We start from the raw sequence: 72,089 nt of genomic DNA on the forward strand, positions 1-72,089 counted from the left end.
AAACATGTCTCACACTCATTACCATTTTATTAGATTTAATTTGTATTTTTAATATTTATTTATTGCATTTATTTATTGCATTTATATCCCACCCTTTTTCCTCTTGCAAGGAACCCAAGATGGCTTACATTATCCTCCTCCTCTCCATTTTATCCTCACAGCAACAGCCCTATGAGGTGGGTTGGGCTGAGAGTCTGTGACTGGTCCAAAGTCACCCAGTGAGCTTCCATGGCTGAGTGGGGACTAGAACCCAGATCTCCCAGCTCCCAGTCCAACACTCTTGCCATTACATCGCACAGATTAAATTTAGCTACTTTTACGTATCCTTCTGGACTTCTTGTAATTTTGAATGGTACTCTTCATTAAGTTCTGGAATGCAGTGCATTCATCTTCAGTTGCTTCTTGTATGTCAGGTAGTTTCAGTCCTTCAATTGATATTCATCCATTCACATAATAAGGCAGAAGGTGGCTTTTGTCAGAACACAAAATGCTATTCAATGATGGGGGAAAAAACACTCGACTGTAACTTCTGTGAATGTCAGTAGCAATGGATTAACTCCTGTTCCTTTCATTTCAAAGAAAAAAAATAGCACCGAGATCAGGTCAAACAACTATTGATGATATTTAAAAAGCTGAAGACTCATCATCATCATTCCACCTTTCCATTTTCAGTACCCAAAGTGGCCAACAACAATACATCATAAATATTCTAAAAGCATAGTGAAATCATTCACCAAAAGATGTTCCACTCTGTGTTTATGTTTGCTATTCTGTTCTAATTGTATGACAAGACTTTGTTGATCAACTGTATTGCTGATGTTTGATAAGACAGGCACCTGTACAAGCTACCTTGGGGTTGAGCAGAATCCAGAAATCGCTACAGTAGGTGTACAGGAATCAAGTTTGTCTACTTCTTCAGCTGGTTGAAGAAATGTGCCTTATTCTCAGTTAAGAAGTCAGTGTAGATGCCTTCATCATTAGTCAGCTTCTGGACTGAAGTATTTACTCTATCCACTGTGCTTTAAATTCATTTCTCTCTGGCTGATCCAAGTGTAGCTACTATTGGTGGAGAAAGACCTACTACTGCTCTTTCAGCAGATGCCTAGATGACATTGTTTAATTACCCAAATAATTTCAATGGTAGACATACAAGACAGATCATGGCAATTGTCTTTTAACATAGCAGTAAAAATAGACACCAGCCTGGCTACCTATCTCATCTTGGTAGATACTTACCAAAGCCAATATTTGAGGTAATTTTAAGACAACATCCAAGAAATCACTCACGAGAAAGTAGAGATGTACGAAAGTCACTTACCTTTTCGAAGGGTGACATTTGCGGTGGGGGGGAGGCGCTCCATCCCTCCCCCCGAAATTCTCTCCGACCGGCTCCGCTCCGCGGAGATTCTGTGGAGCCACCGGCCGGGGCCACCCACAGCTGGACATCTGGCCGCTGGGCAGCCTGCAGGGAAGCAAATGGTGGCTGCCATAGCCGCCGTCATTTGCGTCCCTGTATTTTGCCGTGATAGGCTACGTAAATATTTATGTAGCCTATCATGGCAAAAAAACCCAACAGCGAACGCTACGGCAGCCGCCATTTGTGTTCCTTTTTTTTTTGCCGTGATAGGTTACGTAAATATTTGCGTAGCCTATTACGGCAAAAAAAAAAAAAAAAAGGAACGCAGATGGCGGCCACTACACCATTTGTGCCCCTCTCTTTTGCCATAATCGCCTACATAAATATTTACATAGGCTATCATGGCCCCCAAAAAAGGAATGCAAATGGCGGCCGCCGTAGCTGCCGCCATTTGCGTTACCTTTTTTTGCCGTGATAAGTATTTACGTGGCCTATCACGGCTATAGTGATGAAGCGAATGGCGGCCGCAGCCGCGGCCACCATTCTCAAGTCAACGCGAATGGCAACAGGTAGGTGTCCTGTTTTGCGCGCCTTTTGTGGGGTGGGGGGGTGGGGGGCTTCGTTCCGCCACGGATTTCTGGCATTCGGCCACTGGCATTCGGCCTCACCGAGATCCGTGGTGGACTTCTCTGACATCCCTACGAGAAAGTCAGCAATTTCCCCCAAGTTACAACTAATTTTGACTTTGGTCCCAGAGCATAATCTGTTGCTGCGTTTCAAGGACTTTCAGGGCCAGACTACATGTTCTATTAATAGTGTCTGAGGCTGCTGTTTTTTCTTTTCTTTTGTGTAAGCATGTGCAGTCCCAGTCTGGATCCAGACACTAGTGCTTTGGAAGAGGAGGGTTTTAAACTTCACCTGCCCATCTTTTGCTGAAATTTCACCCCATCCCCACTAGGGGGGTTGTTTAAAAAGGTCTCCATTGATTCCAATTAAGACTTCTTTTTTAACTCTCCTTGGTGGTCATGTGGGGGTGGAGTTTAAGGAAAAAATGGGTGGGTGGGTGAAGCTTAAATCCTCCTTTCCTTAAGCACCATGGTCCCAATCCAGAATTTATTTATTTTTTGGGCATTTTAATGTTTGTCCGTGGTTTGAACATTCTACCATTCTTACTAGTGCTAGGTAGACTAGGTGGCCAATGCAGTGTTTATAGGAGGGATTAGGTTTGCACTTTTCCCTGAACAAAACTTGTATACTACCATATCTTTCAGAAAGTTTTGCAGCTTCTCCATCAAATGCATAAGAAGCCAGCCATAGGGATAATTCAGTTTGTCTGTTTTGCTTTCTATAGTGTTCACATTGTTTCAATCACAGATGTGTCTTGTCCCATTTCCACATCAGTTTGCAAATGTTTTCTAAACTCTACATGAAAATGCACATGCATTTTCCCTTACACACACGTTTTTGCAAGCAGTTTCCCCTAATATATGTATTTTTGTATGCAATTTTCACTAATTTTGTACACAATTCCCCCTAACGTACACCTTTTTAACACATTTTTTAATCAGAGGACTGCATTTCAAAATTCGGCAAAGTGTGGAAGCCAAAGGATAATTGCATTCCAGTTCACATATTAGTTCAGGAAGTATGAAGTAGGTGGTTTGTATTAAAATATGAACCAAATGAATTAGTGGCTTGCTCTAGATCTAAGGGAAGGTAGGAATTTGTTCATACCCCTGTCCTGACTCATTTTCTGTGAGAACAGTTTCCCTTTCACTTCCAGGAGAAATAGGAGATGTGACCTTGCTCAGGCTGCAAAGGAAAATATATCACATTGCATATGAGTAACAGTGTGCGGAAGCAGACCTGTTGCAGCAGAATGTACAGCACGGGAAAAGTCTAGCTGTTGTGTGATTCTGGTAGGATGTCCATGCTTTTGTAAATCAGTACATTGCATTTATTAAAAAAAAAAAAACACCATCCGCAACGCTTGTAAATAACAGGCATTGATAAATGGAATTACTGTGATAATCCAAATTAAAATAGATCTAGGAATCCATATAAACCAAGGACTCAGACATTATCGCCTCACAATAGCTTTTCTTTAAGAAAAAGAAGAGTTTCAAGACACCATGGTAAACAGCAAGTCTATTAGGAGTGAATAATAGCGTTTGGAGCAAGGGCTCTTGAGCTAGCTGATTGCTTAAGGGTGACAAATGTAATTTATAGTGTATTTTTTCCTTTAATACACTTTTTCTTCTATTAATACATACTAAGACAAATTGCTATATCTATTTATTATGTAGTTTACAATACAATCATGATATTAATCCAAATAAGACTATTTACTAAGGAGAGGAGGAAATAAAATTGAAATAGATTATTCTAGTTCACTCCATTAAGCAGACAGCTTCACTGACCTCTAAAGATGAGGCACTTTGACAATTGTTTATTCAGATTTATGGAACACATTGTTCATTTATTTAAAATTATTAAAGTGAACATAGGGAAATCAAGGGGAAAGCTATTCAGATTTACCAGGCTTCTGCCCGCCCTTCCCCCCTCAAAATTTCATAACCATAACCCAGTTCTATTGCACCGGTGATATGAAACAATACACTTTTTTTCTATTATGCTCTAGCAAATAATGGATGGTACTGCAACCTAATAATTGTGTGTATGTGTGTGTATGTTCGTATGTATTTCCATTTTTATCCTTCACAAGGCTATAGCACAGGGCATAGCAGTGTATAGTCTCTCTCTCTCTCTCTCTCTCTCACACACACACACACACACACGAAATTCAAACAATTAAAGTTAATTTAAAAATGCTCCACATCTACTTAATTCAAAACTTAGATACAGGCTCCAAATTTGCTTTGTTGAGGTGTCCATCCCTTCCATTCACTACATTGGAATTTTCAGTTTCCTTGGACTTCAGGCTAGATTTTTTTTTTCTGTTGCAGCAACGCAGCACTATTCTGCTGTTTGCTAATGCTACATGAATGGGATAGGTCCGCACTTCTTGCATTGATGCTGTGTAGCTAGTCATTGCTTGGTGCCCAGTAGGGAATTAGTGCTACCCTATGTGCTACAGCCTGTAGGGAATTAGTGCTTTAAATATGCTATTTTGGTTGAGGGTTTTTTTTTGTAAATTCTGAAGTGCGCATTCAAAGAACAAGCCTCATCGACCAATGGGAGTTACTTCTGAGTAGACACACATATGTTTGTGTTGGGAATAGGGATGGATGAAAGGGACTTACCTTGTCCTGGAGCTTGCTTCGCGGTGGGGGGGAGGCGCTTTGCTTCTCCCCCCGAAGTTCAGGCAAGGGGGGAGGCGCCCCGCCTTGCCTGGCCGAAATTCAGGCTGGGGGGGAGGTGCCCCATCCCTCGCCAGCGAAATTCAGGCCGGGTAGGAGTGCCCTGTCTACCTGGCCGCAAAAAAAAAGTAAACACACACACACCCGTGAAAGGCTATGTAACAATTTACGTAGCCTATCACGGCTGACTTTGGAAATCTAGCCGTGATAGGCTACGTAAATCGTTACATAGGCTATCACGGGTGTGTTTGGTTTTTTTTTACTTTACTTTTTTTTTTTGCAAAGGCGGTGGCGGCAGCCGGTCGGGAGACCAGCCGCCGCCCCCGCCCCCGACGAACCGCTGCCGAAATGCCGCCGGGACCCGCCGCCGAGAGGGACATTCGCCGAAGGTAAGTCCCATCCGGGGGGGGGGCGGGGGGATGGTGGAGAATTTCCCCAACACTTTCGGGGGGCCGAATGCGTCAGCACTCGGCTTCCCGAAGATTCGTGGAGAAATTCTCCGCCAACCCTAGTTGGGAAACACAGGGATGAGAAACATGGGGACAGGAAACATCCCTTGACAGGGTCATGGTGAAAGGCACACCTCTGGGCAGGGCTAGCATACCTGAGGCAAATGGGCACACAACAGCTATACTGTGGAGAACCAGACTTAAGGAAAATAATCAGACTATAAGCAGCCTCAGGAAATCCGATTTTTCTGTGATACGTTCTGGGGTGGCTGCGGGGTGGATACAACATCATGTATTCCTAATGACCTCCAAATGCAGCCAGCTCGGAGTAAGTCACTTGTAGATAGCCCCCAGCTGAAGGCTGAGATGCAGTGAAATACCAGAAGGGAGAAAGAGAGAGAGTAGATACCCAATTTATTCAGCATCTAGAATTGTTGCTGTATATTGTGCTGGAAAAAATAGTGATCACTTAAAAGAGGACATTATTCAACCCATACATACACATCCCCCCACAGAAACACACATGCATATTTAAATTTGAGTCAGGATAGAGGAATGAAATTGTGACAAGCTATTCAGAAGCTAATCATGGCACATTACTTGCTTAAACAACCCACCCCGCCTGCAGTATTCAAAGACAACAAAACAAAGAAGGGCAGAAGTCGAACTTGTGTCCCCAGAATATATGCAGTTACTTAGCTTCATGACTCTACGTACAAACACCAATCAGGAGTCAGAAGGGGTATTACCTAGAGCTGTAAGTGACTGGTTATGAGGTTGATTGCTTGCATGGGAGATCAACATTATACTCTAGTTGTCTATGGTATTGATTGATTTTTCACCCTGAACCTTACTTTTCTGAACTACATATTCTGTCTCAATGTTAGCTTTAACATTCAAAGCCCTTAACGGCTTGGGGCCAGGTTATCTGAAGGATCGCCTCCTCCCATATGTGCCTGCCGGACCTTAAGATCATCCTCAGCCCTTCTCCGTGAGCCCCTGCCAAAGGAAGTGAGGCGGGTGGCTACTAGGAGGAGGGCTTTTTCTGCTGTGGCACCCTGGCTCTGAAATGAGCTCCCTAGTGAGGTTCGCCTGGCACCTACATTGCATTCCTTTCGGCATCAGGTGAAGACCTTTTTATTTTCCCAGGCATTTTAGCATTTTAGCTTTCGAGACTTTTAGCTTTGCTAAAGTTTTAAATCTGTATTTTAAATCTCTGCATTGCTGGTAGCCTATCGCGTGAAAAACCACAGACGGAAATGGCGTAGCAGATGCCATTTGCGGCCATAAAGCCCTTAGTTTAAGCTAAATGCAGCCATTTACAGTTGCATTTAGCTTAATCTAAGAGCTTTATGGCTGCAAATGGGATAGTGGATGCCATTTGCGGCCGGAGTCAGCCTCAGCCAGCGATACGGCATGGCAATGGCGGCTTTATTGCTGATGCTCCGGAGCCGCCGATGGGGAGGATCTGGCCAGGGAGGATTTTGCAGGGAGGTGGAGGTAAGGGATCTTTTCTGCCACGGACTCTCTGGATAGAATCAGGACTCATTGGGGTCCGTGGTGGATTTCTTTGACATCCCTACCTCTGAGGCCCTTCTCGTGGGCCTGCCAGTAAGATCCACCAAGCTGGTGAGCACAAAAGACAAGACCTTTTCAGTGGTTGCCTCATCTCTGTGGAACTCTCTCCCATGGGACATTTGCTTAGCTTCCTAACTGTATGTTTTTCAGACCTTATCACTCATATCTGCTTTAACCTCATTAATTTGAAGATGGCCTAGGCTTTTAAATGGGATCTTTAAAGAATTCTTTATTTCTTGTTATTTTGTTGTTGTTTTTAGATGGTATTGTTGAATTCTGATATTGATATTGATTTTGTATTTTTGTTTATCTGCTTTATGATGATTTTAGTTTGCAATTTGCTTTGAGAGCCAGAAGGGGTGTATAGCCTTTAAAGGTAACATATACATTTAAACATATAAACTTAAAATAAATAAAACTAATTTTGCATCTTGAAAATTCTGGCATCACTTTTCCTCTTCAGAGGACTGGCAGGGGATTTGTAGGGAAGAACTAGGAGGAGAGATCCTTACTCTTTCCCTTGCCTGCCACTGACTGTTAGCAGTGCCTGCAAATCGGTCTTGCATGTCCATTTCTTAACCTGACTTGGCATAAAATAAGTGGCAGTCACACAGATCAGCTGTTAAAGATAGGGAGCAGAGGCCTGAATTCAGTTTCCCTTGAAACATGGTGTACTACATATTTCAATAAATAACATCTCCATACATAAAAATGTATAATATAGTCCATTGTAACATCAGGCAGTGTTCGAAACTAGCACATTCATCTTTTTTCCCTCTTCCATTTGGAATGAGTCTGACAGCTACAGTGTAAAAAGAATCATTGAAAAATGTTCGAGGTTATTTTGTATATTAAAACCAGACGAAAATAACAACTCAAACATGCCGCATTATGGATGTTTAGACATAACACTTCCATTCAACTAATTGCATTTCTTGCAGTTTGTAATTAATGAATATTTAAAGAGTTCTCCCTCATCATACCTTAACACTCTAAAATAAATGCTGAAATTAAAGAAAAAGGATTTCAGATTTTTTTTTAAAAGGCTATAGAGAGAACCTTTTCTTTATAGCAAAACATTCTTTACCAGTGAACCCATCCATTTAGTCTTCATGGGAGATGTGCGTTCTACTAAATTTATCTAAAGAAGGAAGATGTCCTGCTGCTGTACAGGAAGTTTCCATTCTGTTTCTGTACTATGGAACAGAATGCAAAGTTTACAAAATCTTCGAAGAATTTGTGCTGAGAGGATGAAAAAATATTTCAAGCCAAGTTTTTTTCTTTTTCATCTTCATCACATTATACGTATCTTATATTCAGAGATTTTTTCATAAACTGTGCAATTGGTATCCAGATATTTATAGATGAAATGCAATTAAGAATAATTGCATTGGGAAAATATTCAAGAACCTGCAGAGTTCTTAAAAATGCGGAAGTCTATTGCACTTCCCCCCAAAAAGTGTACACCTCAAAGTCAGCCGTGATAGGCTACGTAAATCGTTACATAGCCTATCACGGGTGACTCTGGAAAAAAAAAAAGCGCGTATGCAAATGGCGGCGCCCATGGGCGCCGCCATTTGCGTTCCTTATTTGGGCCCTGGTAGTCTACGTAAAGATTTATGTAGACTACGGCTTATTTTCGCCGTAGTCTACGTAAATCTTTACGTAGACTACCCGGGCCCAAATAAGGAACGCAAATGGCGGTGCCCATGCGCACAGCCATTTGCGTACGCGCATTTTTTTTTCAAAGTCACCTGTGATAGGCTACGTAACGATTTACGTAGCCTATCCCGACTGACTTTGGAAATCTAGCCGTGATAGGCTACGTAAATCGTTACGTCGCCTATCACGTGTGTGTGTGTGGTTTTTTTTTTTTTACATTCACTTTGTAATGGCGGCGGCGGTGGCAGCCAGTCAGAAGACCAGCCGCCGCCCCCACTGAACCGCCGCCGGGACCCGCCTCTGAGAGGGACATTCGAGGGAGGTAAGTCCCATCCCGGGGGGGGTGGGGTGGAGAATTTCACCGCCAATTTCGGGGGGCCGAATGCGTTGGTATTCAGCCTCCCCAAGATTCGTGGAGAAATTCTTCGCCATCCCTATTAATACCTGGATGAAAATCCTTTGCAGTCAATGACTGCCTGAAGTCTGGAACCCATGGACATGACCAAATGCTGAGTTTCCTCCCTCGAGATGCTTTGCCAGGCCTTTACTGCAGCTCCCTTCAGCTGCTGCTTGTTTGTGGGTCTCATGAGCTGTTCCTTTCCTTCTCCCTACTTTTCTCTTCCCATCATTCTGGTACAAGTTAATCTTGGTTTCATCAGTCCAAAGAATCTTATTCCAGAATTGGGCAGGCTTTTTTAGGTGTTTGCTGGCAAAGGCTAATCTGGCTTGTCTGTTCTTGAGCGTTACCAGTAGTTTGCATCTCGTTGTGAAGCCTCTGTATTTCCATTCCTAAAGCCATCTCTTGACTGTAGATATTGACAATGACATGCCTACCTCCACAAGAGCGTTCTTGACCTCGCTAGATGTTGTGAAAGGGTTCCTCTTCATGATGAGCAGAATTCTGCAGTCATCCACCTTAGTTGTCTTCCGTGGTCTTCCAGGCCTTTTGCTGTTGCTGAGCTTGCCAGTTAATTCCTTCTTTTTCAGGATGTTCCAAACTGTTGTGTTGGCCACTCCCACTATTTTTGCTATTTCTCTGACGGGTTTATTTTGTTTCCTTAGCCTAATGATGGCCTCCTTCACTCGCATGGACACCTCTGTGGACCTCATGTTTGGAGTTCCAGTGAACAGCTACCAAATGCAAATGTAACACTCAGAACCACCTCCAGCTTTTTCTCTGCTTGCTTGGTCATGGGGTACCCAGGAAACAGGCCACACCTGGCCATGCAGCAGCTTGTCAGCCATTTGTTCCATTACTTACGAGCCACCAATGATGGGTGTGTGTGTATGCCACTGGCTGTCCTTCCTGAATGGTTAGTGCCCCACTTTTGTCACACCCCTTGAATTACAGCTGAAAGTCCTGACTTCGCTCCCATCTGGGTGTGTTTCCTTTCAACTTCAATGTGGTGGTGTACAGAGGCCAAATGCCAAAACAGTTATCCTTGTTCCAATATTTCTGGCCCTGACTGTACTTCGCAGACATTTTCATTTCAAGGAAGCCTTTCTACAGTCACCTGTCTACTAAGGAACCTCTGGATGTCTGCAGTGTAATCCTTGAATATTGCAGGAGATTCCTGGAAGTGTCACATACATAGTCAGTTCATAAAAGAACTGCAAAGGGCTCTGGTTGTGGGTCTCACATTTGCCCCATGTAACTTAAAGCTCTCTCTACAGCAGGGGTGTTAAACCTCTTTCAGCTTGTGTTAAATCTCTTTCAGCTTGGGGGCCATATTCAATTTCAGACAAGCTCTAGGGACCACACCGCAGTGGCGGGCAGGGCTGAAGGCAAAACTTGGACCCAAGGCAAAAGATAGCAGGATCAAAAATACTAGCCTACTTTAATGTAAAGCTCTTACTACCAGTAACTTAGAGCATCTCTACACCAGCCTAAAACCCCACATTTAAAATGGGGCTTTCTGCTTCCATTTTAAATGCAGGATCACAACAGACGCCCTTTACATGTGCTTCCTTCCCCCTCCTTCCCCCCCCCCTTATCTCAGTCTTTGATACGTTTCATTGATCTAGCTCCTCTTTTTGCAGATGTTCCTTTTTCACGGAGGGAACTCAAGTGGAACACAAATGGGGTAATCGGATAGTTCATTATCTCCAATCTATTTAAAAATGGAATAAAGGTCATTTAGGGCAGGAGACACCCTGGAGGTTCACAGCATCATCTAAAGGGCCCGCAAACTTCCATGAGTGAGCAATCTCAATTGCAGGATAAAAGCTCCATCTGAAGAAGCCCTAAGCCTTAGGAGAGGCATTTCAAGCTTGCAGAATAGAAAACACACACACACACACACACCACCACCACACCACCAAACGCTTGATGGTCAGGGGAAAGGTGGTGGGGCCAGGGAAAGGGTGTGTGGCCACCTGGCGAACTAGGAGGCTGGAGGGCTGGACTGGGACTCCATGTGGGCTGGACTTGGCTCTTAGGCCTGTGGTTCTGCACCGCTGCTCTAGAGCGCATCCACATCTGCCTTACATGTTTGCATTGCTGTATTTATATGGAAGCTTGCCTTCCATTATTGGTCTTCAAAACCCCTCATAGGCTCCCCTGAAAATATTTTGAAAACTATTCTAAGGTACCTCCAAAATGTCAAAAGTTGTTTTGATAAACTTGCAGTATATAGTCAATGCAGTATATTCTCATGCATGTGAATTTGGAGCCTCATGACCTGCATAGCTTTTAGCATCCTAAACATTCCAATTTTGTTTGGAGAGAAAACTTCATTTGCTTTAACGGATCAAAAAACTGGAGAAAAATGTGTAATTCAGAATACTAGAAATAATTATTATGTATAAAGCACATCAAAAGCTAGGAGCTGTAGTGTAGCTATATTAAAAAGAACAAATCCTATCCACGAGCTTTACATCTAAATAAGGACAAGCCATAAGACAAGGGAGAGGGGAAAAAATGAAAGGGAAAGAAGCAGGAGCAGCAGAGGTCAAAGGCTGGGGAGTACATTTTTCAAACTCTACTTTCACAGTTGGAAAGAGGGAGAGATACAGATATTAAGAGAAAATGAGTTACATAGAAAGGGGCAGCAAGAACCAGTGTGGTGTAGTGGTTAGAGAGTTGTACTGGGACTCAGGAGGCCCAGGTTCTAGTCCATGAAACTTACTGGATGACTTGGGATAAGTCAGTGACTCTCAGCTTAACCTACCTCACAGGGTTATTGTGAGGATACAGTGGAGAGGAGGAGAATCATGTATGCCATGAGCTTGAGCTCCTTGGAGGTAAGGTGGGATATAAATGTAACAAACATTCAGTCAATCAATCAATCAAATAAATAAACAGAGGTACAGCCCAGATGAAGTAACCCAAGGTTTATCTATGAGGAAAAGGCAAAGATAGCAAGGGAGCAAATGAAGAGAAAGAAGATGGATAATAGGTAGACAAGAGCCCTATTCAGTCATTCAGAAAGGGGTTAAAATCAACACATGAGGTGAGGGAGCGCTCCAGCCCTGCCCCCTCTCCCTCATCATCCTCATTGCCCTCTACTTGTGGAGATGCACATGTATTAAAGGTAATGTGTAGTTTGCATCTCAGAAAGCATAGCAAAGAGAGAAGAGTGACCAACCCTTTAGAATGCTTGTATTGCACTCAAGGGAATTATTGTATATACACTGTTTTGCCCCTCATGCTGATTGTAGGAACCAAAGATACTTAAGATACTTCTGCATACATAACAGGGTTTGTATCACTTACAAGATTTCTGAACTGATTCGGCAGTTCAGAAACAGGCTGATTCAGCGTGGACTGATTTGGAGGCCTCCCACTTTGACTCAGATCCAGATCTTGATTTAGAAATCCAAATCTTCATACTTTCCATTGGAAGTCAACAAACAGCTATAAAACATTTTCTTTTTGTCATTACCCCTCTAATATGTAACTATGTGCTGGATGGAAGCCAAACATTTTGCCATTTTAAAAAATAAGGGTAAAAGCTACCTGACTAGTGGTAATTGCAACATATTGTCAGGGATGTATGGAATATGTGTTGCCTTTGCAAGATTAGATTTAGAGAGAAACATCTTGGCAGGATTAGATCTGGGGGAAGTCCGGACCAAGGAATCATGATGCAGGGCAAGGATATAGAAGCTGACAGATGAACAGATGAGTAAAAATGGGGGGGGGGTAATCAAGTGTAAGGAAGAAGCCTCAACACATTTAGTACCCAGAGAATTGTACACCTTTAGTACAATCTGGATAGTTTTATGTTCTCTCTAACACTCACTCGCTTCTGCCAAGACACACATATTTCTTTCAAGGTTATTCAGTATTATTTCAATACTGACCCAGGGTTATTCAGGAAAATATCATTTATCCAGATAATTATTGCAGAAATTATTTATTACTAAAAATCTTAAACAAAAGGTGAGGTCCTTGGGGGGAAAAAGGGCTTCAAGGAAACTTTTTCTAACCTTTTCTTTTACTATTTTCCCTATATATTTTTTTAAAGAAAGAGAAATGAATTTCTCTCTGAGATGTTACCATCTAGCTCCTTCTAGTGGACCATCAGAAGAACTGATATACCTTATCAAATATGTACCTAACAGAACAAAACAAAACTACATGCAGCTTTAACATTGCTATTGATTTAAGATGTAAAAATCTACCATAACAAAACCTGCACTGATGTATGTATTTGTGTCAATGATACAATGAATTACTCAGGTTGGGAAGTTACCTTATGGTGAAGTGCAATAATAAGGCTAACAATAAGGCTAGGGATTTTTGTATTTCTGTTGGTTAACATTTAAATGTTCCAAAACTTGTATCTTAATTCAGACCTTAATGCATTGTTAGCCACTGAATAAAAATTTGGAGTTCCATTTTAGTGCTGAACAATTATAAGAAAAGCTAAACCCAACTCAGTTTACTTTAATTATGATATGTTCATATGCTAAATTTCATGCCATTTTTTTTAAAAAAAAACTTCAACCACCAAATACCTAGATTTCTACTGTTTCTTCTTTAAAATGAAGATTAAGCCCCATTCACACCCTGCTAGCAGTATAGAGTTGCTTGCTTTTAGCAAAATCCCACAACGCTGCAGTAAGCATCTGTAAATAAATAGACAGCATGTTTCTGAAGCCAATCTTGTGGATCTTTACAGGCCAGTCACTGATCAGGTTTATAAAACATGCTCATGATGAGCCTTGGGGCCTGCAAGTACCAGGTGAGCATGAGGTATGCGAGGCCCTCACACAGCCCTATAATAGACCATGGGTATGTAAGTGTTGTTTAACCCTCGTATAACCCACGCTCGCCAGGTTCTCATGACACAACTCCCAAGTGGGCATTGCACATTCAAAATCGCGACCGCACATGTCCCACATGTACCACAGCCTCACTGTGGGTTAAATAACCCATGGTATGTCATGCAAACAGCCCCATTGTCTTCTATTCTGGCTAAGTGGTGATCTTTTAGGAAGGGCATATGTAATTGGCCCTGCTAAGTGAGTTCCTGTTTTCTGATACTTAATGTAACAGCACAGGATATTGCTATTGTGGCTCCTACACTATTAGCAGTATGTAGAATTGGGCCATAGTCTAAAAAGTGTTATATCTTAATTAACTACAAACACTGGTTGGTCTTGATTATTCATTTTTGACTAGACAGAGCATGCACTAAGGGTACAATCCTATGCATGTTTAGACAGAGAAAAGGCCTACAAAGGCATGCTGGGAGTTGTAGGTCTTTTCTCTGTCTAAACATGCATAGGATTGTACCCTAAACGTCTTAATAGTTCTGTACTGTGTTAATGGTGTGCATATGCAGTTGAATGGCTTTTTAATGTATCCTTATCAAATGGGATATATGCTCTAATCTAATAACATCCCCCATTTCTATCCTGCACAAAGACTATTTTCTCCATGCGTCGTGATGACCAGGGTGACCATAGAATGACCTATTCATGGTAGTCACTGCAATGCTTTGCATAGTATTCACGTTTTAAGGGCACTTTATCTTTAGTAAACTTTCCCTCTTGTAAAATGTTAAAAGAATCACAAATGCATTTTGTACCTGGTGATCTTTACAGTTCATACAGTACAAGGACATACTGTAAAGTATTACAAATATTCATTTTTCGAAAACGTACAAGAAAACAAGGGTGCCTAGAGTTTTTAAGGGTGGCCTTCAACACATGTTTTTTCACCTCTTATCTGCAGGTAAAGCCTGATAGAAGGTATTAGACTGTCAGCACATCTCTAAATTTACTTTGATGCAGGCTGGCAGTAGCAATAGGCACTGCAAAACTAATCTTTCCAATAACATATGTCTCCTAGAAAGAGACAGGACTGTGTGTATTAAAAATAGCCTGACTGAAGAAGAAAAAAATATTGACTACGATTTTCTTAGTTATCTGATATTTACTGTTATGTACTGTTTCTCTTCACCATGTCTGTTTGTCTGGTCCCCTGTGGAATAAAAAGAAGCAGGTTTCCCTCACACTATTTCTGGATCTTGTTTTTTAAATTATTAAAAGAATAGATAATATCCCTACTGAGAGAAGGGGAGGAGACGTCCTCCTTCTTGACTCTGTCTCCATGCATTTAGAACTAACTAAAGCTGTTTCTCCAACGATCAAATCTTTAATTCCTGGATTTTTATCTACCACATTTGCTGTCCCTTTTCTAATTTCACCTTGTGATCAAGGAAAAAGTAGGTTCTGTACCTTATGCAGTGCTCTGTGAATTAAGTACCAATAATGCAAAAGACTGGCAGGATAGTTGGAGCACAACCTAGATAGTAGTCCTCTGGGGCTGAAGAAAAGGTAGTGAGAGAGCCTGGATTGGTAAGGCATATAGGCTAAAGCAAGAAATTGTGGACAATGTTGACTGAACATCATCAGGAAGAAGACGCTTCCAAGGAATGGCCCCATTTAACTGTGCTGGAACCTGCACTGCCCTTTCTAGTAACTTGGAGAAGGGAGGGAGAGGGTAGGCAGAAAGTAGTTTGGGAACTAGCAGTAAACCTCTGAGTGATTTTCAGTAGATCAGCATTAGTCTAAGACTCCTAATTGCCAAATAACATTTACCATCTAAATTAGGATGCTGAAATGAAGAAATCAAGATTGGACTTCTGCGCAAAAGGGCTGTGAGCTCACTTCAGTTTCGGTACCAAAACAAATTCCTAGGCACAGGCTCAGAATATGCTGAGAGGCAACCTGTTCTTTAATTCAAGGTCTTTTACACCTTGCTCTGCCAATCAAAGTCCCAGCATCTACTCAGTGGCCCTTCAAAGCTGCCCAAAGTGACTGGATAGATTTCTGGTTCTTAAACAGGCTGCTGTGTTCAGACAGTCCGCAGATTGGTCGGATATGCTGTGCCTTTTAAAGCTGCCTGCCACTTCCCTTCTTGTGGTTCTTCACAGCATCTGTTGCAACTCCTTTTCATCCTCCTCTTTATGGTCACTGATACTTCTAAGCTGGATGTTTGTCCATAGGATGTGTATAGTATATTTTAGAGAAGTGCCAAATATTTCAATGCTTTCATTTTCAGCAATTTGTGGAGGGTGGAGATTAAATGAAGACTCCAGCAAAGAGGAGTAGGGGTAGATTTTTTATTTTATTTTTAAATCTCATTTGGGAGGGGACAGGGATTCAATTTACCTTTTTAAGTTTAAGCAGAGGATGAGAGGTCTACTATCTTTTTTTGCTTGTTTTACTTTTCAAAAGCCGCATGCACTGTCACAGCATCACGGAACTCTTCGTACAAAGGCTTTCAGACCAGCAACACTTCCTGGAATGCCCATGAGACTACGCAACATGATATAGTCTCCTGGGCATTCAGGAACTGTTGCCAGGCTAAAAGCCTCTGTGCAAAGAGCCCTGCACTGCTGCAAGAGAGAACAGGGCTTTTTTGAAGCTCTAAGAACCTGTTCTTGCTTGCAGTGGCTGCCTTGACCACCTCCTACACTTAAAAAAGTAAATCAAGCCCCTGTCTCCCTTCCACAATGAGAAAATTATTCAAATGTTGCCCCCTCCCTGTGAAGGAGGCAGGAAAAAAAATGTCTCTTTCACAGGGAGGGAAGAATTTTGTGAAAGTTGGGGGCAGGGTTTGGCACAGCACTGGTGTTTTTTCTCTTTCAAGGTAGTTTGAAGACTCCCCACTCCCACATTTCCCCAAACACTTTGCTGTCACTGGATTTATCTCCTAAGCCAGAAGTGGACAACTTGTAGCCCTCCAGATGTTTTGGCCTACAACTCCCATCAGCCCTAGTCGGCATAGCCAATGGTCATGGGAGCTGTAGGCTGAAACATCTGGAGGGCCATACATCACCAAACTTTCTGGAGGGCCAAAACATCTGGAGGGCCATAAGCTTAGGAAGAGAGTTAAACTCTGTTGAAATAGATAAGTGGTTGTCAGCAAATCATGCACAGTGCTTGGGGCTGCTAAAATTAATTAGTGCGTCAGCAGTACCTTTGTTCTTTTTCTTAAATTTAAACAATATAAATGAATTGCATGCTATTGTTCTAAAAAAAATTTTAAGTGTTTCAGTGATTTTTTTAAAGATGATATTACATTTAAGCCACATTAAGCTTTATTTCCTCCTTTCAGATATTTCACTTGTGGTCTGCCCAACTCCATTCCCCTGAGGGGGGTGCCCCACAGCAGGGGGAGGGGTGGCCATATATCTCTGTCCCTCAAACTACTCCCCCCAATTTCACTGTGTTGACTGCAAAGTGCAAAGCCATGTGCTGGTTAGAGAAGTCTGTCATCTAGTGACTGAAGATGTTACTGCAGGCTTCAAATACACAATGCATATTTAAATTAATATAAACTAATTAATACATTTTAAAAACAAAACAATGTCATGGTACACACCCCTAGGGTCCCCTTAGTATGGGTGTCAAGTTTCAGGTTTCTATGGTTCACAGTTTTGGTGTTATGGTGCTGAGAGAAAGACATACATTCTCTTTTATTATTATAGATAACCTCTTAACAAACATGAGTAAACAAATTTAGGCTGAAGATTAAAATTAATATTATGTATCATTGCATGGACCTGTTTTTCAACTTACTTGCATTGTGCTGTCTTAACAAAATGACCAGCTGAGTTACTTATTTGCAATTTTCCCAGATAAATCTTTTGAGTTGGCTGCCAAGTCTGTCAGCCATCAATTAACCATGTTGCTATGACCACAAGCTGTCAGATAGATGAATGACTGCAGTAAAAGCAGCAGTCTCTATCGCCCTATTGTCTATTAAAGAAAGTGTGTTTTTATGTACATAGCCCAATTAAGGTGCTTCTCTCACACACAAACTCTCTCTCTCTCTCACTCACACATACCTGCAATTTCTTCTTCTTTTTCCATTCCAATTTTGATATTTTTCACCTTTTAGCCTTTCATCCATCTTAGCCTTGAGACTGAGTATCATGGCCACTGCAAAGACCCTTTCCAGGTCCAAGAGGGCCAGCTATCTTGTACTGAGGGAAGAGCCATTCGAGGAGAATTCCAGACAAGCCCAGGTCGTAAGGGGAAGAAACCTAGGCTATTAACACCCTCTCACTCTAAGATTCTCAGTGTGGCACTTCATTTGCTTGCCTGGGTTTGAACACTTCTGCAGCACTATGAAAAGGTAAACATGAAACTCTCCTTGGTGGGTTCATGAACAGGGGGCATGCATCTCAGACAAGAGTAATAAAATAAAAACAACAACTATGGGTTATTACAGATAAACAAAATCCAGTGTAGCTCCTGCTTGATACTGCTTAGAGCAGTCAAGGAACAGTGGGAACAATCCTATGATCCCTGCCCAGAGTCTGAGGGGCCATCAGATAGTTTGGATTCCTGGAACTGAAGTTGGAGCCAGTGCTCCAATCTCTGAGCTGGGAATTGGATCTCCAACCCCAACCCCTTTGCAGCGGGTGCTGAAAGAACTGCTCCATCTGTCTCTCTGTTGTCAGAATGCAACCTTGGTGAAAGGCAGGGAGGGAAGGAGACTGGAGAGGCCAGGATACAAGCTATTCTGAGGCGTCTCCAGCCTCCTTCCCTCCTCCTCTGAGACTCCCCAGCTAGACAGACAAAATTGCTCGCCTAGTGAAAATGCAGGGCAGGAGGACAGGGAGGCAGAGATCTCCTCTGCCACTCCTCCCATCCTGTATAGAAAGACCACAAGCCAAGTTCGAAGGCTTATGATAAAGATAACTCTTCAGAGGTTTTTCCAATTCCCAAATAGACAGCTCTTTATTCTGCAAGTGCTTACTCATCTATAGCCATGTTCCTATAAATCAGGAATAAATCGAACCTCTTTCTGCCTGAGAGGTGAATTCCAGTGGTTTGGGGAGCTGAAAGCAAAAGGGGGCTGGGCCAAAGGCAAAAGGGGCAGAGGTGAAACACCCCAAATGCCAGCATATTTAAGCTTAAAGACTAAATTTTACTCCTTAAGAAACCTTAAGAATGGCATTTCAACCTCTTGGAACAAAGGAAAAGCTGCACAAAAGCCAGGAAACCATCACATGATCAGTGGTTAGATGCCAGGGGCCTGGCCATTTGGGGAACCTCCAGGTGAAGACATAGAGCCCACGGGCCTGAGGTTAAACATCCCTGCTATACATATTCCAGTATAATAAGGAGGATCATGGAAGCAAAAACCAGCCTAGAAAATTAAGTGTAATAGGAGCAGACACCAAGGGAAAAGAAGCCAGAGAGGGCTAAGGAAGGAGCAGGGAATTGCTCATTCCCCAACACAGATCACAAAGAAGGGGGTAGTCCAGGCCTGTAGCTTAGCACTAGTCCAGATGCCAGTGGGGATGAGAAAGACATGAACAAAAAAACCAGTGTGTGTGTAAGTGGGGAGGACAGCACCTCAGTGCCACTAGACCAGTTCCCCGCAAAGAGTCAACAAGAGTCCCCAGATAGTCCACTCCACTAAATGCTCCCGAGACCTTAGTCACCCAGCCGTGCTCTCCACAGATTGCAGGAGGACCCCTCACCTACCCATGAGATCACAGAGTGTATCAGGCATGCAAGACTCTGAGTCCAGTGTCATTTTTTTAAAAGGAAGGATTCCTGATCCTGGAAAGGTGATCCTGGCAGGGTCTTCTGCACAGGTATATAAGAATTCTGGCTCTGGATGTCATTGAAGTAGGGATGTCAGAGAATTTCTCCACGAATCTCGGGGAGGCCGAATGCCAGTGCATTCGGCCCCCCGAAATTGGTGGGGAAACGGTCTGCCCGCCCCCGGACGGGACTTACCTTGCTCGAATGTCCCTGGTGGCGGTGACTCCGGCGGTGGTGTGGCGGCGGCAGTGGCGGCAGCGGCCGGTCTTCCGACCGGCTGCCACCGCCGCCATTTCCAAGTAAAAAAAACAACAACAAACAAACATGATAGGCTACGTAAAGATTTACGTAGCCTATCACGGCTAGTTTTTAAAAAAACACCGTGATAGGCTACGTAAATGTTTACATAGCCTATGACGGCTGACTTTGAAAGGAAAAAAAAAAGCGCGTACACAAATGGCGGCGCCCATGGACACCGCCATTTGCATTCCTTATTTTGGCATGTGTAGTCTACGTAAACATTTACGTAGACTATGGCGAAAATAAGGGCAACGCAAATAGCGTTCCCCTTATTTTTGCCGTAGTCTACGTAAATGTTTACGTAGACTACACATGCCAAAGTAAGGAACGCAAATGGCGGCGCCCATGGGCGCCGCCATTTGCGTACGCGCTTTTTTTTTTTAAGTCAGCCGTGATAGGCTACGTAAACATTTACGTAGCCTATCATGGCTGACTGCAGGGACGCAAACGGCGGCGGCTATGGCTGCCGCCATTTGCGTCCCGGCAGGAGAGGAGGTTTTGCGGCCGGAGGGACGGGGCGCCTCCCCCCCGGCCAGAATTTCGTGGGGAGGACTTTTTTTGTCTAAACATGCATAGAATTGCATCCTAACTGTATTAATTAATTAATTAATTAATTAATTACATTTCTATACTGCCAAATAACCAAAGCTGTCTAGGTGATTCACAAAGCAAAACTTAAAACTACAGAATATAATATAATAAAACGTAATATAAAAATTTTTACATTTAAAACAAAATAAAACCAAAGTAAAGCCCAGAGTAAAAGACATATGCATATGTTTACTATCTTTCCTCAGAGGAAAGTGCAAACCTTATGTTATGCCTTAAAATCTGCTCATTTGTCAATGAGCACTGGAGTAAACTCATGTGGTTTGCGAGATCTATGCTAGAAAGTTGCTGTTTCTACACATAGAACCATTGATCTAACTCAAAGTACTGAACAGCACATTGCCATGGTCCTGATTTTCTTCCCTGTTACCAGAACCTTTAAAGCATGTAGAAAGAAGACTTTGATGGGTATTTCTCTTGAGGCAGAAGTATTTTGTAAGCATTCTGTTATTCTCTCAAAAAAAATTGAGGCTTCAGGAGTGGTTGAAGTAAACACAGATTTTATGTAGGGATGTACGAAATGTACTTAACTTTCCGTGGATTATGTTTATGGTGGGGGGGAGGTGTTCCGTCCCTCCCCCCGGAATCCTCGAAGGGGGGCGGAGGCGCTCCGTTCCTCCCCCCCCCCGGAATCCTCGATGGCCAGCTGTGCTCCACGGCAGCTCTGCAGAGCAGCAGGCCAGGCCCAGGCCAGAGCCGTCTGCAGCTGGATTTCCGGCCGCGGAGGGCTCTGGGTTAAAAACAAAAACAAAAAAAAACCGCGTATGCAAATGGTGGCGGCTATGGCCGCCGCCATTTGCGTTCCTTATTTTTGGCCGTCTTAGTCTACGTAAATATTTACGTAGACTATGATTGCGAAAATAAAGGGGAATGCAAATAGCGTAGCGGGCGCTTTTTGTGTCCCTTTTTGATTCGCCATTTTAGCCTGCGTAAATATTTACGTAGGCTAAAACGGCGAATCAAAAAGGGACACAAATAGCGCCCGCTACGCTATTCGCGTTTCCCTTATTTTCGCCGTCTTAGTCTACGTAAATATTTACGTAGACTGAGACACCAAAAATAAGGAACGTGCCGCCGCCGCCATTTGCGTACGCGGTTTTTTGTTTTTGTTTTACCCAGCAATGATAGGCTATGTAAATCTTTACGTAGCCTATCACGTCTTGGGGGAAAAAAAAAACACCACAAGTCTGCAAATGGCGGCGGCAGCAGCTGGGACCCGCCGCCGAGAGGGACATTCGCAGGAGGTAAGTCCCGTCCTGGGGGGGGTGGGGGACCGGCAGAGAATTTCCCAACCAACTTCGGGGGGCCGAATGCGTCAGCGCTTGGCCTCCAGAAGATTCGGGGAGAAATTCTCCGCCATCCCTAAGCCTCTCACGGGGGTTTTTTTGCTTGTTTTTTTTTTACTTTTTCCTTCGCGGCCGGGGAGACGGGGCGCTTCTCCCCGGCCTGAATTTCAGCCGGGCGAGGCGGGACGCCTCCCCCCCCTTGCCTGAACTTCGGGGGGAGAAGCAAAGCACCTCCCCCCCACTGTGAATCACCCCTGTGAAAAGGTAAGTGACTTTCGTACATCCCTACTTCCGACCTGAGGGGCTCATCTTCTGTTGTCATCTCTTTTAGCCTTGTGATACGTTCCATGGGGTTTTCTTGGCAAGAGTACTGGAGTGGGTTGCCATCTCCTTCTCCAGTGGACCACATTTTGTCAGAACTCTCCGCCATGACCTGTCCATCTTGGGTGGCCCTGCATGGCATAGCTTATGGCTTCACTGAGTTACACAGGCCCCTTCGCCACAAGGCAGTGATCCATGAAGCGGTGTTATGCATTAGGATATGTTTGTTCAAATTCAGGCATTGCTCAAGTTAGAAGGTGCATTCTTTTCTTCCAAGAAATTACTTGAAATCAGATAATTTTGTACTTTAAAGTAGTAACAATGGCTTTTAAGATCTTGCAAGAGAATATATGCATAAATCAGTTCATACTTTCCATGTCTGTATGACTTACAGTGCAATCCTACCCATGTCTACTGAGAAGTAAGCCTCACTGAATTTAATAGGGCTTACTTCCAGGAAAATGGGTACAAGATATAAGATTGCAGACTTAATCATGTTATTATTTTCTCTTTATTTTCTCTTTTGTGCAAAGTAATATGGTCCAGTAGATACAGTATGGGGACTATTCTTGTTGCATTTGCAAACTGGCTGGGTTTTTAAAATGCAGCTTTGGTATTTTATTGTTTTCAGATATATTTAATTATTATTTTGGAAGAGAGCTCCATCTATTGGGAAGTATAGAAATGAATGAATGAATGAATGAATGAATGAATGAATGTGCCTTGAAGGGCCAGTGGCTGAAAGGCAGAGTAGAGATGGTGTGGTGGTGTGGAAGTAAAATCGGTCATGACTAGCATGTCTTTTTGTTTCCTGGTTCCAGGTGATTTTAAATGCAGCTGATTTGGGAAAACAGATTTGAAGGGAAAGGTGCACTGTAAACTATCAATCACTATGAATTAATTTGTTCAGTATTCAGTGTAGGCTCAGGTTTACTGCTCAGAACTCTTCCAGAAAAACAAACAAACAAACAAACTGTTGGTTTAAAAATGTACAGTAGGATTAAGAAGAACTTAATTTGGCAGACCATAATTTTGAGGCACAGCTCAAGCTATATAGCATCATATGTATGTTGTTGTTGTTCAGTCGTTCAGTCGTGTCCGACTCTTCGTGACCCCATGGACCATAGCACGACAGGCCTTCCTGTCTGCGCTCTCTCCCGGAGCATGCTCAAGTTCATATTCATTGCATCCGTGATGCTATCTAGCCATCTCATCCTCTGCCGTCCCCTTATCCTTTTGCCTTCAGTCTTTCCCAGCATCAGGGTCTTTTCCAGGGAGTTTTCTCTTCGCATTAGGTGGCCAAAATATTGGAGCTTCAGCTTCATTATCTGTCCTTCCAATGAGCACTCAGGGTTGATTTCCTTTAGGATGGACTGATTTGACCTCCTTGCAGTCCAGGGGACTCGTAAGAGTCTTCTCCAGCACCACAGTTCGAAAGCATCAGTTCTTCGGCGCTCAGCCTTCCTTATAGTCCAGCTCTCACAGCCATACATTACTACTGGGAAAACCATAGCTTTGATTAGACGGACCTTTGTCGGCAAGGTGATGTCTCTGCTTCTTACTATGCTGTCTAGGTTGGCCATAGCTTTCCTCCCAAGGAGCAAGCATCTTTTAATTTCATGGCTACAGTCACCGTCTGCGGTGATCTTGGAGCCCAAGAAAGTAAAATCTGTCCCTGCTTCCATTTCTTCCCCTTCTATATGCCAGGAAGTGATGGGGCCAGATGCCATGATCTTCGTTTTTTTAATGTTGAGTTTCAAACCAGCTTTTGCACTCTCCTCTTTCACCCTCAACAAGAGGCTCTTGAGATCCTCTTCGCTTTCTGCCATTAGGGTGGTATCGTCTGCATATCGGAGGTTGTTGATAATTCTCCCAGCAATCTTAATTCCGACCTCTGATTCATCCAACCCGGCATTTCTCATGATGTACTCTGCATATAAGTTAAATAAGCAGGGTGACAATATGCAGCCTTGTCGTACTCCTTTCCCAATTTTGAACCAATCGGTTGTTCCATGTCTGGTTCTTACTGTTGCTTCTTGACCCTCGTACAGGTTTCTCAGGAGACAGGTAAGGTGGTCTGGTACTCCCATCACTTTCAGAATTTGCCACAGTTTGTTGTGATCCACACAATCAAAGGCTTTAGCGTAGTCAATGAAGCAGAAATAGACGTTTTTCTGGAATTCTCTTGCTTTCTCCATGATGCAGCGAATGTTGGCGATTTGATCTCTAGTTCCTCTGCCTCTTCGAAACCCAGCTTGTACTTCCGGTAGTTCTCGGTTCGCATACTGCTGAAGCCTAGCTTGTAGGATTTTGAGCATCACCTTGCTGGCATGTGAAATGAGCGCAATTGTGCGGTAGTTTGAACACTCTTTGGCGTTGCCCTTCTTTGGAATTGGAATGTAAACTGACCTTTTCCAGTCTTGTGGCCACTGTTGAGTGTTCCAGATTTGTTGGCATATTGAATGCAGCACTTTAACAGCATCATCTTTTAGGATTTTAAATAGCTCGGCTGGAATACTGTCATCTCCGCTAGCTTTGTTGTTACTAATACTTCCTAAGGCCCACTTGACTTTGCTCTCTAGGATGTCCGGCTCAAGTTCAGTGACCGCACTATCATGGCTATCAGGGACATTCAGATCTTTCCTGTATAGTTCTTCTGTGTATTCTTGCCACCTCTTCTTAATGTCATCTGCTTCTGTTAGGTCCCTGCCTTCTTTGTCCTTTATCATGACCGTCTTTGCACAAAACGTTCCCTTGAGATCTCCAATTTTCTTGAAGAGATCTCTAGTCTTTCCCATTCTGTTGTTTTCCTCAATTTCTTTGCATTGTTCATTTAAGAAGACCTTCTTGTCTCTCCTTGCTATTCTCTGGAACTCTGCGTTCAGTTGGGTATATCTTCCCCTTTCTCCCTTGCTTTTCGCTTCCCTTCTTTCGTGAGCTACTTGTAAAGCCTCATCAGACAGCCACTTGGCTTTCTTGCATTTCTTTTTCTTTGGGATGGATTTCGTTGCTGCCTTCTGAACAATGTTATGGACCTCCGTCCATAGTTCCTCAGGCACTCTGTCTATCAGGTCTAATCCCTTAAATCTATTCCTCACCTCCACTGTATATTCATCAGGGATATGATTTAGGTCATACCTGAACGGTTTAGTGGTTTTCCCGACGTTCTTCAATTTAAGTCGAAATTTTGCAAGAAGCAGCTCATGATCTGAGCCGCATTCAGCTCCAGGTCTTGTTTTTACTGACTGTATGGAGCTTCTCCATCTTTGGCTGCAAAGGACATAATCAATCAGATTTCGATATTGACCATCTGGTGATGTCCATGTGTAGAGTCGCCTCTTGTGCTGTTGGAAAAGAGTGTTTGCTATGATCAGCATGTTCTCTTGGCAAAACTCTATTAGCTTTTGTCCTGCTTCATTTTGTACACCAAGGCCATGCCTGCCTGTTATCCCGGTGATTTCTTGACTTCCTACTTTAGCATTCCAATCCCCTATGATGAAGAGGACATCTTTTTTTGGTGTTAGTTCTAGAAGGTGTTGTAGGTCTTCATAGAACCGATCAACCTCAGCTTCTTCGGCCTCAGTGGTTGGGGCATAGACTTGAATTACTGTGATGTTGAATGGTTTGCCTTGGAGTCGTACTGAGATCATTCTATCATTTTTAAGATTGTACCCCAGTACTGCTTTTCCCACCCTTTTGTTGACTATGAGTGCTACTCCATTTCTTCTAAGGGATTCTTGCCCACAATAGTAGATATGATAGTCACCTGAATTAAATTCGCCCATGCCTGTCCATTTTAGTTCGCTGATTCCCAAGATGTCGATGTTCAATCTTGCCATCTCATGTTTGACCACCTCCAGCTTACCTTGATTCATTGATCTGACATTCCAGGTTCCTAAACAATATTGTTGTTTACAGCATCGGATTTTCTTTTCACCACCAGACACATCCACAGCTGAGTGTCCTTTCGGCTTTGGCCCAGCCGCTTCACTCTTTCTGGCGCTACTTGGAAATACCCTCTGCTCTTCCCCAGTAGCATATTGGACACCTTCCGACCTGAGGGGCTCATCTTCCGGCGTCATCTCTTTTAGCCTTGTGATACGTTCCATGGGGTTTTCTTGTCAAGAATACTGGAGTGGGTTGCCATTTCCTTCTCCAGTGGACCACATTTTGTCAGAACTCTCTGCCATGACCTGTCCGTCTTGGGTGGCCCTGCACGGCATAGCTTATGGCTTCACAGAGTTACGCAAGCCCCTTCGCCACAACAAGGCAGTGATCCATGAAGGGGCTTATGTATACAGTATGTATACAGTATTCAAAAAGTAACATTTCAACCAATAATGAATAGATGTCTGGGTAAGGTTTTTGCAACCCAGTTGGGGCTTGTTTTTGTTTTTAAGTTCCGTATCAGTGTTACATAATGAGAACATCTATATTTACATGTATTTGTTTGCGTTATAGTTTATATGCAAATATAAATTAGTTTCTCTCTCTGAAGAGAGGCCTGTTTGTATGTTTAGTTAAGGCATGCTTGTTATGCTTATCAAAGCAATTTTTTCATTTATCTCCTTTTACAAGGCCAAAAAGAAGGGGCCCATCCCATCACAGCGTCTCATGAACTTCAGCATGAGGAAGGAATTCTGAGAAGTTTCAAGTTTTGCTAGACATGCCCCACTCACCCCGTCCCAAATGGGACATCAGCACTGTAGCCATAAATGGTGATTTGACAATACCTATGCTCTTTGCAGTCACAAATGGGCAGCAAAGATGGTCATTTGAATGCCTAACACAGCAGGCCACCATAAATGACTGGTGGGAGTAGTTGGACTTGCTGATCTACAGGTCATAGGCCAGTGTTAAAGAATGGCTATATCTATGGATGCCACGGAATCCAGTGGGAGTTAAGTAATAAGAGTTCTGAAGTGCTATTCATTCAGATTTCTAACATATCTTTTTAGAATTCTTTCCCTCCTTACCCTCACAAGCTTGAGTCACTGAAATTGTTGCTATCAGAAGAGGAAAATAACATGCAAGTAAAATCCTTCTTGGCACAGACTCCCTTAATGTTCCTTCCAAGTGTGCTTTTAGTATCATGCATACATCTAATTTACCGTAAAATTGGCATCATTTAGGATTAATTTTATTTCACTCATTGTGGATGTCCTGACAGCATGCACAGATGATTGAAAAAAATATAAAAGTGAACACATGCAGATAATACAGGGCAACTGTTATGTGTCTCACTCGAACATCTCAGTCTTAATTGTTGTTTTCAGCCACTGTATTTTGTTACTCTTATTGAGAGAAGAAGATATAGGACCCCAATATATCTATGAAACAGTGGCTGTTAAGAAAAATATGTATGTTCCCCTTTAAAAAGAATCCATTTGATAAGTTCTTTCACACATGTTATTCCTTCATATTTGCAGTTTTTACTCTCACCAATGAAGCTTTCAGTACCATTAGAAAGTCAAGCAGTGTCATCAGCAATAATAACTATGTTGTGTTTGGAATTAGATAACAGCATGGCTTTTATTAGGACAAGATAAGATTACTGTATAGGGTTAATCGGAGTAAAAAGAGTGAATGTGAAACTCCAAATGTAAAGTCTGTGTCTTCGAGTTTAATCAAAAGCCAAGGCAATGCAGCACATGATAGATCAAATGCAAAAAAAGGCAACCAACCGCCAGCTGGTTGGGCATTTGGGAGCTACAAGGGAGCTACAAGACTGAACTGCCAACATACAAAAATATAGCAGTCTATTACTTTAAGTGCTGTCCTTCTCGTGTGCAGATATTTTCTCATGATGGAAGCCTCTTGGGAGTTGATTTATTAGCTGAAGGCTAATACAGTTAATAAACTTGGTGCCCATCATTTACCTAGAACAGGTATCAGAATATGGTTTCTGTGACATTTTTGTTGCTTATTTCATCAGTCCCATCTGATTTTGTGTGATTGGTAAATTTGGTTAGTTTGGCTTGTTCTGAAGTCAGTGTATTGAACCATTTCCTCAGAATACTGTAGGGATGGCGGAGAATTTCTCCCCGAAACTTTGGGGGGCCGAGCGCCAATGTGTTCGGCCCCCCGAACAAGTTTCAGGGAGAAATTCTCCGCACCCCCCTGCCCCCCGCACCCCCCCCCGGGACGGGACTTACCTTTGCCGAATGTCCCTCCCGGCGGCGGGTCCGGCCGGCGGTTCGGCGGGTGTTCGTCCTGGGCGGGGGCGGCAGCCGATCTTTCGACCGGCTCCCGCCGCCGCCATTGCAATAAAAAAAAAACAAATGCCCCCGTGATAGGCTACGTGACGATTAACGTAGCCTGTCACGGCTAGATTTGCAAAGTCAGCTGTGATAGGCTACGTCAATCGTCACGTAGCCTATCACGGGTGACTTAAAAAAAAAAAAAAAAAGCGCGTACGCTAATGGCGGCCCCCATAGGGAGCCGCCATTCCCGTTCCTTATTTGGTTGCTGTAGTCTACGTAAAGATTTACGTAGACTACGGCGAAAATAATGGCAACGCGGGGCTGCCATTAGCGTACGCGCTTTTTTATTTTTTTTTTAAGTCACCCGTGATAGGCTACGTGACGATTTACGTAGCCTATCACGGCTGACTTTGCAGATCTAGACGTGATAGGCTACGTTAATCGTCACGTAGCCTATCACGGGGGCGTTTTTTTTTAAAAAAAAACTTTCGAGTTCGCGGCCGGGCGAGGCGGGAAGCCTCCTCCCCGGCCTGAATTTTGGCCGGGCGAGGCGGGAAGCCTCCCCCCCGGCCTGAATTTTGGCTGGGCGAGGCGGGAAGCCTCCCCCCCCGGCCTGAACTTCACGGGGGGAGCAGCGAAGCGCCTCCCCCCCACTGTGAACAAGCTTCGAGGACAGGTAAGTCACTTTCGTCCACCCCTAGAATACTGTTTATTACCCAGAACGGGTATTGGAACATGGATTCTGTGGACATTTTGTGGCTGACTGCATAATTCCAATCTAGCCATTAGCCTTTGTGTCTAAGGCAAAGTGCACAGGGAATACTAGGAAATAGGGTTTTCTCATGCCATCTGATCTGATGCATGTTAGAGGTCCTTAGAAAATTACATTTTCCAAAGTCTCTGTGCTTACTGCCCTAGTGGTTTTTCATATGCCAGGGATGAGGGCAAGAGAATGACTGAGACCTCCTTCCTCATTCCCCACCTCTGTCGCTTTGCTGTGTGATGGAACTGCTGCCAGAAGGATGTGAGTAAGGGAAGACTGATGTTGCAGAAACCCAACAGCTGGAGCTTCTGGATAAGGGGCTCTAAGGCACTCATGGGAAGCCTGACAATATGAGCAAATACACAACTCTCCAAGAAAAACCAGTGTTTTGCTGATACAAGATTTTTGCTCATAGCTTCCATTTCCAAATGTAATGAAGCCTGGGGGAATAAACCCATTTCTAGGTTACAGTTCTGGTTAGGAGACTAACTATGGTTTGTTAGGAATGGCAGAGAATTTCTCCACAAATCTCGGGGAGGCCGAATGCCAACGCATTCGGCCCCCCAAAATTGGCGGTGAAATTCTCCGCCACCCCCCGCCACCCCTGGGATGGGACTTACCTCCCTCGAATGTCCCTCTCGGCGGCGGGTCCCGGCGGCGTTTCGGCGGCATTTCGGCGGCGTTTCGGCGGGGGTGGCGACCAGTCTTCCAACCAGCTGCCACCACCGCCATTACAAAGTGAATGTTAAAAACACACACACACACACACACACATGATAGGCTACATAATGATTTATGTAGCCTATCATGGCTAGATTTCCAAAGTCAGCCGTGATAGGCTACGTCAATCGTTACGTAGCCTATCACGGGTGACTTTGAAAAAAAAAAAAAGCGCATACACAAATGGCGTTGCCCTTATTTTCGCTGTAGTCTACGTAAATCTTTATGTAGACTACCCGGGCCCAAATAAGGGATGCAAATGGCGGCGCCCATGGGCGCCGCCATTTGCGTATGCGTTTTTTTTTTTCAAAGTCACCCGTGATAGGCTATGTAACGATTGACGTAGCCTATCACGGCTGACTTTGGAAATCTAGCCATGATAGGCTACGTAAATCGTTACGTAGCCTATTATGTGTGTGTGTGTGTGTTGTTTAACATTCACTTTTTTATTTCGCGGCCGGGGAGACGGGGCGCTTCTCCCCGGTCTGAATTTCGGCCGGGCGAGGCGGGGCGCCTCCCCCCCTGGCCTGAACTTCAGGGGGAGAACCGAAGCGCCTCCCTCCCACCGCGAAGCAAGCTGCGGGACCAGGTAAGTGACTTTCGTACATCCCTATGGTTTGTGGTAACCATAGTTTGCCCAGTTCAGACATAACAGCAACCTTGGTGAGTAAAGGAATGTGTTGGACTGCACAAAACCTCAGTTGAAGCCCTGACACCCAACCCGTAGTTTAGTTATGACATCTGAACCATGTCATTGTGGGGTTATAACTTGTTTCCTTAATAGCAGCTCTTCATGATTTATTGCAAACTTTTTTTTTCAAATGATCCTTCCAGTGTTTCATCATTGGCTTCTGAAGTAGCAAGACAGATGTGTTACGTGATGTGCTCTAGTTAGACCTGAGTACAAACTTGCACATGTTCTAATGAGACTTACATACCCACTTATACAGAATCTTTAGACATTGGCAATAGAGCATCTATGGCGAAGAAGGCAATTCCCACCCAAAGAGATTCACACTCAAGACACTGTTGGAGAGGATAATGTCACAATGGCACATTGATTGGGGTTTACAAAGATTCAAATGCACAAGCTAGTTTGGGGAATTCACTGAGCAAATGGATTTAGCACTTAAGACCAATTGGGGATGCTCCAGCCTTCACCAAGTTAGGAGTCTTCCTGAAGCCTACACGGGGGGGGGGGGGGGGCTACAATTTCTGCAAAGAACCTCTAAAAGCAATATACCTTTCCTTGGGCTGAAGCCCTTTCTTGCAGACAGGAAGTAGCGTGCATTGCAATTCCTGGTCTTAGGTGAAGATGAAGGAAAGCAGAGACCCTTGATGGGGGAGGCAAAGCACCCACTGTTGGCACCTTGCTCTGGCAAGCGAGGAGTTTAGCGATTTTTTCAGTGATTTCAGGATGGAGCCTTTCCTGTGGGAGGAGAGACTCTTGAGTGATTTTAGCAGCAGTGTGGCACCTTACCCCTGCAGGGGTGAGACACCCAGTGATTTCAGCAGCATGACCCCCCACTTCTGGGAAGAGGGGGACTGGGGACTGCCCCAACCTGATGCTTCTTATACAGTTCAGCGAAAGGCAGTGACATCACAACTGATGACCAGACACTGCTCAGAAGCACTGGAAATGGTGCTGCTTGCTATGGGAGAAAGACTGAGTTGGCCTTCCATCCCGTATAGCAAAAGAGGGTGCTTGAGGATGATGGCTATACTTGCCAAAAACAGAAGTCCTACTTACTCTCTCTTATTCACTTAACAAAAGATGACCTTGCATCTTAATGACTGTCTTAAAGACAGGTGTCAACGCTTGAGTTCAGCAATAGGAGCATATGGCAGGTGGTTGACTAGGTAACTTACTAGATATTACTTTCGCTATCCAGCACATTCATGTTTTGCTGAATTTTTACCCCCAACTTTGCCTTTGGGGAATGCATTTTAAGAAGTCCATTAGAAACTGAATTACTTGATCTAGTCTTGCATGTTGCTCTCAACCCCATTACTATGCCTTTCTCCCATCTTTGCTGAGGCTGGGGATGAAGACACCGGGCTTGTTGCCTGTCTCAAAATGGAGTCAGTACTGTTCACTCAAAAGAGAGCTACTTAATAACAGACCTCTCTTAGAGAATCAAAAGGAGACATTAATCTAGGGATGGCGGAGAATTTCTCCCCGAATCTTCGGGAGGCCGAGCGCCGACGCATTCGGCCCCCCGAAGTTGGTTGGGAAATTCTCCACCGGCCCCCCGCCCCCCCGGGACGGGACTTACCTTCGACGAATGTCCCTCTTAGTGGCGGGTCCCGGCGGCGGTTCAGTGGCGGTTTGTCGCGGGCGGGGGCGGCGGCCAGTCTCCCGACCGGCTGCCGCTGCCGCCATTGCAAAAAAAAAAAACTAAAGTAAACAACAACAACAACACCTGTGATAGGCTATGTGACGATTTACGTAGCCTATCATGGCTAGATTTCCAAAGTCAGCCGTGATAAGCTACGTAAATCGTCATGTAGCCTATCACGGGTGACTTTGGAAAGAAGTCCAAAGAAGTTTTCCCCAAAGTCACTTGTGATAGGCTACGTGACAATTTACGTAGCCTGTCATGGCTGACTTTAGAAATCTAGCCGTGATAGGCTACGTAAATCGTCACGTAGCCTATCACGGGGTCTTTTTTTTTTTTTACTTTTTGTTTCGTGGCCGGGGAGACGGGGCGCTTCTCCCTGGCCTGAATTTCGGCCGGGTGAGGCGGGACGCCTCCCCCCCCTCGCCTGAACTTCGGGGGGCGAAGCGAAGCTCCTCCCCCCCCACCGCGAAGCCAAGCTGTGAAAAGGTAAGTGACTTTCGTACATCCCTACATTAATCCTGCTGAACATGCAATGATCATTCTGTGGCCCTTAAGCTGATGTGAACCAAATGTAATAGAATGTAATATATAGTTGTATATCAGGGGAGAGCAACTACCTTTGGTCTGGAGCTGAATGGTGTCAATGGGATGGGGCCCCTGTGGCATGTGGTGTCCATGGTTGGAGTCCTCAGAGACTGAGGGGATTTCTACACCAGCCTAAAATAGTGCATTTAAAATGGGGCTTTCTGTTCCATTTTAAATGCAGGATTACAACTGATTCCATTTACATGCGCTTCCTTCTCTGTAGATGGCCATTCCCATAGCGTTATGTTTCCGTGAAGAGGCATTATACACGCTCCAGGCTCAGCAATACTTGCTCCTGGGTTCCTGCCCCTTTCTTTCCCCTTGCACATTGGACAGTCCCCCCACCGATCTCCCCGGGCTCCACCTCCCTCTTCCATGCTTTTGTCCAGTCCCTACTGCTCAGCCCCTCTGCTGCTCCTCCACTCTGCCACCCCCCGTCACTGCCATGCTGCTGCTCCGCTACTCTGCTGCTCTGCCGTTCTGCCACTCAGTTTTTGAACAGGCAGGCTGAAAATGGCGAGGAGCCAAAATAGCATTGGAGTGGGAAGGCTGAACACCCACTAGACCTTCATCACCACCTTCGACATCATGACCACACCCCCAACAACCACACTCAGTGCTTCATTCACACAAGGGGAGAAATACATGGGGAGGACATGGCAGTCCATTTGTGCATATCTGGAAAAATACCCCATTTTTTCTGTTTGAGGAAAACACGGGATAACTGGGAAGAAATAGTGGAATATTGACTGGACAATGACGACATCATGTAATGGACCCGCACAATTCAGTGAGTGAGCAACCATGAATGCACAATAAACTTGAGGTATAGAGATCCCCTGAGTACAACAGTGTGAACGCCTTTGGAGGGGGGCGGGCAGGGCAACTCCCTGGAGTCTCCCTGAGGAAATGGGTCCTGAGAAGGTGGAAGCCTTGTGATGCCTTTCTGTAACTGAATGCTGTCCCTGAACTGTTAACTCAGGATCCTTCTCTTCTGAGGAAGAGGAGTTGGGATCCTCTGAGGACAAGCAATCGGGTTCCTGGATCTTGATTCACGTCTTAAATTTCCACTTGAGAGAAAGGAAGTCTTTTCATGCTTAGAATTCTTTCTGAGGTTGTTGTGAACAAAGAGTGGATATCAACCAGTAATCATTAGCTGTGACAGTACAAAGAGGAAAGCTGATATTCCTTTGTCCTTTCTCTGGCCTAGAGTGAATTACACATACATATACCATTGGGCTACTTTATCAGAGAATGGTACAGGAACACATTCGTATGGAGAATTGAAGTGCTATTTATTTCATATATACTCTGAGTTTCCTCCAAGGAATTCCTCCAAGGAATATATGGCTCTCCCCCCTCCCCACAATATTTTCTTCACATTAACCCTATGAAGTAGATTAGGTTGAAAGATCGGTTTGGGTTCTGGACTCAGCACTATTTGTGCTTAGGTTTATGTGTGAATACAGCATGACCCACCAAACCTAGTTTAGTCAACCAGTCATGTATTTTGACTAACCTGGTACTTACAGCTCTGTGTTATATTGCAGTCTCAGGCAGCAAGAACAGGAGATATAATGAGCCCCTAGCAGTCTGCCATGAAATGTTGTTTTGCTGCTTGCTTGGCAGGGACAGCCCTATGGTTAGGCAGAGTAAAGTGGCCACTTCATGTCACAGTTGCTAGGGGATGGCAGTGATGTTGAGTTGTTGGGGGGCAAAGCTGTGGGTTTCATGCAGCCTGACCAGCACTGCATCCCTAGGCTAGCCTGCTGCCCTCATATTTAGTAGAAGACAGTGTCCTATCACCAGTAGCCTTATTAAGGTGTTCAATCTGTGGAGGAAGTAAACACGTGAGGAGTGGGAGACCTTTAGCCCCTCCCCATTCCCCTCTCCTCCCCACGTGTTTCTATCTGCCTGTACTCATGGAGCGAGACAGTCTGAAGGGGAGAGCCCCGTCTAGCATCCTGGCTCATGTGGAGAGCCTCAATGGTTACAGCCAGGAGGCTCTCCTCTTCATATTGGTGCCATCCATGAATACAGGGGCAACAAAAACATGTGAGGAGAGAGGTGGAGCTAGAGCACCCCTCCTCCTCATGGATTTTCTTCGTATCCAAATTGAATTCCGAATAGGGCTAGTGTTGAAGTAAAGTTCACCTACCAGTCCAGTTGGCTTTTGTGCACGGAATAGGGGAGAGTGACATCTTGTGCTTCGCCTCAAGCAGAAAAATATCCTGGGATAGTCCTGTCACTTGGTATCTATGTGACAAGTTCTTCAGGCTGGCTACAAAGTAGATGTACAAACTATTCTTTCTTGTTTTTCCAAGGAATGCGAAACTATTTTTGGTCATAACATTTCTTCATCCAAACTGCTGATATTCTTTTGTTGATCATGTATAATTACATAAATGAAGATCACATTCTCCATACATGTATTTAAATATGTATCTTCTTAATAGCATAATGAACCAAGCAAGTGATGGGTGACTGCTATTATCTTATAAATAGATAAGAAGAATATAGATGTGAAAGATGTACTGATGTGGAAAATGTAAAAAAGAAAGAAAGAATTTAGAAATAACTCGCCTGGAGGGTAATGACCTCAATTAAATTTTATGTGAAATTATAATTGGCATTCTTAATAAAGGAATGCTATTGCAAATTGCATATTTGATATTAGAATATCATGGTACATCTCATTTTCCCTTGGCTTGTATTTATATTAAATAAAGATATTTGTGATACTCATAGAAGATACATAGTTTAAAGTATTTTTCTTTCCTCCTTAAACAGTATTTCAGTATGTTTAAATGGGAAAAACTATAATTTTGGGAAATGTGTGTTGGATTTATTATCCTCCCTTTTATTAGAAAATATTGGTAGGTTTAATATCTGAGTGATTCAACTTTGTAGGCACTTCATTCAATGAACTTCCTTGCCTAGATGTGGTATATAGATAGTATGGCTGCAAAAGGTGTCTTTGTTGACTGTGATGGAGGGAAAGACTTTCGCTCAAGTACAGCAGCAAGAATGTTGGGTCTGGTCACAAGACATCTAGTTTCAAATCCCTACACAGCCACAAATCGCTTGCATGGCCATGGGCAATGGACTCAGTGCAATGTACCTTGTAGGCTGATTGTGTGTAGAGTTTGGTGAATTGGTCTGTTGCCAGTCCATCTCACTTTCATATGGGTTTATCCATAAGTCTGTTCTTACTATATATATTTAAATATGTATGTGTAAATGTATTTTCTCTCAAACTACCAACATATATACAGACAAAATACTGAACATATTTCCTCTCAGAATATGCACTGCAGAATTATTTTGATACCATTTTGAGCCATTAGTTGTATCCGAACTTTCAAGAACTTCAAAAGCCAGTGGATAACTCAAGTCCAATCCCATCCAGGACATGTGGATCAAGTTATTTCTTACCAGGATTTGCAAAGATCACATTCCTCAAGCATCCCTAGTTGCTAGCATAACGTGAAAGAACATCATGTCTGTTGCTCTGAGCTCCCTAAAAGAAGGGCAGTGCATAAATATTACTGATAAACATTAAGCACCTATTCAGTCACTTTGTCTACAGAAAATTAACTGAGAAGTTGGTCCAGCACTGTAGACCTGGAAGGAAACTATTTCTGAATAGTTTACTTAAAATCAATATGATTCACATCAGATCTCATAAATTCAGCTGTAAAAGTGACTGGGATTATAATAGCATTTTGCTGTTATTTATGTGATTGTGCCCCACATGGTGGGGGATCGTCCTGTACTTTTTCACATTATTCAGTAAGAGGTGGTACATAGGAACATAAAAAGAGCCATGCTAGATCAGACCAAAGCTGTATCTAGTTGATCCTTCTGTTCCCACAATGGCGAACCAGGACATGAGTACAGTAGTGCTCCCACATGAGTATCACCCTAGCAACAGAGGCACATTGGGAGTAATATATAGCCATCATGACTAGTAGTATCCACTGATACTGGTAGCCTTATTCTTCACATATCTGCCTAATCCCCGTTTAGAGGTGCCTAAGTTGGTGGGCATCACTACATCTTGTGGTAGCAAATTCTATACTTTAGCTATGTGCTGTGTGTAGAGATGCTTCCTTTCACATGTTCCAGACCTTCCACCATTCTGCTTCATTGGATGACCCCAGGTTCCAATTATTAGAGAGGGATAAAAATGTCTCCCTATTCACTTTCTACAAACCATACCCAATTTTATACACTTCTACCATATCTCCCCTTACTCACCTTTTTTCTAAGCTTGATCATTTTGGTTGCCCATTTCTGCACCTTTTCCAGCTCTACAGTATCTTTTTTGAGCTGCAGTAACCAGAACTGTACACAGCATCCCCACCAGTGGAGGGCTGGTGGTTCTGATGGCTGTGGGGTGGTGAATCTGTTCCAGGTTTCAGTTAGAACCATTCAGAACTCTAAAGGAGCTAACCAAGGTGCTGAAGCACCTTGGATAACTCCTTTAGAGTTCTGACTAGTTCTGACTGAAACCTGGAGTGGATTTACTGCCCCACTGACATAGTCACCAGCCTCCACTGATCCCCGCCACATAGATTTGCAAAAGGGCAGTATGATTTGCCAGTATTATTTTCCATTCTTTTCCTAATTATGCTCATCTTCTATCATATCCCTTCCTAGTTGCCTTTTTTCTAAGCTAAAAAGCCTCATACATTGTAAGTAGTCCTGTTATCGTGCCTAGAGAAGTCCTCACCTCAGTGGTTAAAAGAAGAAATGGGTGTTTTTGGACCCTGAGATGTACTATATGAGAAACACTTTATCTTGCTAAACAGAAATGTCAAAAAGGTGGGAAGAACTACCTAAGGAACTGTACCTTAAGAATGTCCCTATGAAGACAGGCAACACTCTGAGGTTTGTTAACATATCAGTGATATATGCCGTGACAATAAAAACCTGATTAATTGAATGTATCTATTCAAGATCACCCTCATTATCCTTTGAATAGACCATTTAATTATCAGAAGGAAAACAAAATTATTAGCTTTGGTATTCTGACAGCGCTGGACATTTGTGTTGTCATAATGACATTATAACGCTGAGCAGAGATGCTGTAAACACTAATGGATTCCCAGATTCTAATTACACAAGTGAGGCTTAAATAAGGAAAATAAAATTACATTGAATGGTAAGGTAAAAAAACAGTAATCAGCAGAAACAGCCTAACTTGCATTCTCACCAAAGTGGTTAAACATTTGATAATGATAAATCTTTTGGTGGTGGGAAACAACTCTGTGGGATCCTACTGCTGTTAGAACATTAAATAGGAAAACTATTGCTAAAAGGTTTGAAATTTCACCAACATATGTCAGATTCCATGGCTTCTGCCTTTCTAACAGTTTGGGAGTCTTATTAGAAGTGTTTTTAATTTGCAATTAGGTACTTACTTCACAGATACCCTTCTGCACTTTGAAGTTTTTATCACCCTATTAGAAAGAGAGACAAGTTAATCCCAAAAGTTTCTAGCACCTTTGCACAACCTGTATTTCTTTTTTGTCATAACCCAAATATGTTGCAACTCATCCTGACTTGATCTACTATATACTATTTGGTGATGAGTGAATTTGTCTTGTCTTGATTTCCACTTGATTTTGGCAATCTTTCCTTATGAGCATTCAGAAGGAGAAAACTAGAGAATTTTCAGGGGATTAAAAGGGATTAATCAATCACCTGACATATTAGAACATAGGAAGCTGTTATACCAAGTCAGAGCATTGGTCCATCTTGCCCACTATTGTCCACACTGTTGTTAGGTTGGTTGGCTTCATCCTTTGTCTCTTAATGGGGCCTGTCCTGTTTTAGCAATCTCAGGCTGTGACAGTGTGGGGATGACTGTGGTATGAGAATACCCTCATGGCCTGGGTCGTCAAAGTCTGAAGATGGTAATGCAACCTCCTCTGGATGCAAAAGAGTCATCCCTTGGTGTCTCTCTGGAGAACTGAGTCCTACGGAGATGGAAGCCTCATGATGACTTTCCATGGCCAAATCATCTCCCGTTAACTCTGGAGCCTGTTCTTCTGAAGACAAGGGTTTAGGATCCTCTAAGGACGAGGGTTTGGAGACCTGGTCCATGACAGTTTCCCAGAAAGATCCCAGGCATCAGCTCCCCTGCATTCAGAGGACTTCGTCTTGTTGTCTTCAAACTCTGAGGATTCCGTCCATGAAGACTCTCGCATGGCACAGCCACTCCCACATGGTTGCAGCTTGCTAAAACTGCCCAGCCAGACTGCTTTAAGAGAGAAAGCTTCAGTCAGTGTAGAGGCAGAGCCAACCAGCATTAATGCAGACCAGACTCTTCTTTAAGGCTCAGTTTTGATCTGCTTCTTTTTGGAGTAACAGATAGCCCTGTGCGATTTTCAGCCCCACTTGGAGGTTTCAGTGGTGACTTAACCTGACCCCTGCTAAAATCTGACCCATACCAGAACTCTGCAACTAGGGGTGCACAAAACACTCACCCCGCCCCGTTTCATGGTGTCTGCGGGGGGAGGGAGGCGATCTGTCCCTCCCCCCCAGAATCCTGGCTGGCCGGCTCCGAAGCCCCAGCGATATGACCACCATTGCCGTATCGCTGGCCAGACTGACATACTGTGGATGCAAATGGCGACCGGCGTAGCAGATGCCATTTGTGTCCTTGCTCTTTGACGTGATAGGCTATGTAAATCTTTATGTAGCCTATCGCACGAAGGAACAGGGACTCAAATATGCTATTTGTGTCCCTGTTTTTTTCATGCAATAGGCTACATAAAGATTTACATAGCCTATCACGTCAAAGAGCAGGGACGCAAATGGCGTAGCGGACACCATTTGCGCCTGCAGTCCATCAGTCCAGCCAGCGATACAGCAGTGGCAGCCGTATCACTGGAGCTTTGGAGCCAGTAGCAGGCAGGATCTGGCGAGCCAGGACTTCGCAGGGAGGCGGAGGTAGGAGATCTGATCCACCACGGATTTCAGGGGGCCAGATTCAATAGAATCTGGCCTCATTGGGGTCAATAGAGGATTTCTCCGACATCCCTATCTGCAACTAGGGATGTACGAAAGTGACTTAACTTTTAACGAAATTGATTCAAGGTGGGGGGGAGGCGCTCTGTCCCTCCCCCTGAAATTCTGGCTGGGGGGGAGGTGCTCCATCCCTCCCCCCTGAAATTCTGGCCGGGGGGGGAGGCGCTCCGTCCCTCCCCCCCGAATCCTGGCCGGCCGGGTCCGCAAATGGCGGCGGCTGTAGCCGTCGCCGTTTGCGTCCCTGCAGTCAGCCGTGATAGGCTACGTAAATGTTTACGTAGCCTATCACGGCTGATTTAAAAGAAAAAAAATGCTCGTACGCAAATGGCGGCGCCCATGGGCGCCGCCATTTGCGTTCCTTATTTTGACACGTCTTAGTCTATGTAAACATTTATGTAGACTAAGACGGCGAAAATAAGGGGAACGCAAATAGCATAGCATCTACGCTATCTGCGTTCCCCTTATTTTCGCCATCTTAATCACCTAAATGTTTACGTAGACTAAGACGTGTCAAAATAAGGAACGCAAATGGTGGCTTTTTTTTTCTTTTAAATCAGCCGTGATCGGCTACGTAAACATTTACATAGCCTATCTCTCTTTTTTTTTTTTTTTACTGGAAATGGTGGCAGTGGCAGCCGGTCGGAAGACCGGCCACCGCAGCCACCGCTGCCGAACTGCTGCCAAACTGCCGCCGGAGCCGCCGCCGCCAGGAAGATTCACCCAAGGTAAGTCCCGTCCCGGGGGGGCGGGGGGGCAGACTGTTTTGCCACCGATTTCAGAGGGCCAAATGCGTTGGTATTCGGCCTCCCCAAGATCTGTGGCGAAATTCTCTGACATCCCTATCTGCAACCCAGGCTGCAGCACAGAGCATCAACAGAATCCATGGCCTGAAATGGTGTACATAAACACCAGATGCTATTGCTCTTCCTCCTCCTCTTTTTCATCAATTCTACTCATTGCTTGCTTGACAGGCAGAGAGCAAGTAGGCAGAGGCATCACTGCTCTCCATCACTGTTATCTGGGCCAGAGCAAAAGGCAAGCAGGTTGCAATGTTGCAGAGGACGAGAAAGTCCAGGAAGCACTTGTCAGGGGGCCTCTGCTGTGGTGTGGGTCCTTGGAGGGAGTTTGACCATGCCTACCCTTGAAACTGGCCTGAGCTCTCTCCCCTTCCTTCCCCTTTGTAGAAGTCTCCCTCCCTCACACTTTTTCCTCCACCCTCTTCCCAGTGCTTTTCCAGTTCAGCAGCCACCCACTGAACAAACAGCAGTGAGTACAGGCATCTTCCAGGTAGTGCTGGCTCTCAAGCCATTCTGGTCTTTTAGTAAAAATACCTAACCTCTGGTATTCAACCTATATCTTAAAACCATTATTTATGTCAGATGTTACTGGCTTCATTTTATTCTTGAAAAATGGTAGGAAGATGTGTGGGTACATATGTGAATAAAGTCATATACTAAATATAACAAAAAGTTTGGAGTGGATTGGATGACAATTTAAAAATAAAGCATTATGGTGAATAGCACCATAACAAGATTGTTAAAACAGGATCATTATTTTAGCTGAAGAAGCAAATGACTATTTTCAAGAACAGATCTCCGCTTGGAAAAAATGCTGTTGTAACAGTGTGTGTAGCTAAGCAAGATACGTGCCAAATTGACTCAAGGCACTTCACATCTCAAGCTTAAGTACATGATTTTCTTGGACGTGCATTATTTTGATTTCTAGGAAAAAGAAATCACTATAATTTGACAAACAGGAGTTTCAGTTCTGCTCCTCAGATAACACATTTCTTGTATGCATCAAATAAATATTATATTAACCGTAATTAGCAAAGATGATACCCTGACTCCTGTAAGTCTCCTGTTCAGTGTCATGTTAGTCTCATTGCATAATATGTTTTTCTGCACTTTTTAAGAGACGACTCATCAAAACTAGGTTCCTATTAATGAAGCACTTGTCAGTAATGTTGAATAGGTTCACCACTCCTTGACTTAGGCCTGCTGGTGGTGCCCTAGTAAAAGCTGTCAAGCACTAGGAATCAGCAGTGGCCTTGAACACAGCACAATTTTTAAGTCACTCCAGTATTCTTGCCAAGAAAACCCCATGGAACGTATCACAAGGCTAAAAGAGATGACGCCGGAAGATGAGCCCCTCAGGTCGGAAGGTATCCAATATACTACTGGGGAAGAGCAGAGGGTATTTCCAAGTAGCGCCAGAAAGAGTGAAGCGGCTGGGCCAAAGCCGAAAGGACACACAGCTGTGGATGTGTCTGGTGGTGAAAAGAAAGTCCGATGCTGTAAAGAACAATATTGTTTAGGAACCTGGAATGTCAGATCAATGAATCAAGGTAAGCTGGAGGTGGTCAAACATTAGATGGCAAGATTGAACATCGACATCTTGGGAATCAGTGAACTAAAATGGACAGGCATGGGTGAATTTAATTCAGGTGACTATCATATCTACTATTGTGGGCAAGAATCCCTTAGAAGAAATGGAGTAGCACTCATAGTCAACAAAAGGGTAGGAAAAGCAGCACTGGGGTACAATCTCAAAAATGATAGAATGATCTCAGTACGAATCCAAGGCAAAGCATTCAACATCACAGTAATTCAAGTCTAAGCCCCAACCACTGAGGCCGAAGAAGCTGAGGTTGATGGGTTCTATGAAGACCTACAACACCTTCTAGAACTATCACCAAAAAAAGATGTCCTCTTCATCATAGGGGATTGGAATGCTACAGTAGGAAGTCAAGACATAACCGGGATAACAGGCAGGCATGGCCTTGGTTTACAAAATGAAGCAGGACAAAGGCTAATAGAGTTTTGCCAAGGGAACACGCTGATCATAGCAAACACTCTTTTCCAACAGCACAAGAGGCGACTCTACACATGGACATCACCAGATGGTCAATATCGAAATCCGATGGATTATGTCCTTTGCAGCCAAAGATGGAGAAGCTCTATACAGTCAGTCAAAACAAGACCTGGAGCTGACTGTGGCTCAGATCATGAGCTTCTTATTGCAAAATTTCGGCTTAAATTGAAGAACATAGGGAAAACCACTAGACCATTCACGTATGACATAAATTATATCCCTTATGAATATACAGTGGAGGTGAGGAATAGATTTAAGGGATTAGACCTGATAGACAAGAGTGCCTGAGGAACTATGGATGGAGGTCCGTAACTAGGGGTGCACGAAAGTCACTTACCTGGTCTCGCAGCTTGCTTCGTGGTGGGGGGGAGGCGCTTCGCTGCTCCCCACGAAGTTCAGGCCGGGGGGGGAGGCTTCTCTCCTCGCCCGGCCGAAATTCAGGCCGGGGGGGAGGCTTCTCTCCTCGCCCGGCCGAAATTCAGGCCGGGGAGAAGCGCCCCGTCTCCCCGGCCGCGAACTTCAAAAGAAAAAACACACACAAAAAAACCCCTGTGATAGGCTACGTAACGATTAACGTAGCCTATCACGGCTAGATCTGCAAAGTCAGCCGTGATAGGCTACGTTAATCGTCACGTAGCCTATCACGGGTGACTTTGAAAAAAAGAAAAAGCGCGTACGCAAATGGCGGCCCCCATAGGGAGCCGCCATTCGTGTTCCTTATTTGGTCCCTGTAGTCTACGTAAAGATTTACGTAGACTACGGTGAAAATAAGGGCAACGCTATTTGCGTTGTCCTTATTTTCGCCGTAGTCTACGTAAATCTTTACGTAGACTACAGGGACCAAATAAGGAACACGAATGGCGGCTCCCTATGGGGGCCGCCATTAGCTGTACGCGCTTTTTTTTTTTTTTAAGTCACCTGTGATAGGCTACGTGACGATTAACGTAGCCTATCACGGCTGACCTTGCAAATCTAGCCGTGATAGGCTACGTTAATCGTTACGTAGCCTATCACAGGGGCGTGTTGTTGTTGTTTTACTTTGCTTGTAATGGCGGCGGCAGCAGCCGGTCGAAAGACCGGGTGCCGCCGCTGACGAAGACCTGCCGAACCGCCGCCGGGCCCAGCCGCCGGGAGGGACATTCGTGAAAGGTAAGTCCCATCCCGGGGGGGGGGCGGGGGGGCGGAGAAGTTCTCCCCGAACAACCTTCGGAGGACCGAATGCGTTGGCGCTCGGCCCCCCGAAGTTTCGGGGAGAAATTCTCTCCCATCCCTATCCGTAACATTGTTCAGGAGGCAGCAACTCAATCCATCCCAAAGAAAAAGAAATGCAAGAAAGCAAAGTGGCTGTCTGATGAGGCTTTACAAGTAACTGAGGAAAGAAGGGAAGCGAAAAGCAAGGGAGAAAGGGGAAGATATATCCAACTGAATGCAGACTTCCAGAGAATAGCAAGGAGAGACAAGAAGACATTGTTCTTAAATGAAGAATGCAAAGAAATCGAGGAAAACAATAGAATGGGAAAGCCTAGAGATCTTTTCAAGAAAATCGGAGATATCAAGGGAACGTTTTGTGCAAAGATGGGCATGATAAAGGACAAAGAAGGCAGGGACCTAACAGAAGCAGATGAGATTAAGAAGAGGTGGAAAGAATACACAGAAGAACTATACAGGAAAGATCTGAATGTCCCTGATAGCCATGATAGTGCGGTCACTGAATTTGAGCCGGACATCCTCGAGAGTGAAGTCAAGTGGGCCTTAGGAAGCATTAGTAACAACAAAGCTAGCGGAGATGACAGTATTGCAGCTGAGCTATTTAAAATCCTAAAAGATGATGCTGTTAAAGTGCTGCACTCAATATGCCAACCAATTTGGAACACTCAACAGTGGCCACAAGACTGGAAAAGGTCAGTTTACATTCCAATTCCAAAGAACGGCAATGCCAAAGAGTGTTCAAACTACTGCACAATTGCGCTCATTTTACATGCCAGCAAGGTGGTTATGCTCAAAATCCTACAAGCTAGGCTTCAGCAGTATGCGAACCAAGAACTACTGGAAGTACAAGCTGGGTTTCGAAGAGGCAGAGGAACTAGAGATCAAATCACCAACATTCGCTGGATCATGGAGAAAGCAAGAGAAATCCAGAAAAACGTCTATTTCTGCTTCATTGACTACGCTAAAGCCTTTGATTGTGTGGATCACAACAAACTGTGGCAAATTCTTAAAGAGATGGGAGTACCAGACCACCTTACCTGTCTCCTAAGAAACCTGTATGAGGGTCAAGAAGCAACAGTAAGATTCGCACATGGAACAACTGATTGGTTCCAAATTGGGAAAGGAGTATGACAAGGCTGCACATTGTCGCCCTGCTTATTTAACGTATATGCAGAGTACATCATGAGAAATGCTGGGTTGGATGAATCAGAGGTCGGAATTAAGATTGCCAGGAGAATTATCAACAACCTCCGATATGCAGATGATACCACCCTAATGGCAGAAAGCGAAGAGGATCTAAAGAGCCTCTTGTTGAGGGTGAAAGAGGAGAGTGCAAAAGCTGGTTTGAAACTCAACATGAACAAAACTAAGATCATGGCATCTGGCCCCATCGCTTCCTGGCATATAGAAGGGGAAGAAATGGAAGCAGTGACAGATTTTACTTTCTTGGGCTCCAAGGTCACCGCAGATGGTGACTGTAGCCATGAAATTAAAAGACACTTGTTCCTTGGGAGGAAAGCTATGGCACACCTAGACAGCATAGTAAGAAGCAGAGACATCATCTTGCTGACAAAGGTTCGTATAATCAAAGCTATGGTTTTCCCAGTAGCAATGTATGGCTGTGAGAGCTGGACTATAGGGAAGGCTGAGCGCCGAAGAATTGATTCTTTCCAACTGTGGTGCTGGAGAAGACTCTTACGAGTCCCCTGGACTGCAAGGAGGTCAAATCAGTCCATCCTAAAGGAAATCAACCCTGAGTACTCATTGGAAGGACAGATACTGAAGCTGAAGCTCAAATATTTTGGCCACCTAATGCAAAGATAAAAGTCACTGGAAAAGACCCTGATGCTGGGAAAGATTGAAGGCAAAAGGAGAAGGAGACGGCAGAGGATGAGATGGCTAGATAGCATCACCGATGCAATGAATATGAACTTGAGCACACTCCGGGAGAGAGCGGAGGACAAGAAGGCCTGGAGTGCTAAGGTCCATGGGGTCATGAAGAGTCGGACATGACTTAACAACTGAACAACAATGAATAGATCATGGCCATTCATTGCAAGCTCTATTCTACTTTAGAAAAGCACAAAGGAAGACATGTGTGTATAAGGGAGCTATATTTTTACAAATCAATCCCAGTGAATACAGTTGGATTTGAAAATGTCCTGAAAATATTGTATTCACATTTTAATACTTATCATGCAACTTCCACCTGACGAGAAAACTACTGAAACAATAATCACTCACATCCCCGCAGTGATTACTATGTATTGCTCTCTAAATGTGCTCTACCAACAGGACACTCTCTGGTAAAATCTTCAAATGCATGGAAAAGCTACAGCAGGGCTGGGCATCTTGTTTAGAACCAGAGTGTTGCAGCTCATTCCTTTTGCTATGCAGTCTGAAAATGAATTTAGTGCCTGTTTGTGTAATGGCATTTCACTCAGGAGTTTCTGCTTCCAAGAAAATATTCTGCAAGATAGCATCTTACTGACCCAAATAAAAGGAGTAACATTATCAGATATCTGCATTATGCAGATATATATATCCCATATTCTAGGAACTTTGATCCAGCATCCCTATGTCAGGGTGGACACTGAGCCCATAGAATCCCAGAGTAGTTCTGATGCTGAGGAAGAGTGCGCTCCTCTCCCGAAGGAGCGACTGCTCTTCCTCAGCATCAGAACTACTCTGGGATTCTATGGGCTCAGTGTCCACCCTGACACCCTACCCATAATCCCTTGGTGTCTGTGAGCAGTTATTTTCATACTGAAGTAGATTTTAATTGGCAAGACATCATGCGTACTGTGTGCTTGAAGTTGGACTTCCTTCCATTGAGAAGATGCATACTCACATTGGAGATACATTTTCCATTGATATATGCCTCACTTTGAGCAGCTTAAAGCTGCTTTTGTCAGCCAGGTTTGACAAAAGTTATCACAGAGAAGAGACTTTTTAAAGTGTGGTGAAAGTGAGTGAGGCTTGGCGCGCAGTTGATGCATTCCGAGACTTTTGTTTCCAAAGCAGAGAATGCATGTATGCACCATTCACCACCCTGTAGAATGTATGTCTTTAGCTTTGGTTGCAAATGAAAAAGGCCATGCCAGTGATTCCAGTCAGTGTAATAAAACTGCACCAAATTGGAGGGATATAACACTTCACAGATTTGCCTGTGCTCTGCACTACTTTGTTTATCTTGCATTTCAGTGCAGTGTGTGAAATCCATGACTTGACGCCGGTGTTCAGTTGTGGATCTCCTCACTGCGTGTGGGAAAAGGGATTGGAGGGAGACCCCACATCCAGCACGCAAGGTGCTCTTGACAATCATTACCAGCGCTATGGGTGTGTGTGTGTATTTGGGATTGCAGGAGGAGATGCTCAGTGAGGCCCCTGCTGTTCTCCTTTTCCTGACCTTTACCTTGTTTCCTTAAACTATAGGAAGGGGTGTGGGGAGGAGGCAGGAAGATGAGACTGCAGCTCAGGGCATTTTTAATTTGTAGTTAAGTTTTGTTTTGTCATTTAGCCCTATTAGCAATCATTAAGCAATTTAATAATTAGATGCCTCATTAACATTTTAATGAGGCTAGTGGCCATTGGTAAGTGTAATTAAATTAGTTTTATTGTATGATATTTTTGAAGCTGTGATTAGATTAGGTTTTACTGTGCTTTTAAGAACAAACCTATGGAGATCACTGTGCAGCAGCCGTCTAGTTAACTTCAGAAGTGCCTGTGAAATAGTAATGTGCGGGGGGAGGGGGGAGAGAAAATTCCCTACTGAGGTTAATCACAAAAGAAAAAAAAATCAAATGTTCCTGCTGCCTCCCGCCCCAGGGTTACTAATATATCACTGGTGTTAGCGGTATGTCAGTTTAACATTATTCATTGTGGATAGTTTTATATAATCTGCTATTAATTTTTTAGAAATAGTACCTAGATGATATGGCATCCAGTGCTTTATAAATCAGGGACTAATCCTGTTGAGCTTGGTGAGACAAAACTCCTGCGGAGTTCAAATGGAATTTTACAACAGTGGAAACTGCAGGGTATGGCCTTATACAAAAGCTGGCTTCATTATATTATCGCAATAGCGACAAATTGGGCTGTTGGAGAAGGAGAGAGGAGGAGGGAGTTGCAGCATTCTCACTAGGTAGCAAATAGGGCTTGTTCCTGCTGCCATAATCTAGAGGGGATGGGAGGAGGCAGCAAAGCAAGGGCTAATGAGTGGACTAAGAACATAAGAGCTGTGCTGGAACTGACCACAGGCCTGTGTAATCCAGCGTTCTGTTCCCACAGTAGTCAACAGGACGCCTGTGGGAAAGCCCCAAGTAGAACATGAGCGCAGTGACTCCTCTGCTGTTGTTTCCCAGCAACTGATACCGAGAGGCATACTGCCTCTGATTCTGGAACTAATATATGGCCATCATGAGTAATCGCCATTGATAGCCTCCACAAATTTGTCTAATCCCCTTTTAATGGGCAGGTTGGCAACAAGAGAGATGAGACAAAACCATTTTCCAGTTTTGAATTTTTGGCATGTTCAGACCCTTCCAATTATGTGCTTGGTGTGCTCGGTGGACTTCTAATCTGAGACAGGAACATTTCTATTTTGCTTGCTGAAGGAACATGATATGATATGCCATAAGCTGTTTTTTTTGGTTTTTTTAAGATAAAGACAGATTTCTGTTATTGCTCATTGTTATAACATCAAAATGAATTAGCTGAGCAAAAACCCGTATTTAAAAAACTACAAAGGTTAGTCTGTTGCACTGCACATAGTTCAAACTCCACTTACGAAGACTTGTGAAGTTATTCAGGAGTATGTATAATGATGTTTCTGCAACAAGCAACAATCTTGTTGCATTTTGAGACTAACAAATGTATTTGCTGGCATAAGCTTTTTTGGTCCAGGGCCACTTTATTTGGTTCATGAAGTGGTCACCTAAGTGTGTAGCATAGTATATATTATATACCCTGAGTACAGAGAGAAAAACAAAAAGCAGTGGGTTTGTTTTTTGTTCTTTTTTTTTACAAAGAGCGGACAAAAGGTCAAGCAATAATAATACATGAGTTAGCAATGGGTACTATGCAGTGCACATATGAATAATGAATCAAATCAAGTGACTAAGATCCAGTCAGTACGTGTGGGCCAAACTAAACATTATCCTAATCATGCATAGTGTAGCTATGTGTCATAGCTTTCTGTAGTCTTGTGTAAGTGTGAACAGCGCTGAGTCGGATTCCACACAGCATTCCACAAAATCTGACCCCCAAGGGGGGTTAAAAAAAGTCAAAGCCTCTCCATTAGAATCAATTGAGTTTTTCTTATTTTTTAACCCCCATTCCCCAGTGTTGGAGGGGTTTCAAAATTCATGGAAAGACACAGTAGGGGGGAAGGATTCCCCCACCCTTGGAGCGCTATGGTCCCAATAGAAATTAGCGCCACATGTGCTTACACAAGAGTAAGGGAAACTATCACGCATATCTACACTATGCATGATTAGGAGAACGTTTAGGTCAGCTCTGTTACCCACGCCAAAATAGTGACTGAGCAGGTGGCCAAAGCTGCCGCTATCTGCCTTTTCCCCAATGCCTCTGGGTCCTGCCCCTGATAAGGAAGATGATGGTGGCAGATGCCTCATCCTGTGCTTCTCTTTCTATTGCTAGGCCTAGAATATAACTGGCAGCTGGAGCTGCACAGCTCTGAGTACCACCATCCATCCCCTCCATTGCCTCATGCCACCTCCTGTCCCCATCTGCCCCTTGGTAAGATTTTGGAGGAAACAGGCAGGCACTGGGAGGGGAAAACTGAAGGAACCACTGAGGGCCCTGTTAAACCTAGTGCTGTCCTTTTGCATAGAGGCTGAACTGTTCATTTTATCTATATGCAGAAGGGGGGAGTGTTTCAAGACAGTGGTGTACATCCTGCTTAGGGAGATGTGCAGGTGAACCATTGGGGAGGACCGTAGCTCAGTAGCAGAGCACATGTTTTGCATTTAGAAGGTACCATGTTCGATGTCTGGCATCTCCAGTTGAAAGGCTCAGGTAGCAGGTGAAATGAAAGAGCTCTGAGGCTGTTGGAAAGCTGCTGCCACCACAGTAGACAATATTGTGCTAGATGGATAAATAGCCTCACCTACTGCAAAGCGTCTTCCTGTGTTCTTATGGACATCTGATCCCCCTGATGCTTTCCATATTTTTTTCTGTAGGTTTTACTGCCGTTTTTCTTCTCTAGTTTTTATTGATGTTTTATCAAATTTTCTGTTTTTGTCACTGTGTTGAGATATTTTTATTTGATTTATTTTAGTATGCATTTTATATTTTTATTCCTTTGGTAAGAATAAAGGGCAATATTCAATGGAGCACTGCACCCCTGCCAATTTAATTCTGCAAGTGAGACCTACAGCTTGTGCCACAAAGATTTCGTGCTTCTGGGAGCAACTGGAAATGAATGGAACCACTCGTTTCTGGAATGGGACAGGTCAGTGGAGCTCACATAAAGGACCTATCCCAACCCAGAAACTATTTCTCCTCATTGGGGGCTTCCTATATGACGCATTAAATCTATATTACCCAAGCGGTAGGTCCTGCTTGCACAATGGAATTGGCAGAAGGGGCCACTTACACAGTGGCTCCATTGGATACTGCCTTAAATTTATAGCTGTTTTAATTGCATACAGCTGTGGATACCTTAAAATTCAGGACCTGTTTCAGATGGGTCCGAACAACTACAGCCCACAGGAGAAAACTTGGTCTTTGGTTGCCAGCCGCTCTTTGGATTAAACAGCACAGTTGCTGAAACCAAAACTACATAATCACTACTGGCTGCATTTCACAGTTTTTACTGACTGCAACACATTTAAAAATGACAAATATAAAGTCCAGGTACCCTCCGACTTATTAACAAAGTAGAACATGAGATGAAAACATGATATACGTGCTTATAAGAACACAGCTCATACCAGTATGAGCTGGTAGACGTGATTTCTTGCTGGTACCAACCTCACCCAGTTTATTTCCTTAATTTTATAGTTTTACACTTGAACATGGTGTGGGCTTTGACCATTTATTTGTTACTATACCCTTTTACTCATACCTTTCCCCATCTATTTGTATTTCCCCTTTATATCACTTGTTTATTACCCCTTTCTCCCAGTGATAGTTATCCACCAACCTGCCCCCCTCCAAATTTCCCTATCAGGGGGACTGTACTTTTGCTATGTTCTTGTGCCGTTGTCTTGACAACAAGACTGACACATCTCCTGTTATTGCACTATCTTTCTGTAATTTTCCATGCCACCTGCTGCACATACACCAGCCTCTGTAAACCAAGCTTTTGTGGTTTACCCAGTTTTACTGTATTGCAGGCATACAGTAGCAGGCCCTTTATAACCTATGCCTTATATTCACCTTGGTGGACGATCTGAGGAGGGCTTTGGATAGGGGCGAATGCTCCTTCCTTGTTCTCCTCAACCTTTCAGTGGCTTTTGATATCATTGACCACAGTATCCTCCTGGACTGCCTGGAGGGGTTGGGCATTGGAGACACCATATTATGGTGGTTCTGGTCCTTCCTCTCCAGCAGGTGCCAGAGGGTAGCACTGGGAGAGGAGGTCTCAGACCCACGGCTGCTCACTTGTGGGGTGCCACAGGGTTCCATCCTCTCCCTGATGCTATTTAACATCTATGTGAAGCCGCTGGGAGCTATCATCAGGAAGTTTGGAGTGTGGTGTCATCAATATGCGGATGACACGCAGCTCTGCCTCTCATTCAAATCTTCACCAGGGTTGGCCGTTGAATCCCTCTATCACGTTAATTAAAGGCGCAGCCGCAAATGGCTTCGTTTAAGGTAAATGCAGCCATTTATGGCTGCATTTACCATAAACTAAGGCCTTTATGGTCACAAATGGCATCCCAGACACCATTTGTGGCTGCAGTCAATCTGGCTCACCAGCTATATGGCAATGGCGGCCATATCGCTGGCACTTCGGAGCCGGCTGGCAGGAAGGATCTGGCTGGCGAGGATTCCTCGTGGAGACGGAGGTAAGTCTTCCAATCCTCCACAGACCCCGGGGAGCCGGATTCTTTTGAATCTGGCCTCACTGGGGTCCGTGGAGAATTTCTCCCCAATCCCTAGCCCTGGTCTCCTCTCATCTAGACTACTGTAATGCACTCTACATGGAGTTACCCTTGAAGACAGTTCGGAAGCTACAGCTGGTACAGAACGCGGCGGCTCACCTGATTAAAGACAGCCGCTGGCGTGATCACATCACTCCAGTGCTGAAAGAGTTGTACTGGTTACCAGTTGTTTTCCGGGCCAAATTCAAGGTGTTGGTTTTGACCTTTAAAACCCTATATGGTTCCGGCCCAGCCTATCTTAAGGAGCACCTCCAGCAACACCAGACAGGCCGCTCAACAAGATCAGCCTTGGATGGCCTTCTCTCTGTCCCATCAGCCAGGACAGCTAGGCTGGTAAGGATGAGGGAGAAGGCCTTCTCTGTGGTGGCCCCCACTCTGTGGAACTCCCTCCCTAGAGAACTCCACCAATCCTCCCTCTTTAATGAGCTTCCGCTACATGTTGAAAACTTGGTTGTTCAGGCAGGCATTTGGGGTGGGCTAGGGAAATTTTAGAAATGATGTTTTAATATATAATTTTATTGTTTTAAACTGTTTGTATTATTGTACATTGCCCAGAGTGGCCGGGTGACCGGCCAGATGGGCGATTAAGAAATTTAATAAATAAAATAAATAAATAATATTCCTATACTGTGCAAATACTATGGTACTCCGAGCTGTGTGGTTAATATATGTGTGTGTAATACATGTATGTGCACATATGTGTATACATTTCATGCGCCCTTGCATTCCTAGATAACACTTTTGTGCAGCATCTTGGGCATTTTTTGAGAGAGAGAGTGATCATACAGATCACTAAATAAGTGAACAGCATTGTGTGGGGGCTAGATTTATTTATGTATTTATTTATGTATTTATTTATGTATTTATTTATTTATTCATTCATTCATTCATTCGTTCAATTTATAACCCACCTATATACAAATATTTTAGGTGGCATACAAAGTTAAAACAATTTAACAAAAAATCCAACAATAAAAACAACACCGCTTAAAAACAGTATTCAGGGAGTCAGCAAAAGAGTTCTATAAGGGAAGTTCTGCTGAAATAGTACAAACTGCCCTACAGACTTCTTTACAATAATCCCATATAAACCTGCCCGTGCGTTATTACAGTCGGGCCAGAAATATTGGAGCAAGGATAACTGTTTTGTCAGTTGGCCTCTGTACACTACCACATTGAAGTTGAAAGGAAACACACCCAGATGGGAGCGAAGTCAGGACTTTCAGCTGTAATTCAAGGGGTTTGACAAAAGTGGGGCACTAACCATTCAGAAAGTACAGCCAGTGGCATACACACACACCCATCATTGGTGGCTCATAAGTAATGGAACAAACCAACATCATTTCAAACTTAAGGATCTCCTTTAATACCTTTAATATGGAAACCCTTTGCAGTCAATAACTGCCTGAAGTCTGGAACCCATGGACATGACCAGGTGACTGACTTGGCCATTGAAGAACATCCCACTTCTTTGCCTGGAGAAACTCTTGGGTAGCTTTTGCTGTATGTTTTGGGTCATTATCCATCTGCAATATGAAGTGGCGTCCTATCAGTTTGGCAGCATTCGGCTAGGGATGGCGGAGAATTTCTCCCCGAAACTTCGGGGGGCCGAGCACCAACATGTTCGGCCCCCCGAACAAGTTTCGGGGAGAAATCCTCCGCCCCCCCGCCCCCTGCCCCCCCCCAGGACGGGACTTACCTTCCCTGAATGTCCCTCCCGGCGGCGGGTCCGGCTGGCGGTTCGTCCAGTGTTCGAGCGGGGCGGGAGCGGCAGCCGGTCTTTCGACCGGCTGCCGCCCTCGCCATTGCAATGAAAGAAAAAAAAAAAAAGTCCCCTGATAGGCTACGTGACGATTCACGTAGCCTATCACGGCAAGATTTGCAAAGTCAGCCGTGATAGGCTACGTGAATCGTCACGTAGCCTATCACGGGTGACTTCAAAAAAAAAAAAAAAAGTGTGTACGGATAATGGCGGCCCCCATAGGGAGCCGCCATTCCCCTTCCTTATTTGGTCGCTGTAGTCTACGTCAATGTTTACATAGACTACGGCGAAAATAAGGGCAACGCTATTTGCGTTGCCCTTATTTTCGCCGTAGTCTACGTAAACATTGACGTAGACTACAGCAACTAAATAAGGAACGCGAATGGCGGCTCCCTATGGGGGCCGCCATTCGCGTACGCGCTTTTTTTTTTTTAAGTCACCCGTGATAGGCTACGTGACGATTCACGTAGCCTATCACGGCTGACTTTCCAGATCTAGCCGTGATAGGCTACGTGAATCGTCACGTAGCCTATCAGGGGACTTTTTTGTTTTTTTTTTTTACTTTCGTGTTTGCGGCCGGGCGAGGCGGGAAGCCTCCTCCCCGGCCTGAATTTCGGCCGGGCGAGGCGGGAAGCCTCCCCCCCCGGCCTGAATTTCGGCCGGGCGAGGCGGGAAGCCTCCCCCCCCGGCCTGAACTTCACGGGGGGAGCAGCGAAGCGCTCCCCCCCACCGCGAAAAAGCTGCGAGAAAAGGTAAGTGACTTTCGTTCACCCCTACATTCGGCTGAATCTGAGCAGAAACTATAGCCTTATACACTTCAGAATTTATCCTGCTGCTTTTATCAGCAGTCAGGTCATCAGTAAACACCAGTGACCCGGTTCCACTGGCAGCCATACACGCCCAGGCCATCACACTGCCTCCACCATGTTTGACAGATGATGTGGTATGATTTGGATCATGACCTGTTCCTTTCCTTCTCCATACTTTTCTCTTCCCATCATTCTGGAACAAATTAATCTTGGTCTCCTTAGTCCAAAGAATCTTATTCCAGAACTGGGCAGGCGTTTTTAGATGTTTGCTGGCAAAGGCTAATCTGGCCTTTCGGTTCTTGAGTGTTACCAGTGGTTTGCACCTTGTTGTGAAGCCTCTGTATTTCCATTCATAAAGCCATCTCTGACTGTAGATGTTGACAATGACATGCCTACCTCCTCAAGAGCATTCTTGACCAGGCTAGATGTTGTGAAAGGGTTCCTCTTCACCATGAGCAGAATTCTGCAGTCATCCACCTTAGTTGTCTTTCATGGTCTTCCTAGGGGTGGACGAAAGTCACTTACCTGTCGTCGAAGCTTGTTCGCGGTGGGGGGGAGGCGCTTCGCTGCTCCCCCCGCGAAGTTCAGGCCGGGGGGGGGCAGGCTTCCCACTTCGCCCAGCCGAAATTCAGGCCGGGGGGGAGGCTTCCCGCCTCGCCTGGCCGAAATTCAGGCCGGGGAGGAGGCTTCCCGCCTCGCCCGGCCGCGAACTCCAAAGTTAAAAAAAAACAAAAACGCCCCCGTGATAGGCTACGTGACGATTAACGTAGCCTATCACGGCTAGATCTGCAAAGTCAGCCGTGATAGGCTACGTTAATCATCACGTAGCCTATCATGGGTGACTTAAAAAAAAAAAAAGCGCGTATGCTAATGGCGGCCCCCATAGGGAGCCGCCATTCGCGTTCTTTATATAGTCGCCGTAGTCTACATAAATCTTTACGTAGACTACAGCGACCAAATAAGGAATGGGAATGGCGGCTCCCTATGGGGGCCGCCATTATCCGTACGCGCTTTTTTTTTTTTTAAGTCACCCGTGATAGGCTACGTGACGATTTACGTAGCCTATTACGGCTGACTTTGCAAATCTAGCCATGATAGGCTACGTTAATCATCATGTAGCCTATCACGGGGGCGTTTTTTTTTTTCTTTGATTGTAGTGGCGGCGGCGGCAGCAGCCGGTCGAAAGACCGGCTGCCGCTCCCGCCCCGCACGAACACCTGCCGAACCGCCGGACAGACCCGCCGCCGGGAGGGACATTCAGCAAAGGTAAGTCCCGTCCCGGGGGGGGGGGGGTGCGGGGTGCGGGGGGGTGCGGAGAATTTCTCCCCAAAACTTGTTCGGGGGGCCGAACATGTTGGCGCTCGGCCCCCCGAAGTTTCGGGGAGAAATTCTCCGCCATCCCTAGTGGTGGTGTACAGAGGCCAACTGCCAAAACAGTTATCCTTGCTCCAATATTTCTGGCCCAGACTGTATATTTTTTTTCGTAGGGATGTCAGAGAATTTCTCCACGAATCTCTGGGAGGCCGAATGCCACGCATTCGGCCCCCTGAAATTGGTGGAGAAATGGTCTGCCCCCCCGCCCCCTCTGGGATGGGACTTACCTTGTGCGAATGTCCCTGGCGGCGGCGGCTCCCGGCAGTGGTGCGGCGGCGGCGGCAGCTGCGGCAGCCGGTCTTCTGACCGGCTGCTGCCGCCGCCATTTCCAAGTAAAACAACAACAACAACAACAAACGTGATAGGCTACATAAAGATTACGTAGCCTATCATGGCTAGATTTTCAAAAAACACCGTGATAGGCTACATAAATGTTTATGTAGCCTATCACGGCTGACTTTGAAAAAAAAAAAGCGCGTATGCAAATGGCGGCACCCATTGGCACCGCCACTTGCGTTCCTTATTTTGGCACGTGTAGTCTACGTAAACATTTACGTAGATTACAGCGAATATAAGGGGAACGCTATTTGCGTTCCCCCTTATATATATTTCGCTGAAGTCTACGTAAATGTTTACGTGGACTACACGTGCCAAAATAAGGAACGCAAATGGCGGCGCCCATGGGTGCCGCCATTTGCGTACGCGCCTTTTTTTTTCTCAAAGTCAGCCGTGATAGGCTACGTAAACATTCACGTAGCCTATTACAGCTGACTGCAGGGACACAAATGGCGGCAGCTACGGCCGCCGCCATTTGCATCCTGGCAGGAGAGGAGGTTTCGCGGCCGGAGGGACAGGGCGCCTCCCCCCCGGCCAGAATTTTGGCCGGAGGGACGGGGCGCCTCCCCCCCAGCCAGAATTTCGGGGGGGAGGGATGGGGCGCCTCCCTCCCGGCCAGAATTTCAGGGGGAGGGACGGAGCGCCTCCCCCCCACCGCGAAGCAAGCTGCGGGATCAGGTAAGGGACTTTCGTCCATCCCTATATTTTGGTGAAGCACTGCTCCTGTTACCTCGCTTATCAGCAGCACAGTACTTAATAACAAAAAAAAGGGAGGGCTTTTCAGCAGTGTCATCCCATTTTTGGAATGCTCTCCAAAAAAGAGACTCACTTGACACCTGCTTTACAATCCTTGCAGCAAGAGACAAAAATGTTTTCATTCATGTAGTCATTTAAAACTGTTTTATTTATTTATTCAATCAATTTCTTAGCTTCCTTTTAGGACACAAATCTTGCCAAGGTGGCTTACAGTATAAAAACAAACAAACCCATTTTCAATAAAATACAGTCTTGAAATTCCAATAGTAGTGAATAACAAAAAAGCCATGGAGAGCAGATGAGTTTTTAAAACTCTCTTTTAAATAGCCATAGATGAGGCCAGCTCTGTCTTCCTCAGGAGGGATTCATTCCATAGGTTAAGGACCACCACTGAAAAGGCCTTATGTCTAGTGCCTACGAACCTTAGTGAGCTTAGTGTAGGGATGGGCGGATTCCCTACCCTGCTGGTTAGGTTAATCTAACAGCTTTATGGCTGCAAATGGCGTCCACTATGCCATTTGTGTCCCTGTTTTTTGACGCGATAGGCTACACAAATATATACGTAAATATAATTTGCATACCCTATCGTGTGAAAAAATAGGGATGCAAATAGTGTAGTGGTCGCCATTTGTGGCCGTAAAGCTATTAGATAAACCTAAATGCAGCCGTAAATGACTGCATTTAGGTTAACAGCTTTACAGCCACAAATGGCGTAGTGGACATCATTTGAGTCCGGAGTTAGCCCAGCGATATGGCACGGCAATGGCGGCTGGCTATATCGCCAACGATGCGGACTCAGTGGCCAGCTCCACAGGATCGCTGCATGGAGGAGCCAGCCCAGACGGATTCCAGAGGGAGGTGGAGGTGAGTGCCCCGTTCCGCCATGGACTCCGAAGCCCGGATTCTTTGGATGGTGGAATTCTCTGCCATCCCTAGCTTAGTTGCAGATCAGCAGGCAGGGCCTCCAAAGGTGATCTTAAAACCGTTATGTCTATTTTTATTGTTGTGGTGGTAGTATTGTGACATAATTGGTTGTACACTGTCCTGAAATGCTAATAGGATAAAGACCTGGTTAGTATTATTATTTTCAAATAAATAAATAAGGGTGCAATCCTATGGCCAGCAGCTAGACAGCTATAGGATAGGTCAGTTCCCGGGAACCGACCTCAGAGCCCGCGCTCTGAGGTTGGTTCCCTGGGAACCAACATTCACCCCTTCCTGCGCTGCCTCGTAGGAAGTGCAGATGGGCTCCGCGCTCCTAGGAGGAGCACGGAGCGGTGAAAATGGGGCGTTCCTGGGGGTGGGCTGCAGTGGGAAAGGTCGAAGTGCTGTTCCGAAGCTTCCTATGTGTCATCTGGCATCCCCCCCCCCTCTCTGACATCCCATGTCTAGACAGCCGAAATCAAGGTGAATGCAGGGAGCTGAAGTGGAGGGGAAAATCCCCTCCGCGCTGCTCCTGCCCGGCATTGGCTAGGCCTTTGCCTTTGAGTTCAGAGTTGGCTACCTATCCCAGTAGGATTGCGCCCTAAGTAAATAGTCTAATTACTAAGTAGGTATACGCACATCTTCAGATAGACATAAATTCCCAAGGAAAGTGTGGGATTTTTTTGAAGGCTTCCATACACAGCCTTCCATTTACACAGAGGTCCTGAGAAATGGAAAGGATGGCTGCTGGGACACTAGCCCAATTAGCTTCTAGGTCTGAACCAATTTAAGATGCTAATTTCAGCCTCAGCCAATATTTAAAACAATCCCATGATCAGGTCAGTTGGGAGTACCTCCTTAGAAACTAGTCTTCATCTTCACTTAAGATAATAAAAACCTCCCTAACTGATGTATACGATTACAGATATCTGGACAGAGAATTCATCACCTGAAAAAGGACAGATGACTCACTAAGAAAGGGGTTATTTTATTTGCCACAGTCATTTGGCAGTTCACTAGGATCTCACCAAGTGATTTCCATACAAAGGACATTTGGGAAATTACTTGAAAACACACATTTCCTTTCCTTTACAAGCCAGTGTGCATACTTGCATTAGCTAGCCTCAGTGGAAACAGGTTGTTCTTATAGAGGATATAATGGTAACAACAAGACATTGGATAAATAAAGAGCTTTTCCATGACACAGCCATAAGTTAGGGCACTGATGTTGTAAATTCTCTCATAAATAATAATTAGAACTGTTGGCCAGGTGGTTTGTACACACAACACAGAGAAGATCAGGGTTCAGAACTGACAGTTATCCCACAATTGATATAACTTTTTTTTTAAAGCCCTAGAATCAACCCCCCCAAACTTTCAGTACTACTTTTAGTAGTGCTTCCTTCTAAGTAGGCATGCATAGTATTGCACTCTTAGCCACAATTTAATATACCTCATTGTAAAGGGGTTTCTCCTTTATACTAAAGCAAAATGTTCCATTTTTAATTTCACTCCCTTATTGCTTCTCTTATCCACAGTCAGCAGTTCCTTATCCTCCTTGGTGTTTGTTGACAACATGCAAATACTTGTTGACAGCGTTCAATACCTTCCTCTAGCTATTGTTTAGTTTTGGAATGTACAGCAAACTTCACTATTGTTAGTATTGTGGAATGAATTTTGAAATGCCCCCCAAGACTATCACAAAAGGTTTATGTTTTCTGATGAATTGCTTTGCAGCAATGTAATTATGCATTTAACAGGATAGCAATTTGTATACTGTATAGAACATGTGTTTGCTTGAGGGAATTACATAGGATTGCTGTAATTATTAGAGCCTGTTGCTTGTATTCTGTTATGTTAATGTTTCTAAATTCAGCAATATAAAGCCATTTCTGCCATGTGATATCTCAGAAGCCTTAGGGATATCATCTGCAGTTTTAACCTCAGGCCTTAGGGACCTCTAAGCATAAAATGTCCTATCCACTTTATTCTAGGATATGTAAGGTTGCTGCTGCTGTTATTCTAATCAATACATTTTATGATGCAGAGTTTAGGTGTCAAATATGGTAGGAACTACAAATCAGAACACTAAGATGGACAAGGCAGATCTGGTGCTATTTTTAACATCAACAAAAAGCCTTGCCAGACAATGTACAGCCATAGACACTTCATAAAAGGATAGTCTTAATGGTGTGTCATTACAGTAATGGCTTCAATATTTCCTGGAGTAGGCAAGGTAGCACTTTATTTTTTGCCATATACCTATTTTATGTGGCACTTGGGAAAAAATGTTTCATTTATTCATTTCATGAGAAGCTAAACTCATGGTAGGGACTGAACTGGCCTTCCATTATGAAATATCTGTAGCTAACAACATGATTTCATTATTTTTCTTATTGTCCTTAAATATTATTCCACATTATTTCCATTGACCCAGTTTACATAAACCATGGCTTAAATTATCAGAAATCATCCATAGCAAGCCTGAGATGTATGTGCTTCTCCTCCCCTCTCCTCTTTCACTGTATTCTTACACTGTAGAACAAACCACAGTTTCCTGTTATGTATGAGCTCAGGAAACTCTGGTTTGTTCAAACCCAGGGGTCTCAAATGTAGTTCCCGCCAAACTATTCTTTTTTTCTTCTACAAGGAAAACAATGGATTCTTCCATTCACTTGTACTGGGGAGGGGGGTTCCTCCTTGCCAAAGAGGGCTAGAGGGGGTGGCAAAACCCACTCCCCACCAAGGTCCCTTGAGGCAACCGGGTCCTTGGTGAGGGTGACTTTCTCACACCCCCAACTAATTTTCAGTAGGGGGCTTTTTCTCATCCCATGCAAATGAATGGATGGGGGGGGAGAGAGAGAAGCCAGAGTAGCACACACCCAGGGTGTATAATCATGCACACACGCGCACACACACACACACACACAGATAAAGGGCAGGGGTTGCTTGTGATTAGATTCCCTTCTACAGCACCTAAGTTGTGGTAGTGCCCAGGGCACTTTTTCAAAATGCCAAATGTCCTCACAAGCCCCAAAAGGTTGGAGACCCCAATTCTAACCAAATCATCCATACAAAGCACTTGAGATCATAGTCTGAAGCTGGTTGTAGCATATGCGTCCCTCAACCATATTAATAAGCTTCACTAGCATAGACATTCCCCTTCATGGATCACTGCCTTGTTGTGGCGAAGGGGCTTGCATAACTCAATGAAGCCATAAGCTATGCCATGCAGGGCCACCCAAGATGGACAGGTCATGGCAGAGAGTTCTGACAAAATGTGGTCCACTGGAGAAGGAAATGGCAACCCACTCCAGTATTCTTGCCAAGAAAACCCCATGGAACGTATCACAAGGCTAAAAGAGATGACGCTGGAAGATGAGCCCCTCAGGTCGGAAGGTGTCCAATATACTACTGAGGAAGAGCAGAGGGTATTTCCAAGTAGCACCAGAAAGAGTGAAGCGGCTGGGCCAAAGCCGAAAGGACACTCAGCTGTGGATGTGTCTGGTGGTGAAAAGAAAATCCGATGCTGTAAACAACAATATTGTTTAGGAACCTGGAATGTCAGATCAATGAATCAAGGTAAGCTGGAGGTGGTCAAACATGAGATGGCAAGATTGAACATCGACATCTTGGGAATCAGCGAACTAAAATGGACAGGCATGGGTGAATTTAATTCAGGTGACTATCATATCTACTACTGTGGGCAAGAATCCCTTAGAAGAAATGGAGTAGCACTCATAGTCAACAAAAGGGTGGGAAAAGCAGTACTGGGGTACAATCTTAAAAACAATAGAATGATCTCAGTACGAATCCAAGGCAAACCATTCAACATCACAGTAATTCAAGTCTATGCCCCAACCACTGATGCCGAAGAAGCTGAGGTTGATGGGTTCTATGAAGACCTACAACACCTTCTAGAAGTAACACCAAAAACATATGTCCTCTTCATCATAGGGGATTGGAATGCTAAAGTAGGAAGTCAAGAAATCACCGGGATAACAGGCAGGCATGGCCTTGGTGTACAAAATGAAGCAGGACAAAAGTTAATAGAGTTTTGCCAAGAGAACACGCTGATCATAGCAAACACTCTTTTCCAACAGCACAAGAGACGACTCTACACATGGACATCACCAGATGGTCAATATCGAAATCAGATTGATTATGTCCTTTGCAGCCAAAGATGGAGAAGCTCTATACAGTCAGTCAAAACAAGACCTGGAGCTGACTGTGGCTCAGATCATGAGGTTCTTGTTGCAAAATTTTGGCTTAAATTAAAGAACGTAGGGAAAACCACTAAACCGTTCAGGTATGACCTAAATCATATCCCTTATGAATATACAGTGGAGTTGAGGAATAGATTTCAGGGATTAGACCTGATAGACAAATAGGGATGGCGGAGAATTTCTCCCCGAATCTTCGGGGGGCTGAGCGCCAATGCATTCGGCCCCCCGAAATCGGTGGTGAAATTCTCTGCCCCCCTGTCCCCCCGGGATGGGACTTACCTTTGGCGAATGTCCCTCCCGGCGGCGGGTCCCAGTGGCGGTTTGTCGGCCTTTCGGCAGGGGCGGGGGCAGCAGCCGGTCTTCCGACCGGCTGCCGCCGCCGCCGCCATTACAAAGTGTAAAAAAAAAAAAAAAAAACCCCGTGATAGGCTACGTAACGATTAACGTAGCCTATCACGGGTAGATTTCCAAAGTCAGCCGTGATAGGCTACGTTAATCGTTACGTAGCCTATCACGGGTTTGTTTGTTTTTTTTAGACTTTGTTTCATGGCCGGGGAGACGAGGCGCTTCTCCCCGGCCTGAATTTCGGCCGGGCGAGGTGGGAAGCCTCCCCCCTGGCCTGAATTTTGGCCGGGCGAGGCGGGACGGCTCCCCCCCCTCGCCTGAACTTCGGGGGGAAAGCGAAGCGCCTCCCCCCCACCGCGAAGCACCCCTGCGAAAAGGTAAGTGACTTTCGTACATCCCTATGAGTGCCTGAGGAACTAAGGACGGAGGTCTGTAACATTGTTCAGGAGGCAGCAACTCAATCCATCCCAAAGAAAAAGAAATGCAAGAAAGCCAAGTGGCTGTCTGATGAGGCTTTACAAGTAGCTGAGGAAAGAAGGGAAGCAAAAAGCAAGGGAGAAAGGAGAAAATATATCCAACTGAATGCAGAGTTCCAGAGCACTTCAAGGAGAGACAAGAAGGCCTTCTTAAATGAACAATGCAAAGAAATCGAGGAAAACAACAGAATGGGAAAGTCTAGAGATCTTTTCAAGAAAATCGGAGATCTCAAGGGAACGTTTTGTGCAAAGACGGGCATGATAAAGGACAAAGAAGGCAGGGACCTAACAGAAGCAGATGAGATGAAGAAGAGGTGGCAAGAATACACAGAAGAACTATACAGGAAAGATCTTAATGTCCCTGACAGCCATGATAGTGTGGTCACTGAACTGGAGCCGGACATCCTAGAGAGTGAAGTCAAGTGGGCCTTAGGAAGCATTAGTAACAACAAAGCTAGCGGAGATGACAGTATTCCAGCGGAGCTATTTAAAATCCTAAAAGATGATGCTGTTAAAGTGCTGCACTCAATATGCCAACCAATTTGGAACACTCAACAGTGGCCACAAGACTGGAAAAGGTCAGTTTACATTCCAGTTCCAAAGAAGGGCAACGCCAAAGAGTGTTCAAACTACCGCACAGTTGCGCTCATTTTACATGCCAGCAAGGTGATGCTCAAAATCCTACAAGCTAGGCTTCGGCAGTATGCGAACCGAGAACTACCGGAAGTACAAACTGGGTTTCGAAGAGGCAGAGGAACTAGAGATCAAATCGCCAACATTCACTGGTTCATGGAGAAAGCAAGAGAATTCCAGAAAAACGTCTATTTCTGCTTCATTGACTACGCTAAAGACTTTGATTGTGTGGATCACAACAAACTATGGCAAATTCTTAAAGTGATGGGAGTACCAGAGCACCTTACCTGTCTCCTGAGAAACCTGTACGAGGGTCAAGAAGCAACAGTAAGAACCAGACATGGAACAACCGATTGGTTCAAAATTGGGAAAGGAGTACGACAAGGCTGCATATTGTCACCCTGCTTATTTAACTTATATGCAGAGCACATCATGAGAAACGCCGGGTTGGATGAATTACAGGTCGGAATTAAGATTGCCGGGAGAATTATCAACAACCTCCGATATGCAGATGATACCACTCTAATGGCAGAAAACAAAGAGGATCTAAAGAGCCTCTTGTTGAGGGTGAAAGAGGAGAGTGCAAAAGCTGGTTTGAAACTCAACATTAAAAAAACTATGATCATGGCATCTGGCCCCATCACTTCCTGGCATATAGAAGGGGAGAAATGGAAGCTGTGACAGATTTTATTTTCTTGGGCTCCAAGATCACCGCAGATGGTGACTGTAGCCATGAAATTAAAAGACGCTTGCTCCTTGGGAGGAAAGCTATGGCAAACCTAGACAGCATAGTAAGAAGCAGAGACATCACCATGCCGACAAAAGTCCATCTAATCAAAGCTATGGTTTTCCCAGTAGTATGGCTGTGAGAGCTGGACTATAAGGAAGGCTGAGTGCCGAAGAATTGATGCTTTCGAACTGTAGTGCTGGAGAAGACTCTTACGAGTCCCCTGGACTGCAAGGAGGTCAAATTAGTCCATCCTGAAGGAAATCAACCCTGACTGCTCATTGGAAGGACAGATACTGAAGCTGAAGCTCCAATATTTTGGCCACCTAATGCGAAGAGAAAACTCTCTGGAAAAGACCCTGATGCTGGGAAAGACTGAAGGCAAAAGGAGAAGGGGACGGCAGAGGATGAGATGGCTAGATAGCATCACCGATGCAGTGAATATGAACTTGAGCACGTTCCGGGAGAGAGTGCAGGACAGGAAGGCCTGGAGTGCTATGGTCCATGGGGTCACGAAGAGTTGGACACGACTGAACGACTGAACAACAACAAAGCATAGACATTGGTTTTGCCTGGGAACTGTGTGTACCATGTTGCTAATATAGTAAAGATTGTCATGTTTCTCTTTACTTCTGTTCTCTGACTAACCAAGAACTTGTGTGCTTCTAATGAGGCAAGAGACAGATCTGAGTTACAGCCAGCCATTATGTTTTCAGAAATTATTTCTTTGTCTCAGAATGCTAGGTGTAACCTGCATCACCTACTAGCATCTAATTCGTTAAGTATGCATTCTCCATCTTGAGACTGAGTTTAAGCTTCAGAACTCACATCTACAATATGTGTTTGTTTGTTTTTATCTCCCCGCTCCCCCCCAGCTCGTTTTTTGCGCTGTCTACCTGTATGAAGAGATCTGGAGAACTGGAAAGCTTGTACATTCTTTTGTGGCATTTTAGTTGGTCCTAATAAAGGTATTGCCCAACTGTGGATTTTAGATTTTTTTTCCTTATGGACCAGCACAGCTATCTTTGTTTTGTAAGTGTTCATAATATCTCTCTAGGTGCATAATGAGGTGTTTAGGTTAACCTGTCTGCCTAGTCCTTACCAAGTCAGGCTTACCATTTTGGTACTAGTGTACAAAGCCCTAAACAACTTGGGACCAGGGTACCTGAGAGAGCACTTTCTCCCTTACCAACCTGCCAGGCCACTAAAGTCATCAGAAGGCTCCTGGTGGTTCCACATGGACCTATAGCCCGCCTGGAGTCCACAAGAAGTGCCTTCAGTACAGCAGCCCCCTTTCTTTGGAACTCCCTGCCCCTGGAGGTCAGGAAGGTGCCCGAACTGCTGCTTTTGGCGCCTCCTGAAAACAGCTCTTTTCCAGGAAGCATTCCTTAACTGACCAGCCACAGTTTTTATTGGTATTCTGTTTTTAAAAGAACAATTTTATATCGTGTTTTAATTCTTTTTATCTTTTTTATTATTTTACTTTTTATGTTCACTGCTCTGGTATCTGTTTTAGATTGGAGTGGTATACACATATTGTAAATAATAAATAAAATAAATATTTAAGGTGAAAGTACAGTTAAGCATTGTACAAGAACAAGATGACTCCAATTAAAGTCACAGTTCTATTATCCACTGGAGGGTTTTTCCAGCAAGCACTGAAAACGTGTCTGTGTGCAACGCAAGGACAAAGACACTAATTCAGCAAGAAGTGGGCTCAACCATTATCACACAAAATGTGCATATCTGTTTGAATTACCAGGTTTTAAGGAATCTCAGGCTGCAGTTCTGTTACTGGCAGCTTTGATTTTCACATGAGGTACTTCTACAAATTAAATTAGGCTATTTATGCATATTTTGAACAAGTACAACTAAAGCAATTACTAAAACTACCACTATATTGCTTGGGGAATTTGCTTCCTTTTTAAGATAAGCATCATCACTTTAAATATCATTCATCATTACATAAACAATGGAGAATCTGAGTTCTCAGAGAGCAGAACAGACTATATGTTGTAGGTTGCCTTATGGTAACTGAGTTTGAATATATGAAGTTTCTGAAGTGGGATGCCTGCGTCCCATATGGCTCAGCTGCACACATGGACTTTCAAATTGCACCGCAATTTCATTATGAACAAAATAAATACACAATGGCTGTCAGTGTCATTTACTCCTCCCGCCCCTCCTATTGATAAAGCCATGTTTCTCTCACCTAATTGATTTGTTGCTCATGTTTTCAGGTAACATATGGCAACACTAGAAAAATCTACAGACATTAGTGCTCATTTCAGGATGATTTTGTGATGTGAACAATCATGCAAAGAGGTATTTAAAATTGTTGGAAAAGGGGTTCTGTATGGCTATACACTCTCTTATGATTTTGCTGTTTCTCCCTGGAGGCCGAGAAGTGAAACTGAATGATGTGAAAGTGAACTGCATTAATAATAATTAAAAAAAAACACTCCTGGGTCTGTCACTCTTAATTGCAAATGGGGATTATCGACTAAGGAGGAACATGATATGGGTTTATAAAATAATGAATTGTCTGTTGAAAGTGGATTGAGAAACCTTTTGTAGTCTCTTCCATAATACCAGACTGTGGAGACACAGAATATTGCAACAGATTGGCATCAAGTTCAGGACAGGCAAAAGGACGCCATTCTACAGATCATCATCATATGGAATTCATTGCCATCAGATGTGAAAGCCACTAGTCAGGATAGTTTAAAAAACAAATTAAGCAAAATGCATGGACTGTCAACAGTCATTAGCCACAATAGGTCAATGGGACCCCCTGTTCAGTGGCAATAGGGGTGTATGAGAATTCCATTTTTGCTTGCATAACATGCATGCATGGCCCATTTGAAGCTCTGAAAGCGAGCACAAGTGAGAGCACATGTCCACCAAAAATATTTGCAAATTTTCAAACACGTGTTTGCCTGGCTCCTGATTCCCATTTCGATATGTCCAAATTTCCACAATAGACTGAATCAGCTCCACTTTAGTCTAAGGAGGAAATTTGCACAAATTAAGAAATTTGCGCAAATTTGGGGATATTTGTGCAGATTTCTCATTCGATTGAATGCACGATTTGTGCAGTTTTCCCATTCATGCAGAGTGAGTATGATCGCAAGTGCAAATGGGAATCAGGCATGAGGCGAGCGGCAAGAAGTTTGAAGAATCCTTGCAACCTTGAACATGGCTCATTCGCCTATCGCTAAGTGGCAGTTCACTGGCAGATGCACACTACATTTGTGGTGGAAAACCAGGGTTTCTCCACTGATGTTCATGCACTGAAACACACCTCTGCCTACAGACTTTTCTGTGGTATGTGATCACGAAACCTGCTACACATATACACTTTATACATGTTGCAGCCATGCATTTCAATGTGTGTTGAACAAAAACTGCCACCACTCTCCTGTTTGATATAAACATGGACAAGAGCCCTAATGACTGAAAATGGCTTGTATGGACTTTTCATCTAATCCAGAAAGGATTACATCTGTTACTGGATCAGGATACCTTGCAACATTTTGTGGCAGGTCTCTAGTTGTTCCCTCCAATACAAAAACTGAGTGGCCTGATGCATATCAGTTTGGAAGTAAAACAGGTACATCCTGAAATAAGGTAGTGACTTCTGCCTATTTAGGGAACTCTCCAGGTACACAAAAATCTATTAGTTTGTAGATTAGAAAAAAAATACATTAAAAAATAACCAAAAAGATCCTATGTTCAATGAATTGCAGCATCTACAGAATGTTGAGGGCAGCTGTCTGATAGATTGTTGAGATGTCAGTTGAAAAAGACAGAAAATGAGAAGGGAGGGTATTGGCCTGCTTCAGTCCCTAATCACTTCTGTAATATCCTGGAGATGGGGATTTAGGATTGGGCAATTGTTCATTGGGTTTTTTTTTTTTTACTCTTCTGCCTCTGCTATATGGAGAGGTTTCAGAAAGAAGGAATGTGGAGGTTGGGTGGGCCTTTTCCCTTTCCCACTCTCCAGACATCTCCCATCCATGTCTTCATAGAAATAAAGTGCTCAGTTTGGGGTTTGAGTTCTTTAGTGCTACATAGTACAATGGGGCAAGGAAAGAGAAATAAAAACAGTATCAATTTTTCTTTACTCCATTTTGAACCACCAGTCGTGAAAAGAATGTCTCTTAAGCATTAGGGGTTGCAGGCCCCACATTTTGTTGCAGGCCCTACTTGTATTATTCTATACCCCAAAATTATCAAACCATAAATCAGCTAGTTCTGATGTTTAGATATGCAGAACTCATTTCAATTAAAATACACTTTACCTCTCTCTCTCTCTCTCTCTCTCTCTCTCTCACACACACACACACACACACACACACCTGTTGCAAATGTGCAATGTTAGAATTAGTATTTTGTATCTCAAAATATATCACATTAAACATATGGATTCTTGCACCACCAGACAGTTGTCCTTCCTTCCTTCCTTCCTTCCTTCCTTCCTTCCTTCCTTCCTTCCTTTATTTATTTTTCGAATTGTCAGTTTTGGGGTAGTTGCATAAAACCTCAGGATTTTTTAAATGGACAACACCACTTTTCTACAGGTTCAGTAAACAGAAAGCGAATTTGTCTCCTTGAAAGTGCTAAAGATCAGCAAAAATGGAATTGCTGTAGATCTGACCTTCCTCCTTCATTACCGACTGCCAGATCTATAAGTAGAAAAAAGATTGAGCACTCTACAACAACATAAAGAAGCTATTGGGCATGATACTTACTAAAGCTGTTAGTCTCACATATTGGCAAGAGTTTGATAGTGAGACACAATATATGCCCAGCCAGAATTTAACCCTAGGCTATCTTCATGTTGTGATGGAGTTTGCTGCTGCTACCAACAACTGGTCAGCTTAGGCCTAGCTTCAAATGTAGGGGTGAACGAAAGTCACTTACCTTTTCTCGCAGCTTTTTTGCGGTGGGGGGGAGCGCTTCGCTGCTCCCCCCGCGAAGTTCAGGCCGGGGGGGGAGGCTTCCCGCCTCGCCCGGCCGAAATTCAGGCCGGGGGGGGAGGCTTCCCGCCTCGCCTGGCCGAAATTCAGGCCGGGGAGGAGGCTTCCCGCCTCGCCCGGCCGCGAACACGAAAGTAACAAAACAAAAAAAAAATGTCCCCTGATAGGCTACGTGACGATTCACGTAGCCTATCACGGCTAGATCTGGAAAGTCAGCCATGATAGGCTACGTGAATCGTCACGTAGCCTATCACGGGTGACTTTAAAAAAAAAAAGCGCGTACGCGAATAGCGGCCCCCATAGGGAGCCGCCATTCGCGTTCCTTATTTAGTTGCTGTAGTCTACGTCAATGTTTACGTAGACTACGGCGAAAATAAGGGCAACGCAAATAGCGTTGCCCTTATTTTCGCCGTAGTCTATGTAAACATTGACGTAGACTACAGCGACCAAATAAGGAAGGGGAATGGCGGCTCCCTATGGGGGCCGCCATTATCCGTACACACTTTTTTTTTTTTTTTAAAGTCACCCGTGATAGGCTACGTGACGATTCACGTAGCCTATCACGGCTGACTTTGCAAATCTAGCCGTGATAGGCTACGTGAATCGTCACGTAGCCTATCAGGGGACGTGTTTTTTTTGTTTTTCTTTCATTGCAATGGCGGGGGCAGCAGCCGGTCGAAAGACCGGCTGCCGCCCCCGCCCCGCTCGAACACCGGACGAACCGCCAGCCAGACCCGCCGCCGGGAGGGACATTCAGGGAAGGTAAGTCCCGTCCCGGGGGGGGGCGGGGGGCGGGGGGGAGGAGGATTTCTCCCCGAAACTTGTTCGGGGGGCCGAACACGTTGGCGCTCAGCCCCCCGAAGTTTCGGGGAGTAATTCTCCGCCTCAAATGTCCTTAAAAACCAGGACCTGATTCAGCTCTCCTCTCATTGTGGACAACTAGTAGATTGTATTATAACAGTTGGTGGCCCTGGAATGGGGAATGTGCATTCCGATTGGTATCAAAAGATGCATCCAGCTTTTTCAGTGAAGCCAAATCTACACCATGATGCAGATGGAAATACGTATCCAGATGCAGATCTGTGTCTACATCAGCTACATGAGTGAAAGGAGGTTGCTTCTGCATATAGATCCCCCTTCCTGAATTGGGAGGGTGTAGAGAGGTTTTTTCTTGTGTAGCTTGGTAACCTGAATTCTACCTTATAGTTCAGAAACTGAGGGTCATGGAGATTCATAGATCTGACCCGGCTGTTGCTATTTGGTAACCATAACATCTAGTGCTGGGATGGGGAACCTCTGCCCCGCAGACCTAATCCAGCCAGAAGTTCCCCATCTGGCCTGCATAGCATCCTTGGATTCCACCAGGGAAGGAGGGACTTGGCTTCCAAGCCCAACCCACTCCCAGTTGGGAGGGCTGGTGGTGCACAGGGAAATCCCCCATGTTTTCTTTGATAAGAGACCTTGACCCTTTACAATGGGCCTTGAAGGCTTATTTGATTATATTAGCCCATTGTATTGGTTGTTACATGCCGCTCAACTTTCTGTTCATTTTTATTGTATTATGTCTTGATTATGGTTTTTGATGTTGTTTTTGCTTTGCTTCTTGCCTTGAAAATCATGCACTGAGTGGCAGGTTAAATATTTCCTTAATAAATCAGTGTGGCAGACATGGCTAGGCTTGTGTTGCTTTGGTACTGATAGTTTAAAACAAAACAAAACCCAGCAGTGAGTTATAGGTTGCATACTTGAGCTACAGGTCTCCCATTCCAAATGTAATAAAAATGATCGACCATTTTCTGTCCCATTCCACAGCAGTACAAATCAGTTAATACAGACAGTTCTTTCATAAAGGATTTAGTTATATTTTTATGGTAACCCATCACTCATCTTCCTAAAATTCCTGCTGTTCATTCTGCTGCACATGATCCTTTGCAACAAAGTGAACTCTGATAAATGCTGGGAATCCAGAAGTTCTTTTTAGCCCCCCCCCCCCCTACACACACACACACACACACACACACTAATCCTTAGAAAGAAAAAGTAAGACAATGGTTTTGATCTTGAAATGTATTTAAGCTTTCAGAAGAAGACGGGAGAAAAAGCACTTTCCTAACTTGAGTATATGAATCTATAGCTGCCTCCTTTGAGGGTAGACCATTACAGAATGTGTTGGGAAGAAGATAAACTATGGTCCACCTTGGGAACACTGACCAGTTTCTAATTGACCACCTAAATTCCTGCAGCTTGTGTGGATACTTGCAAAAAAAATCCTGCTTGTGGTGGACCTTGCTCTGATCTAACAAACATTTCTTACGGTATGGTCTTAAGCAAAAGTTTACATTCAGGATCAGTTACCAAATGTTAGTTAAGAGATTTGTGAGAACTTGCTTTGTAAATGTTAAAAAAGTGGACCAAGGGGCATTTCTAGGTAGAAAAAAGTAAGCAATTGAAAACTGAAGTCAGCACAGTACTGAGTTGGTCCTAAATAACTATTACCAGAAAGCAAGGTTGGCCCTCTCAGAACCAGACATCAGAAACCCACTACCTGATTCTGGGCATCACTACATTAAGGCTTCAGGCCTTATGATCACACACCAATTCTAGGGCAATCACTACTCCACTAACAGCATAGGAACACCATGGTACAGTGCAGATGCAATGTGCAATGGGAGTTAACAGCATGGTTTTTAGAGATGGTGAGGGGGGAAGGAGAAGGTGTTACATAATACAAATGTCCCATAAGAGCCAAGAAGGCCAGTACAGAAATGTACCAGGCATACTTAATGTCATTATAAAAAACATCAGACATAGTTTCAGACTAATTTTCCTAAGCTACCACATTGCAAATCACTCTTATCTTACTGAAACTAAACTGATCCATGAGTTCATACTGTCCCACAGCCACAGGGCATCATCACACGGAGCTTTTATCCTGCGATTGAGATTGCTCCTTCACGGAAGTTTGCAGG

Source organism: Heloderma suspectum, chromosome 5 (genome assembly GCF_057233095.1).
Source record: "Heloderma suspectum isolate Gila_16-S chromosome 5, 16-S_ref, whole genome shotgun sequence".
Lineage (NCBI taxonomy): Eukaryota > Metazoa > Chordata > Lepidosauria > Squamata > Helodermatidae > Heloderma > Heloderma suspectum.